At 25.5% G+C, this 72,089-nt stretch overlaps 1 protein-coding gene and 1 long non-coding RNA gene across 3 annotated transcripts; both read left to right on the top strand.

The window, feature by feature from the left end:
- Positions 1-25,646: 25,646 nt before the first annotated feature.
- On the top strand, positions 25,647-35,672 carry LOC132927034 (MOB kinase activator-like 2). Its single transcript, XM_060991489.1, has 5 exons — positions 25,647-26,561; positions 32,370-32,530; positions 32,591-32,687; positions 32,896-33,020; positions 33,086-35,672. Exons 1-5 carry the CDS (start codon positions 26,557-26,559, stop codon positions 33,484-33,486), a joined length of 789 nt encoding a protein of 262 aa, XP_060847472.1. The 5' UTR covers positions 25,647-26,556; the 3' UTR covers positions 33,487-35,672.
- A 20,829-nt stretch (positions 35,673-56,501) lies between these two features.
- Positions 56,502-57,155, top strand: LOC132925759 (uncharacterized). Of its 2 annotated transcripts, none has more exons than XR_009661387.1 (2): positions 56,502-56,983; positions 57,121-57,155. It is a non-coding gene; the product is annotated as an uncharacterized LOC132925759 (long non-coding RNA). The 2 variants fall into 2 exon arrangements; XR_009661386.1 differs by having other exon boundaries at positions 57,118-57,155.
- The last annotated feature ends 14,934 nt before the right edge of the window (positions 57,156-72,089 follow it).

Raw genomic sequence — 72,089 nt, 5'->3', positions numbered from 1 at the left:
TTTAATTTTGTACAGCACACTCGAAATTTTGTAGTGCATACAATTTTAGTCCTAGGGGCTAGGACTACATGATGAGGGTAATTATACATTATCAGGAATTAATTCTTTAAGATATTATGAAAATTATTCATTTTTTAAAGATGATTTAAACTGTTAGGTTTATTGCTAAAATGTATACATACTAATGACTGTAGAGTGTACACAGTGAATTATTTTAATTTTTCATAACAGCTTTAATTGAAAAATAAACTTATTTTATTTTGGTAATTTAAGTTAATTTATTGCAATTAATAGATATACAATTTTATTGAGGTATTGGGCGCTTCAGACCATGAAAAATTACAGTGTGTGCTTGGGCACCTTATATGTCAATGATTTGATAAATATCCATGGATGTATACTCCAAAAGATATTATGAGGCATGATTAAAATAAAATAAAAATCAATGAAACAATTAAACAAAATATGTACTTTTGTCAAACTAAATTATAATATATTAATTAGTTACTATTAACTAATTATTATTCTTAACATTCATTGAAGAATTAATTTCAGAGGTAAAAAAAACTTAAGTTCTACAACATAACCATATATAACTGGCCAGGCTATCTATATTTTTAGATTCTATATTATTCAAAAAGTTATGAAATTAAAATAAGTCAAATCCACCTGCGTTTTTAAATTATATTTTATGTATAAAATTAATTTCTACAATATCAAATTTAATATTTCAATGAATGATATATAGGTATATGTACATAAAATAAATATGGAAAATAAAACCTTTATCATTGGTATCATCTGAACACAATTTACTTAATACTTGAATTACATAATAGATATTGTTTGAAAATAAAATTCTTAAATATCTGTTTTATATAGTTTTTTTAATGTAGGTTCAACTACATTGGTGAGGCGCGAACGCAGGGGGAAGGTGCTTAAACCCCCTTCGAAATATCAGGAACAAAAAATAAATTACCTGACCTACAAATTAATATTGGTTATGATATTTATGGACATTTTTTTCAAACGCCCCCCCCCTCTGAAATTTTTTCCTGCGTTCGCACCTTATATTGGTCAACATCATTTTTACAGAGGAAACCTGCATATTTATCAAATAAAAAAAAAAATAAATACAACACAATTTTGTAACTTATTTTTACCATTTAACTATACATAAAAATAATATAACATAATTTTAAATTGCATTGGTTTTATTTGCAGATTTGAACAGTTCATGCCCATTGGTGGTAATCATCCTCGATCCCCATTAAAATGATGGCATTATGTCTGGCAATGAATCTACCACCCAGTGTCTAGAAGAATCCAGTAAACTTTAACTTTCATGTCATCTACTTTATGTCTTGGTGGACAATAGCTAAGATAGTGAGTCCATCATTAATACGGACAAAGCTTGTAAAATTTCTTGAAGATGTTAATCAAGATCATAATTCTTAGTTGATATTTTACTATCACTATAGTTTCTCCACGAATGCGGTTTCTTGGATTTTCTGATTCAAAAATTCGATAGCCATATTATTTTAGAGTAGTCCACGTAGAGAGTAGGTTCCTGGAATTAGAGCTTTAATAATGTTGCCATCGCGTCAGTTATTGACGGTAAATATTTTTCTGCCATATATTAATTTGTGTCTTTGGGCCCTTCTGTTTTTCGTTTAAAAACTAATCATCTGTGCAAAAGAAGCATCTTGAGTGATTGGTTTCGCAGGATTTTATTATATTCTTTGTACTACTGTTAATTTTTTTAGATGAGATTTTTTTACTGCATTTGTATAAGCAGTGCATCCTTTACAACTTTTAATGTGTCTTTCATCATAGTTCGTATTATTTTGATTTTTTAAACTTTGGGCAATTTAGCGAAAGATGTTCTTTACCGTATTTTCCACTCTAATACATTTTAACAAACATTCTAGTAGTTCTTAATTTAACCAAACACTGCAAATTTTGCATTGTAGTATTTCTTTTTTTTCTTTTAGGTTTAGATTTCTTGTACATATAATTTGATAAATTTGAAGTTATCGCCCGTTAATATCTTATTACTTAATATCACTATTATCGGGTTTTATTTGTCACTTGGATCCTTTAGCTTCTTCCAGTTTTAAATTAATCATTCATTTTTTTAAATAATGTATACCACATACATTAAAGTAAGTTTTTGGATTCTTATAGAAGTTCCCATTACTCCTTTCGTTACTTTTGATTGTTTTTTTTTTTTGGGGGGGGGGGGGGGGATCAGCATTTCTTTAGAGCTCCCAGTAGGAATTTCAGGAATCTGAAGTTGTAATTTCTCATTGTTTGATTGAAATTTTGTAACCATTTGTTTCAGTCCCATTTTCATTTTTTATTTGTACCAAAATATTATTTGTATTAATATTATTAGTTTCAATCATTATATTTTGCGGTGGATTTATACCGACGCCTATAATTTTATACATAATATAATTCAATCAGTTTGATTGCAACCCACTTAAAATATGTTTGTTTATAAAAACTTACCATCCGTTTGATAGGCTGTGGCTTGCATTATAAACAATAACATATTAAGTTATTTTAAAATATTGATGGGATTGATTGGAAGCATTGCAATAGTATCGTATTTTACATGATTGTAAAAAAAATCCAATTTTTTATGAAATTATTAAAACAATGAAGTTAAAAAAAAATTGGGAAGTTATTAGTTTAGAAGTTATAGCTGTTTCGAATTTGTGGCTGTAAAAGTATTTAGTGCGCAGAGCGCTCAAAAAATTGTTTTCTTCATTGTTAACCATTTCACCAAAAATTTAATTTTATTATTATGAATAAGATTATAAATAACCCAACAATTAAACCAGTCTTTTTTACCATGATGATTTATTATAATTAAATATTATTATACCTAACCTAACTTAAACACAATTCGTAGGTTCTATCATAATTTATAAAATTACAGACTAAATAAACTAAATACAAACCCATACCTATACAATGTACAGTGAACATTTTGGTTTCTGATTGCTTATTTTGTTTTGATTTCACAGGGTTTTTGGAAAAAATCAAGCATTTTACTGATTTTTTGTCATTTACCTTCGTAAATTTGAGCGATTTTTTTTAAAAATAAACATGCAAAAACACACATTTAAAAAAAATGCCTAATACTGAAATGTGCACATTTTTCTAGGCGGGAACATAGTAGTCTGTCTTTAAATAAATTCAACACAATTTATTTTTCTATCATTTATCATGATTGCTAGATTACACTCGACACTATATGAACCTTTGAGAGAATGTGTAGAATAGCAAGGAAGAAATATTTTATGATCTGACACCTTCTCTCCACGGACCAATTCGTTACTAGTTCATTTCACCTGTCTGGATTAACAAATAACAACTGTCTTCATGTCTCCGTCTTTGCTTAGAGTATCCGTATACCAAGATTTATCATTGAATTCTAATTTAACGTATGTATTACATCTACTTGTTATATTTGTTTCAGGATCAATGTTTAAGTGGCTTTCCCTCACTATCAGACTATCTATGATATCATTGGACGAATTTATTTTCTTCAAACTTTAAACGTATATTTATTATATTTGTATTAATTCTTATTAGAATATTTTTATCATCAGAAAATAGGTACATTACATTTTTTAATTAGGTTAATATTATATACATATACTTTAAATCTAATTAGGTACATTTGGTATGAAGAACAAATCAAGTTATGAATCCACTTACTCAAAGACTATATTGTGGATAGTCGTCTTTCTTGCATATTGTGTTTTTATTAGAAAACTGTGGCATACCTACCAGATGTACATTTATGAAAAAATATGTCCTGAATGTGGTGAGTTTTTTACCTATACCTATATAATAAGATACCTATTCACTTTGTGTTATTAAAAATATATTAAATGCAGTTATGAATCTTAATCGTACTATTTTTTAAATCTAATCATAGTTTTACTAAATGTATAAATATTGAAAATTCAACTAATTGATAGTTTAATATTAATTATGATTATTGTATGTATTTTAAGTTTCAGCATTTATAAATTAGTTACTTATTTATTTAATTATTCACTAGTATATCACTATATCACAAAACACCTACATTTCCGTGGAATTATTATTTCATAAAATATAAAAATAAAACTAAATTGTAATTAGATAAAACTGACCAATTGCAAAAATTAATTTAAAACAATTAAGTAGGAACTATAAATCCGTCGAGATTAATTATGCTTGATATTATATAAATAGACTCAATTATTAATAAATATATTGAATGTTTTCTAAGCTATTTCATATTTTTATTTCAGTATAAAAATATTAAAAATTTTAATTATTTTCAGGTAAAAGAACCGTTCCAAAACATATCGATTTATTGGAAGTTGAACATATATAATAATTTAGAATTTTCTCATACATTTCTTGAAGAGTACACAGTTTCTGACTTCAAATAAAATATTTGATTATTAAAAAGTTCGTTTTGTTGAAACAAAATTAAAACTTTTAAATTAAAAATGTTGGTATGATAAAATGATAATGTAGTAACTAGTAAGTAAAAAAAAAATATTTTTTTTAATTTAAACAAAAAACATTAATTATAATATGTACCAATGAGAAAAATATTTTCTTGATTGAAAAATGTAAAATTATTTTAAAGTTGTTTTTAAACACTAAATAACTATACCCTTCCCCGTAATCAATGTATAGTATATGAGACAATCAATAGTGGTAATAGTTGGAGTAATTCCGGCATTACCTCGTTTGTCATGAAGTCTGCTTGGACTCTACAAACTTAATTCATATAATCATAACTTTATATTTTTTTTTTTCATCACATAAAATAAAAATGTATTGGTGAACTATTAAAATAAATTAATCATAAAATACATTGTATCAACTATTGTTATTTATCACAGTCTACTTAAACATCAATTTCAAGTTTCAAATACACATATTTTTATCGCCTCTAAAGTCTAAATACTCTTTTCTTAAATAATTATATTATACCTTTCATCAAATATGACACCTTCAAGTTCAAGGCTAAACCTTGCGTGAATCGTGTCGTCACTCGTCAAACAAACTGCGGTCTTTGTCCAGTCCTTTTGTGACTTATACCAAGACTGCTTAACAAGGACAAAACCTCTAAACACTCCCAGATGCGTAGCGAATTGATAAATATTCGTCAAAGTATGGAAAATAACGTTCAAATCATGGAATGAGCTATTGGTAACCACCACAGCTTCCATTTGATGTCACAGGTCACGTCTTTCACCAAATCTGTGAATTATTTGGCAATCATTATCATAATCAATGCATTTTCGAAAGTTGTGATTATTAACACCTAATTTACAAAGTTAATTAAATACTATGATCGATATTCGATACCTACATTGGCAGGGACCGTTAACCTAATCTTTTTCGCTACGGTCGTGATTCCTGAAATACAACCTGGTGTTAAGGATCACCCTAAAGTACCTGACGTGTTTTCTCAGTGTGATAGCACGAATGCTTCAGTCTTATGATAAGTCAGCCGGAGCCCGCGACCCGTCACCTATCAGTAAACACTGGCTAACATCGGGTTCATCAAGTCCTCAAGTAGCTTTTCCGAACTGTGATGTCCAATTATTGAAAGATTGACAGCGAATCCTAGATGGTAGACTTCTGCTGAAAAGTTCATCATATACTACGTTTGGTTAGGTTACAAATCAGGCCATGGATTTATCTTTGAAAAACCTACGCCGGTGGCTGCTTTAAGACCCTTTTCTTGTCGATCATTAACTCAAAAAGCTAGAAACAAATTATGACCGTCAGATATTCGAGAGTTTCTCTCCTCTAAAATACTTCATCAATCACAGTCAATTGAAAGGGGTTGAAGACGTTTTTCACGTCCAAAGTGACCAACACGCAAGGATCTTTATTGTTTCCATTTCCAATTTTGCTCCATGTTAATGTCATCAACCAATACTATTTTTAAAATATTTGAATCTTAATCACTATTCAGCCAACCATTTATGGTTCTCTTATGGAAAAGAAGCATGGATTCTACCATAGGCACTCAACAACTACTTGCAACCTGGTGTTTAGCGATTATGTATATGCTTCTTTCATAAATCGATTGCAGGTTGATGTAACGTATATAGCTTTAACAAGACATTTAATTTGGTTAATCATACTGTTTTTGTTTGTGTCTTTAAGGAGTCCGGTATTGGCTCCAGTTCTACCGTAATGACAGATAATAGATATCAACGGATAAAAATTGTTGGCATAAAATTTAATTTATTCTTGACTTTGTCTGGTGTTCCGATATGAGGTCATTTTTCATTTATTATTAAATCACGTCACGATTCAAATCTTTTACAAAATAGCTTAAGTAAACTTTCTAATTCAGGTAAAGTTAATGATTTAGCCCTTAACGCAAGGAAATGTAAATATACGTTCTACAATCGATCTTTTTCTACTATTGATTTTATTAATAATAATTAATATCGATGATGTTCAACTGGAACAAATTCAAGTTATTTAACTTTTAGGGATATTATTTGATAAAAAATTAATCTTCAATAATCACATTTCATTCATGAGAAATAATTCTATGAAACTATTAGGACTGATAAAACAACAACTTATAAGCATTTTAAAGATTAATGCTCTACATCAGGTTTACTATTCTTATATCTAATCTAATTTAAAGTACGTCCACTAAAGTGATCTCTCTATTTACAAGGTCACAAAAAGTCTCTAAAAAATGTTTAGCATGTGTATTTTACGTTTTCTTTATTTTAATTATTTTAATTCAAAATTTCATAAAATGCCTCATTCTTATTATAGTCCTATTTTTGTCACCTCAAATCTGGAAAACCCCTCGAAATTAGGAGAACTAAATTAGGTTTAAATTTTTTATATAACATACTTTATAATAATATTGATTGTCATTAATTTTTACATACACTAAATTTTTACGTTCCAGCTTGTTTTACTAAATTTAATATTACTTTTTTTCGTCTAAGATATAATTATGCTTCTAATACCCGGGGCCTGTTCATCCAATTAACATGTTCTGTAAATATACTAAATATCGATATTTTTTTCTCCGTCATTTAACATCACGTGTCACTATTACTTGACATCAAAATGTTATAATTTAATACTTATTATTAATCTGATTATTCAATATACATATTCTACCACTATGAATTATTCTAACCAATACTTTATTTTATTTTTCTATTCTATTTTACTATACTATTCTTACTGTGTTAGTTATTAACAGTTTAGTAGGTATATTGGGCTCAGCACGTTGAAATAAATAAATAAATAAAATTTAAATATACCCAAATATAATCACATTTAATGCAATATAATATATATATACACCACAATACTAATATTTGTTTACGTACTTATGTAAGTACATGAAAATGATAAATTTGCGATAATATTCTAAAAATATGGATTTTAAGTAGGTATATCTATCATAATTTTCTCAAAATAGGACATTTAACAGATTATTGATGGAAATAGAAGTCAAACAATTCAAACCTTTTTTTAAATATTGACAAATACAGTAATTTACACTGTAATAATTATACAATATAATCCATTATTAAGAAATAAACTTTAATTTATTTAGTTTTTAAAAAGTTATTTGTGTTGTAGTAGTTTCAATTCATGCCTCATATCTAGAACAATCATTATCATATTTAAAATATAAATAAAAACATTCCTGTTTTCTAACATGTTAAATGGCAAAATAAAGTTAAATACATTTGAAATGTATTATAAAAACTACTCATATAATCGAACTTGGTTAACTCGAAGTTGAAGAGACCGGGAAAAAAGTTCGAGTTATCTAAGAATTAGAGTTATCCAAATTAATTTTTTTTCTATTGCTATGTATTTATTATAAATAAAGTAATGTAATAAAAAATATTTACTATGTATTTATTTATGAATTATGTAACTTATTTTTGATATTTTTTGTATTTTGATCATTCAATAATTAAATGTTAATATGCAATAAATAATGAAGAAAAATCGATAGTTTGGAAGAATCAAGGGACTTGTAGGAGGTAAAAAAAATATTGCGAGAAAATTTATCAAATGAACAATAGCGTCCGAAAATCTATCGAATTGACAATCGGATTTGATTTAATTCGATGAGAATTAATCACGCCTTAATTGAGATGAATTAGGCAACCTAACTTGAGTGTTCATTATGAGTACGAATGATGCTCGAAATGTGAGTAATCATATTCTCTCCAAAAACTCACAATCACGAAAGGGTGGTCGATGACTGTTTCACAATTCTGGTGACAATGAGTGACATTATACAACAAACTTAATACTATACAATTTAAAATTAGGCAGATGAATAAATGGATAAAATATAAAAATGTGTCATTACTCATTTTAAACGAAGAAATTTCATAAAATCTATGAATTTGTATTATAAGTTAAATAGAATAACTTTCTATAAAGTAAGCTCGAAAGGAAACGGTCAACAGAAAACTAGAACCTACTCAAGAGACAAGAGTACCTTGTAAGTATATACAGTACCCTAAATTATGACATGTTCATGTACATAACAACAAAGATAAACAACATTTTTCACATTAATTTTAACCTGAGTGTATTAAAACTTTTATTATACAAGTGTTAGTAATTAAAATAAACATAAATTAGCAAATTGTATTTTTAAAGTATAAATCATAGATTATGTCACCATCTTGATATATAAATATTATAAATATAAAACCGATTAAAAACTTTATAATGTATCTATTTAACTTGTAATTCAATTCCTAGATTTTATAAAATTTTTCTTCATTTAAAATGCCAACAATGTCTATATTTTATCCATTTATTCTTCTGCATAATTTTAAACTGTGTAAAATTAAGTTTGCCTACATATTAAGTGTTAATAAGCCACTTGAATTAGTTGAACTAAAATACATACATTATAATTATATTATAATATTTTATATTACAATAAATTTAATGAATGTGCAGAAATAATTTGCTTATTTTAATTTAAATAGTATCAACATTTTTTTTTTAAATATTTAGTTAAATAAAGTTCTTATCTGCCATTTATTGCGATCGGTTATCATTCTTTGATACATCTTAAATAGTTTGTAATATATAATGATAGTGTTCTTTTGATTTTTATTATTTATTAGGTATTATACAAGTAAATAGGATTATATTTCGATAGCTTAAAAAAAACCAAAAATAAATTAATTTATGTATATTGTTTAAAAATAATTTATACACCAAATACATCAATTAAATCTTGTTTATCAAATTTATACGATATACAAATATACAATTTATAAATATAATATTTAATAGACTTGTATTAATATCAGAGTGTCTGCATCTGCACAACTAATAATAAGAACAATTTTTAACTTACCTATCACTCGGATTGAGAAATTTTCTAGAAAACTTAACCAAACTGTATTGTTTCCCATTTTAAACAAGGGCATAATAATGTATGTTGAATGTTTAAAATATCAACTAATTTCATAATTCATTGACACATTAGACGTATATAAGCAGACCATGCAGGCCGATGTCCCGGACTCCCGGAGACCGAATCAACGTTGATACCATTTAAAATTAGTATAAATATTTTAATAATTTCATTGTGTAAAATGATAATTTACGAAATGCGAAAATATTAAATATTCGAATCAAAATAAAATAAAATGATACAACCAGCTTTTTTATTTTCATTAAACATCCATTCTTGTCAAAAAAAAACTTATACATTGTACATATCTATTTATATTTATTACAATTGCCACTCGGTGGACGCCAACAATTAGTGAATAATATTTATAATAATAATAATAATAAATCCCGTGTTTTGGATGCGACGCTATTTAATACAAAAACTTGCCACACGGGAAAACTATCATGTCTCGTGAATTATAAGGATTTTGATAAAAATGTCTTTGAAAGAAGAAGATTTTATAGTATACCTAGATTTTCAGAAGTTATTATATTAAAACATTTATTTAGCACATTATTTTTAGTATTTTGAAATTAATTTTTTTATTGTTATTTAAAGCTGATTCAAATATCGGAATCTAATGCGACCCAATGGTTTAATCTAATGTTTTCATCTTTCAAAAAAAAAAAAAAAAACGGGGAGATAGGTAACCGTTATACTTGTTTAATAACTATTTCTTCTAAATAGATACTTGATATTTTGTTGTAACAACTGTAAATAACTAGTAATTTGCATTGTAGCTACATAATATTTAAAAAATAAAAATAATAATCAAGATTTTTATTCATAGGTATTTTAAATTTAAATCTTAACTAAATTCGTCAAAATCATGAACAATTCTGAAATAAAAAAATGCATTTGTACGTCTATAAGATTTTGAAAGCTTAATACAAGACTCGTAAGTTTTTCTACTTATAATACAAATAAGTTTATAGGAAAATCACATCTATTTTTCATAAGTGTTTAAAATTTGAATTTGAACTGGAGTAGATATTTAATGAAAAATAATAATTTTACTCTTATTTTGTTGTAATTTAAAAATATATTTTACTAGTACTTAAAACTTTTAAAGTTTATTATTATATTTTACACATACTACAACGACATTTTAAAATGAATGTTTTTAGAAAAAATTAACTCAACATGTCGTACAACTAATAGTAAAATAAATTACTACAGCAATATAAATATATCATACAGTATAAGCTGACATACTGTTTTCGCTCAAAATCTTTTTTTTTGTATGCAATGATTTATAATTGAATTCAAAATTAACTAACATACTTCTCAATGATGAGATACACTACGCATACTGTACAGCAGAGTGGTTACCTATACTTTCCCTCTTTTTTTTTTGTTTTCCCCAATTATTAAGAAAAATAAGCACAGGAATTTTTTTACTTTAGGCCCCCCTCCCCCTACCAAAGTACCAACCACTAATAAAGATTTTGAAGCTAAAAACCTAACCATCATTGTAAAATCAATACATTTATCGTTCATAGTTTAATGTATAATTAAATTATATAATTATATTTCAATAATTGCAAATTTGCAAGCAAGAAAATATAAGTTAATACTTACCTAAATATCGCTCTATAAAAATAATCAATGTAACGACTTACTATTCTTGATTACCAATAAAATAAATAAGATTAATTTCATTAAAATATTATAATGAATCATAATATTATATTATGTAGGTAGTAAGTACATCGAAAACGTAATCACAAGGTTCTTGCTAAACATGTACATTGCTCACTATATTTTTTAATAAGGTATTGTATTTCCTTTTATTCCATCATAAAACTAGGTACGATTGGTGAATCACCTTGCACCTATAAATTATATTTTATTTGTAACTGTACTTTGTGTAATATATATTTGAAACAGATTGTGCATCTATAACACAATACTTAAGTAAATAATATAAATGCAATTTCAAATAATAATTAACAACACATAATAACTAGCTTTATTACAATAAACGACATATATATTAGGCCTATGCTTAATGGTTTTCTATTATTACTATTACATTTCCATTTTTTTTTTATGTTATTATAAACGATTAATCGTATTCCTATTGAAAACAACAATATATCCTAACTATTATACCTTACGCAGAATATTACTTATATTGCTTTATAAGTACTTATACCTACCCCACACAGTCACACGTCTTACAAAATTATTAATAATTAATATTATACTTGACATTCTCCTTATCATTAAAATTGTGCAAAAATCGTTCTTTGTACTTCGAAATATAATAATTCCCACGACCGCTTTGTTAATGTGAAAAATTAGTACATTTTGAAATACTAATTTGAAGGTATATTATAATAGTAATTAGGTAATTACAATAAGTGGTTTAAAGTATATCGATAACTTACTAAAAATGATATTCCGATAATTAAAAACTATCGATAAGACGATAAATATAAATTATATTATTTGTATACGGTATACGTATACTTAAATATTATATATTTATATTTAAATATTTAATACATTTTTACATATTACCATTGTGTATAGATAGTTCTATACTATACCGATTTTATTTTATGTATGTAGTATAGTATTCAACTTCATTCAATTTGAATGTAAATATCCCTTTCTCATATTTTAAATAAAAAATACAAAATAATTATATAATTATAGATAAAATATAATAAAAACGCAAAAAAGGTTTTCGATTTCTCTCACTAACAACATAAAATCTTTCCCAAAGTGTATGCCAATTAAAAAACCCAAAATACCCTGTACTTACCTATACAATTACAAATATTCGTATTATATAGGTACACGTCTTATTAATATATTATTTATGATAAAAAAACATTAAAAACGTCTTCATTTATTAAAACAAAAATAGTATATTTAATACTTATTATCAATTTTATGTATGTGAATGTGTACGTGTACCTATATTTTTACCTTTTTACCTACTACCTACACAAAACTTTTTTATGTATATTTTCAAACATTATAAACTGCATTGCCCACTCGAAAAAAGATAGTGATAGTTATTAGGTACGTACGGCACCTGCGACGTGCTTATCGTCATTCAAAATTATTCAGTAATGCACTATTATTAAAGTTATACTCGTAACTAGGACGAACAGTATACCATTTTATTTATGTAAATATCCATTAAATTGCTATCTGATATTACTGAACTGTAAACAATTCTATAATGTACAACTCAGCGTCTATGATAATATACGGACAATGTGATTATTGGTTATATTATTCTATTAATTAGTAATTACCTACCTATCGCGAGTATTATTTTTCGGTTAATATACCGTGGATAATACTATAATAGTGTTAAATGTTAATACCTATATCTATATCAATTATTAGGTAACGATGAGCGTTTTTTTTTTCTTACGTGACTACGATATGTGTACATGACCTTTAAGATTTAAGTGATTTTACCGTACATATAATATTTATGTATTGAACGCTTACATTTGCATACGTTTTGTACACCAAAGCAATATTGTAAATAGTTGACAGTGTACATATACATATATATATTATATACATACGATTTTATTTCCGTAATCCTTCATTTTTAAAGACTACAATCACCAAAAAAAAATCGTTTACTTTTTATGCTAATACTATATCCTGTCAGCCCCTAATGAATAATAATAATAATATAATAATACAATGTAACGATAAAAACTATCGCCCAATCTTTGTACGCAATATTATTTTATTATTATTATTATTATTACTAGGTGCAAATAGTACAGCATGAATTTAGCTAACAAATTGCGACAGTTAGTCAGTCATATTGATAATAACACATTGTATATTTATAATAATAAAATGTGTGAATATAATATTATATTTGAGCACATAAGTAAAATAGGTACATAATATTATGTATATTTTTTAATTTTAATTTTTTTGCATTTAAAGTAGGTACCTAAGTGGTTAAGTATTTCAGTATTTGTCAATTGACACATTTGTGAAAAAGATGTTATATTCGGCGATAATTTCCTAATGTTTGTCAAAAATTCAATACTACAATCATAAAAACAACAGTTTACTACATCAATATAATATTATAAATTATAATAAATTGAACTCTTGTCCACATAACCTAAAAAGAACGCAGTCACCTATATACGTGTTTTAAATTAAAAATATAGTATAGATAAATAATATTATTATGTAGCATAATATTTGCATGTACCTTCTATTTTAATTATACTGTAATCGTACCTATAATTGTGTACATTAATATATATTATATCAATAAAATTGTATATTTTGATAAGCCAATAAAGACTACAAAGTCACCTACGCAATAATCAAACAGTGAGTCGATTAGTAGAATGTTATATTTTAAAACTGCATTTCAGAATTATGAAAACAATTTATACGAATGGTATAATATACACATATTTGAATTTAAAATATTATATAGAAAAGTAATATTATGTAAGATATTCGCATGTGGATACTATTTTAATTATACCATAGTTGCATCTATTATTTTGTAAATAAATATATCAACAAAATTATATATTTTGATAAGCCTTAAAGCCTATATGATATATTATATCGGTAAATTAGTATAGGTACACAAAGAATATCAAAAATATATTATGTTAGTAATTTATGAAACACATAACCACGCTAAATTATTGGACTGGGTAATTTATTAGCTACCATTGAATTTACTTCCAATTTTGGGTTAATATGAAACCGACCCTTGAATTAGCTCCCGAAAAATGTATAATTGAATTGAATTGACGAATTGGCTCCTTAAACTATAAAATATTATTGTTTAAAAAGGGGTTCTTGTATTATATGCGTTTATTTTTACGGCGTCATTGGCACTTTGCACTCAAATATAGTCTTAATTCAAAATTTATTCACTACAATACCAGTATACCACATCCAAATATAATCAACTTTTTAAATATATTATATATATATAGTATTCAAGCTGGTAAGCCAATTATTATAAGAAGTTCCAATATAATGAAATCACGCCGGAAAAAATTAGAGAAAAAATAACATTTTAGAAGATGAAATCCGAAAATATGACACTGTTGTAAATTCAAGGTTTTAATACATAAAAATATTAGCGATCAGCCTATGAGTAAAAGCTGCGACAAATAGTAAATATAGTTATTAATTTATATTAATATTGTCTGTGTTATAATTTTTAATTATTGTTTAGCTTTTATTTTTTCTCAACTCCTGTGAGATTTTTGTAACTCAAATAAGTACTCTATATTTATTATGGTTTACCTACATCTATTATTTACAACAGTTTAATGGTAAAATTAAATTTATAAATGAGGTTTTCAAGTTTCATTATGCGAAAACAAGTGAAATCATGTAAATAATAATTGTGATAGAAAAATTAGAATATTAACCATTTAAATATTGATAATTATTTTTATGAAATCCTTGTTATTAAAATTGTATGTGTAAGAAAGACAATTGAGAATACATTAATATATCTAAATTATAAGCGTACATATACTTGCAAGTAAATATAATTAATATGTATCTAATAACATGACATTTAATAATAAGTAATAAGTATTGTAGGTACATTATAGGTTTAATAATCTGCAGAGCTATAATCAATATTACGAGTTATACTCGTATGTATAGCTATAAAGTTAATGTAGATAAATTAATTGTTTATAATAGATATCTCTCGAGAAAATAAAAAAATCAAATACAAATTCAAAAGAAACTATAAATAAAAAATTGGTTCTTATTTTTTTTTTTTTGTTAAAAATTTGTATTTTTATTATAAGTACAGCTTTTACATCACAATTTCAATATAAAAATAACAGCGATTGAAACATTTTATAGGTAATACCAAGTTTTTCGTCATTAATTATATTAATAAAACAACAATACAACACTGTAAAAACAAGACATAATAATTATAAGAGATAATAACACTTATTAATTATAATTAATAAGAAATTTACAAAATATAATACAAAATTTGATTAGTTGATACCTTTATAAGTCAATAAGCCAATTGGTATAATTGTATTTAATAAAATCGTTGTCCGCGAATTTGGACTATCAAACTATCTAACAAAAATTGTATTGTTAAGATCTGGAAAATGATTCTTATTTTAATCATATTTATAAGAAAATACAGAATAATAAGTTAATTAAAATAATATATTATGAGAACGTTTATTATGTATGCATATTTAATTAATTTCAAATAATTTGATTTGAGATTATTTATGTTATATTATGCTCTTTTATATATTTTATGAACCCAATTCGCTGTAATGGCTCAATTAAAAAATAAATTATATTGATAGTAAATTTTTATCTCAACATTGACTATCCATTTTATTGTAAATCTTGTTACTACATTACTACATTAATTGTATTAATGACTTAATAATTAATATTAAGTACATATCTAGTAACATACTACCTATCAGCAATTATCACCTATAATATGGTTAAATTATCGTGTTGGAGTAGCGATAAAATTTGTTTAATTTCATTGTGATAAAAATGTTTTTATTAACTCTAGAGGTACCGAATAAAATTGAATGATAATATAATATAAGTACGTTGATTAAAATTGTTTTCTCATTTTAATTAGTTGTATGCCCGTTTACACGGAGTAGAAAAGGCTAATGTACGTATTGAATAATTCCAGTTATTAAAAGCTGGAGAACTACAGGCTAATACAAATAAATGCAAGTATAGGAAAGCAGGCAGACATTGTTATTTCAAGTGCCATTCTAGTAAAATGTGTGTAAATAAATTCTTAACAACAAAATTATAATGTATAATTTATAATAAAAATAAAATAATAATATTTTAGTTGTCGCAGTCATCACAAATAATAATCATACCTAAATATAAAAAATATTAGTATTAATAATTAATTTTTTTCTATTGTTATTTTATAATTATTAGTAATGATATAATATATAAATGTAATAAAAAATATTGCACTAAAAATTATTCGTTCACATTGGTCGCGCAGGACCACATTTCCCAGTAGGTACTTCACGTTGTCTGTAACATTAATACTTAAACATACATACACCACTGTTTGTCAAGTGCTTATATTATAAACGACGAGGGTTGGAAAAATGACAAAGGGGTGTTACTACTGCCACCAGTCGTCGATTCTACAATGTAAAATATAACAGGTTGATCAATATTCAATATTATATAACTTGTAAAAAAATGTAGCAGTATATTATTTCTTAACAATATAGTATTGGGTATATACCTACTGTATACTGGTATACATAATAGCATATATGCATTGTGCATATTCAAATAATCATCTAACTAAAAAATAATTTTAAAAAACAATAATTGTGTTAAAGATTTCTTAAGTAATTTTTATTCAATTTACTATAGAAATTAAAAAGAATGATCTTGTCGTGAAATTGAAAAATGAATAATTACTTCGTGTAAACGTAATATATTTAATATAGAGGGAGTATAAAAGGCAGTGATGAGGTCAAAAACAAAGAAATTACAATAAAATATTAAAATTTAAAGCAAGTTAGAATGTAATTATAAAATAATTTTCATACGTAGATACATATAGTATAACGTATACCTTTACCTCCAACCCACGCGTATACGATCTTAAATTTAATTAACTACGCCCGAACATCAAACAAAATGTATATATACATAATACATCGCATATTCGCATATATGATATAATATTATAATTGTATTGATATAATATGTGATATTTATGTAATAGTATTATACTATGTATACATAAGTAGATACGTATACTAATATACTATAGTCTATAAAATATGTAGGTAATATAATAAAGTATATGCGACTTTTCATATTACATTCTATAGTTTATACGACATACGTATATTGGTATCAGCAGCGTTTATATATTTTGTATACCTACCTACTGGGTGAGTCTTTTAACAGTAAACACTATTATTACCTCAAAGGCTCAAAAAGAAATAATGTTTTAAAAAAAAAAAAATTATATATAACTTATATTCATTACAAAACAACAGTTTTCTAAAAATATTAGTTTTTACTATTTTTCATTATTATACGATATATTTTTTTTCGAACAACCCATTTTACTATAATTCAATACTTTTATATTAATAGTTTTTTTTAGAATTTGGATATAATAAAATTCAAACAAGTAGTGAATCATGTAGATGTAGGTACTTTGTTTTTAAATTTCTAATTGTGTTCTAAATCAAAATGAGTGGAAAAGCGTGGGCCAACATTTTTTTGGGTACCTACTCTGTGTTACACCACTCTGCACATCAGATATTATTTCTAAAAGAATCATACTGTATAAAGCATCCCTGCTTTTATATAATCTAAATTTAATATTTGTAAATATTAATATTTCAAACACCGCCACGGGCGCCACGTAGATAGAGCGTTGGCGGCTAAGTGTAGATACGGTAGTTATACACATTTGATTGAGAGACCTAAACATATATAATATATATATATTGCATATGTTCTCGTCGTACACTTGCGTAAATATAACAATACACACCGACTTGGGTTATTAATTAATTGGGTATCGATCGAACGCCGTAGAAAGTAAACATTTATGTATAACGAATAACGCCGAGTCGGTGTGTCTGTAGTAGAGCCAGTAGAGGTAATAGGTGAATCGTGTATATATATATTGTACATACGTACATAACATTTGAATTTTGCATTATTAATTTTCACAGTTCAAGAAGGTTTTGCGAGAAACGTTCACTTTTAGAATTTATTGTTTGTTTAATAAGGCAATGGCATTACTCGGAAAACTTAAATATTTGGGTGGGATATTGTTATAAACAGTTTAATATGTAGGTAGATACTAGATACTATTTAGTAGGTGGGTACTTACTTTTATACTCAATAGAAATTTACTATTATTATGTAATTTCCCGAAAAACGAAACTTTTTGTATTTAATAGTCACACACAATTAATACTACAATATAATAGCTAAATGATTATAAATACTTATATATTATAGATATAATTATATAAATATATAATGCTTGTTAATAAACAATTCTTTTAACTAAAAAAAATTTGAATCAATATAATGATGTATTATTTATAGGTATACCTATGTTTGGCTTAACGCACTGAATATATTCTAAAATAAGTAACTCCATATTATTGTGTAATACCCATGCAAATATGGGTACGTGTGAGATGGACGACACGATAAATGTCGTCCCTCTACTTTTTTAATTTTAATTTTCAATCTCGCTTCTAATTGTAAATAAAATTAACTCATACCTTTAAACAATAATCCTTATAAAGTATAAGCATCTTTGTAGTTTGCATCAAAACGATATTATAATATTTGTCATGACTCGAGAATAAATAATAAATTGAATTACGGTAAGATTTTGTTTAATTTCAATCAAATTGTATCTTTTATAAAGTTAAAAGTATGTTATTTATTTTACCTATTATTATAATAACTTAATATTTTTTTGTGTGTCTGATGTGATAAAAATATATTACATTAGAAAGATACAAGGTATCAATTACATTTATCGTTTAATACATTTTGAAGATATAACGGTGTAATAGTACCTATCTATTAATTAATAAGGATGAGTTTAAAAATGTAATTGTTTCTGTTGTAATTTATGTTTATTCGTTGAATTAAACTACCTACATAAATATTTACCAACCTAACTGACTATTATTAAAAATGTATTATATTTTTAATTTTTAAATACATTTTATCAGGTTATTATTTTTTTTAGAAACATTTTTTGTGAGAATGGTATTTTTTTATAATTATTATCTTTTAACATAATTTCAAACTCATTGCTAATATTATAATAACAAATTATATTGCTGAATGAAAAATATTTTTTTTATTTATAAAATATATTTTCACACGCACTATACATACATTCAAATATAAATCATATACCTACTTAAGAAATGTATTAATATTAATCAAAATATCAAATTATTGATTGACGTGGTCAAAATTAAAAATTCGATACACTTTTAAAATAATCAGGAAATATCAGAGAAAAACAACAATTTTTTTTATATAAAACTTGTTTTTGATAAAATTGAATTTATTTTTTTAATTCAAAAACCTGTACCGTAGGCTTGACATTTTTAACAAATACTTGTATACCTACGCAATTTACTGGATATCATATAGTTTTCTAAATATTTTTGCTTTTTCTGTATTATTTATATATTTATAATGTTATTTTAGATTTTTGTGTGATTAAATTTTTGTTTGCTAGTAAAACATTAAAAATATAATACAAGGCTGAAGATGAATTTTATTACAGAAAACAAAAATTATCAGAAATACGTAGTAACAATTTTTTTATCTATTATAATTGTATGTTAACAAAAATTATTTAAGCCACGAAAATATTAGCATATTGTTCTATAGTTAAAATATTTAAATATGAATAGCTAAGAATTGAATTTGAAAATTTGTTTTTTTAGATATCTGAGTACATATATAAAATATTTTATTACCATAAAAACAATTAATGAGTAACTTTACAATTACAACACTACTAAGTCACAAGTCCCGATTATAACACTGTTTTTTTAAATTGTAAGCTTTAGTTATAAAAGTTTTTAGTTTAAGTAATTGAAATTTATGCCAATTATTGTGTAACATATTGAAATTTTTTCCACAAAAATTATAGTTTTTGACTTTTTGTTAATAGGTATAGGACTCAAAATTCATATATATATTATATGATGTTTTTTTAATGTAAATGAAAATGACAAAGTGTTACCTAATGTTTTGGTTTAGTATCATAGGCGTAAATTTTCTTTGTTATAGAATGGGAGGCTAAGATTATAAACATAGAACAGGCCCGCGGAGGGCATTGCCCCCCACACCCCTTACATATACATTTTACAATTTTATTCTAATATTTATTATATAAAATGTAATGTAGAAACTTTAAAATTATTTATTTAACGGCGTATAATAGTATAATACATAACTTTTTATCGTTGTCGTTATAAAATATTAACGTATAGCTCAAACATTTTAATTTAATTACAAATTTACTATACAAAATTCATACATGAAGCTTAAATGTTCACATAACACATACCTATCGGATATCCGATTACATTTTATAATTGTCTGTAATAAATAACCTTAAATTTCTTGAAAAAATTTAAATCTGTAGGGAGGCTAAGCCCCCTCTCCCCAATTTACGCCTATGTTTAGTATACTATTTTATTTTTATAAGAAACTATACATAGTTTAGTATTAATATATTATGTAATATGTACATAATATATAGGCAAATTATTGTAGTAAATATTTATTAGTTCATGTCACAATGTGATAACAACTTATACAGCTTCCTATTTATAACGGATTTAATTATAATTTTAGTTACATATTAATAGGAATCGAATTTAAATGTCCTAAAATTATTAAAAAATGCATTTATGACCTAAAAAACTCTAAAACATATTTAAAAAAAATTATGTAGTCACCTATGTTTATAAATATAAAAAATGAGTAAAAACTTAAATCTGACAAAATACATTTTTATTTCACTATTACATATTACACATTTGTACCATGTACAGGGCCGTATTTGAACAATTTGCGCCCCGGGGCAACATATTTCCGCCGCCCCTACCCCCCCCCCCCCCCACAAATGCTATTTCTTAAAATGTAAGGTGTAACTATTTTGTTGTATATAATTTTGGTTCACAGAAAATTAAACCAACTACATAAACATAATAATATGCTACTCTCACTAATATAATATTGGCAAATTAAATGTATATACAATATAGGTACACTATTATATTATATTCATGCGTGTAACTTATTATTGTAAAATGTATTATAAATAATAATTATGATCATAAAAATTTAACAAAATATAATATAATTTCTCTATAAATATTAATATTTCTTCTATTATAGTTATTTTTCTACATAGGAAATAACCAATGTTAAATAAAGAAAATAGTTCCAAGTAAATTATGTATTATTTATTGTTAAGTATTGTATTTTTTATTAATAATTATAATCTAAATAGTTATATAAATACAATTATAACTTTCTCCTTGACTGAAGGTCTGAGAATAAAATTATAAATAATACTTAATATTAAATAATAACATTGATTATAAATATTATATAGTATTTATAATCAATGATAATAATTATCCAATAAATGTATTGAAATATAAATAAAAACATTTTTTTTTTGTTATTAGATACGCCATAATATTTCGATATAAAATTTCCGCCCCCCTAATAAGCTAAAAAATTTGCCGCCCCGGGCAACAAGGTACACTTGCCCCCCCCTCAAATACGGCCCTGACCATGTATTATATTATGTTTATATATGAATGAAGTTCATTTTTTTTTTTATTCAAAATACAAGAATGAATAAATGGATCAAAAATGTCTTATAAAATGCATTAAAAACGTCAAAGTCAATAATGCCCCAAAAATTTATAAAATTCGATAAAAATTCAATAAAACGACTCAAAGAAATTTTGTTATTACGACATGGAGTATCTACTTGAAAGACATTTGTAGTTTGGAAAGCATCGAGTAAAACATTCCAAAAAAAAAAAAAAAAAATTGATATGCATTGAAATCTGAGCCCTACTCATTGTAAACGTCTCTATGTCTATAGACGTCATCATTTAAAACTATAAATTAATTATAGGGAAATAATTATGATATGGGTCAATGACTAATAAACAAGTGACTAATGATATTCATATATTAAAATTTTGGTAACTGGCAACTGCCATATTTTTTCGTTTTGTAACTTTTATAGATTATAGAAATAGAAAGTTATAAAACCATATTGTATTTTTATATATTTACAATAATTACAATCAAATTCAATGAACCAATTATTTTAATTACTTAATAAATAAGTATAAATTAATGGATTCATTATAATTATTTTATTTTTATTTTTGGTACAATTATTATGTTTAGTGAAAAACATTAATTTTTAATATAGAATACACATTTTAGTTAAATTGTAATACTCTAATACAAGTTATTGAACTATAAAATTACTAATTAAGTAGGTAATTTACATTACTATTATCTTTACCGCTATAGTAAAAAGTAAAAATTATCGATTTATAGGTCAAACTGTTTGGTCACCTATATGTGAAAATTGTGAATATACATTGCAACCTGCATTTAGGTTTTATTTTTATACAATATACCTACCTATACTGGATGATTTCGATTACCTAATTAAAATATTATATAATTGTATATTTGTATGTAATATAGTAAGTAAATTCATACATTTGAAATAATAAAAAACCATATTTGTATAATAGTGCGTAGTATATTTTAGTATATCATATTTTATGTAGTATTTTAAATATTTTATGAACACTACGGGGAGTTGAGTGGGTATAGTTAACAGTTGTTAAAGTACCTAGTACCAACATGCTTACTTTACATGTCTACATATAGTTACAATGCTACATGATATATTATAGTCACAATAGTCATATGAATTTATACCTATTCAGAATATTTATTTGTAAATTATAATTTATACTTATAAGTTAAATTAATTATAATTATTTTATAAATATTCTGAATAGGTATAGTTAAATTTTTAACAATTTTACTCGTACTACAGGTATTTACCTACTTTTTAAAATTATTTTATATTTTTTATGCATGAACCTATGGTGAGAAAGTGCGTGTATCTAAAGGGCTACAGAAAATGTTCAACATAATTAATATATTACTATATTAGTATCACATATACTATAATATACATATCAGTCACATAATCATAATTGACATAATTTATAACACTTAGTCTGAGGACGTGACGAATGACGATGACGGGTATTATAATTCGTAAATTCGTAATATATTATATTATGTATACGACAGTCGACAATAATATTGTGTCGGACAGGCGGGTCTCTTATTTTTCGACTCGTCCTCGAGACCAATGTATAACAGCCGTGTTGTACTATTGTCAATATCTACGAGGCTACGATCATTACATTACATTATTAAAGTAGTCGAAACGATATCTGACGATGCCACGGCGCGTAAAGATTAGATAGGGGACGATAGGGTGTACAAGAACACTGCAAATAAACCTACGATATATTTTAATAACGAACGTGGCACGTGCGCCATTAGTGACATCTGTGTTTGACATTTGTAGCCATATCCAGTAGGTATTGGCGTACTGCAGTAGTAAACTATGTATATAATACACGTCCTATATTATATTATTTCAATATTTGTCAATTGTAGGTATATACAATACTATCGTATATCTACTTTCTTATTTGATTATTATCAGAGCTTGTGAATTGAATGCACTAACAAACAGTTGAACAAGTACTTCGAGATCTTAAAGTTTATACACTGCCAATTGGGTAACTATGTAAAAATATACGAAAATTGAAAAAATCATAGGCAATACTAATTTTATTTAAGAATATTTAAAAATATTAATAACAAATTATGATATACATATATTTTTTGTTAAATATTTTTAATTTACAAGCACGGCACTAGCATTTTTTCCATGGGGAGGGGGGCAGAGTGAGGCAAATATTTTTTTATATGGGCTAAGGTTTTTTCAGCAATCAATGAGGTTATTTAAATTAAATATAAATATTTTCGTATCAAACTTTTGAATAGTTAAAAATGTTTCAAGTATAATGTCAAATATTTTTTATGTACCTTATTTAAGAAAAATTTTTTAATCACAGATCTTCAACAACTACATATATTAACAATGATGTATAAAAATGACATTTTCTTTATTACCTTTGTGAATGAATGATTATGTTTTTTACTTACATTTTCATAAATATAAATTAAAGTAATTGTGTTTAGTAATGAACAGATGAATTTGTTTGACTCAACTTTAATGCTAAGATTTGGGATACATTTGTTTATTTTCATCCAGTAATTAGTATTCAATAAAGGTAATAATAAAAAAAATAAAATACTTTTTTCTTATTTTACAAATTTCAAAACATATTTTATTGAAATTGTAAATTTATTCCTTATTAGATAATACTAGTAGGTTAATCCATTATAAAAAGACCAAAGATGCTATTTGTACAAACTTCATTAATTCAATTATTATGATTTATAATAAATTAAATTTATTCCTCAATTTATAATGTTTTGTGACTTTATTATATCATACATATTTTTCAAAGGGGGGCTGGCAAGAGGGCTGAACTGTTTTCTGAGGGGGCTAAAGCCCCACCTTGCCCCCCTTGGTGCCGTGCCTGTTTATTTATCATATAGTATACCTAATATAAATTCTAAAATACAATTTTTATAATCGAATAACTTGTAAGTTATTTAATTTTTGTCAATCTTGGCGGTATGATTTAATGAAAAATGATAAATATGCAGATTAATGCAAATCATCAGAATTTTTTAAAATACCTAATAATGTGTTCGAACTCTCAAACATTGAAATATGTAAAAAAAAAAAAACAAACAAACAAAAATACGCCAATATATGACATGTTGCCATGTCGGTGGTGTCTGTCTTCTATAATGTATTATTATTATAATAATAGTAGTACTATATAGGTAGTAAGTACCTACCTAATAACGTAAAATACATTTTGACGGAACTCGATTAATTTTACCCCCCCCCCCCCCCCCCCGAGTCGCTATACGCACGTATGCAAACGCATCAGTCATCGGTGTCATCACATTATACCCACACTGGTGTCGTCTATCACAATTCGCAGCCCCGCTGAATGTATTATTATTGGGTAATTATTTTATCGACATTTCGTAATATTCCGATCGGTTCGGCGCATAACGTTATCCACAGCGTAGGCGTGAGTGCCCCCCTCGCAGCCGCCGGCCGACACCACAGATGCCGTAACGCGCCGCCGCCGTCGACGTCGAGCCATCAGTTACACCTGCTCCGCGAAGACGGAAAACAAAAAAAAACACAACTGTCACACAATATAATAATATACTCGTGTCGTCGTCGTAGGTGTACAAGCGCACGAGCACACGGTGTATATTTATATCTCTGAGGATTAAAAAAAAAAATGTCCGTCGTTATTAAATAACATGCGGCAATAGCCGTTTCGGCTCAGCTGGTGTACCGCAATGGTGCATCACATACTGCATAATAATTATATTATCGCCGCCGCACGTCACACGACGGGAGGACGGTGTTGTGCCGTACCTACTCTAAAATATATCGCGTTAATTTTCTCGTTATTATTTTCGCATCGCCGTCGGAGCAGCGTTATCGAGCGCACGCAGCTTTCAGCAGCAGTAGCCAGCTGTAGCCAACACTAAATAGCCACAGCGTATTATAATAATAATAATAATAATAATAATTATATACAGTTAGTAGTGCATAATATTGTAGTACGACGACGGCGTGCGCTCAATGCTTATCACCGCAGGAGCTACGCAATGATAAGGATTTTTTTACGTCGTTCCCTCCAGCTTGTCATTTTTTTTCCGAGTCAAAACTTACGACCGCGACCACAACAACAACAACAACAACAACTGCATTAATTATTTACGTCGTACTACCTGACAAACCCAACGAACGAATGTCTATGTGTATTGCTCGTTGTTTTGTTCATAAATGTCGGTTTATTCCGTCGTCGTTTCGGCACCGATTGAGTTGAGTGCGATGTGCATTTGGTCGTCTGCCGCCGTCGCCGACGCCGCTACACGATCGCCGCCGCCGCTACTGCCGCTGCTGTCGTCGCCGCTGCCGCTGCCGCCGCAGCCGCTGTCGTCGTCGTCGTCGCAATAATAATACGCCGCATCAAAAACACCGCGACTCGTGCCCGTGTCCGTTGTTCAACGCCGGACATGGACACCTGACGACCGTCTCTGTGGACGTCCGATCATCGACAACACCGCGGTGGTGTTAGCGCGGTATATTCCGCCGGTCAATATTCGAATGGTGGACGCGTAGACAATCCGACAAACTGGACAAGCTACCCGAATATCTCCGCGACACCGTGGACTGGTTTATGGGGTAAGTCTTGTCTGTCATTCCACTAGTGTCGTACCTAGTTCAGTGCTGAACACCATCAAATCCGTGTCAATCCATTTTTCCATTACTTATCCCAAGTTGAAGCAAACGTCATGATCCGTTTAATCTGGATTATACTATTATCACACTAACAATAATATGATAATAATTATTTTATTTTTATTTTTGATGATATTGATGTGGGTTCTGACAAAAGGTTATATTAATATAAATTAATATTTTATTTATATAATATAAAAATGTATTTAAATAATAGATATGCATTGTATATTTATAAAAGTATAATGTTCATGCTTGCACATACAATCTGTTACAGTTCTTTGACAAAACATTTTAAACATTACTTGTTCAGTATCAAGTTTCTTGTGCCAAAAGGACTAATTATAGAAATATTTTAGTTTCTACTTTTTACCTCTAATACTTACATTTTAGGAAAATTAGTAGATTTGATACTAAATTTGGACAAAATAAATTTATTCTGATATTTGGATTAGATAATTATTATCTTGATATTGGATTGGTCTAAATATTGTTCCAATATCTAGGTACTATGATTATTATGTATAGACATACGTCTATTATAATATATAATGTATCGAGTTAATAATGTCTACATCGTGTAGGTGTTGTATTTAATAAAATATAATAAAAAATATTTTTAAATAGCTTTGACTTTTCACTAGTTTGTATGAAGTTACTCATTAATTATGTGTGTGTTAAATGTGATGGTTTTTTTTAATAAATAATGGGTTGAATAATAGTTATAAGTAAGAATAATTATATATATATTTATGTTAAGTTAATAATTTAAAAACTGTTACTAGTTACATTTGATTATACTACATATTAAATTTATATTTTTAATTTTGTAAATACTGATCATTAAAGTATTAACAGATTTGTTAAGTTTAACTTTTTATTATACCACTAAAATAGACCAGATAATCTCCTAAAATGCTATTCTAAAATACTTTATTAAACCTACTATAGGTATCTACTATCTATTAATAATTAATAAATTATTCTGATCTAGGTAGAACCTTTAAATTGTACTTACTATATAATTAATATTATTATTATCTTTAATTTTATTCTTTTATCATCTTTACTATTATATAATGGTTTTCTTTAAATTGCTAGTGTTCACTAAGTTTTTTATTATCAATCGCTTGACTACAATTTCCTGTTAATTTAAACTTCTATAACATAGTCTTTGTTGAGTTTGTTTGATATAATTCAAAGCAAAATTTAATGATTGATTCTTAGATAAACTGACCTCAGACCTACCTAGAATGTTTTAGTTTAGTGATATTTGTTGAATATACAACATTAATAATACTATTTAATTATCAAACTTACAACTAAGAATATTATATTATTATATAGTTAGTACATGAGTTTTTATAATATTTTATTTATTAATCGAGTAAAAAGCTTTTTATATTGCAATATTCTATGTACATAATACATACTCATTACTCATTTACATTTTTGGATGTAAATAATATAAGTTTTTGATTAAATAAAATCAAACCATCAAATTTTCCAAATAAAAATTTAGCCATAAATATAGTACAATTATTTAAGGATAATAATTTTTTTTTATCACAGTTAAATAACAGTAATCTGGATGCTATGAATGAAATTTTTTATCTGAAATTTGTTATTATTTAGTTTTCCACTAATTAAGATCAATATTTATGAATCTATGACCAAAGCATATATTATTTAAAAATGCATTTTATCATTTTTAAATTCTTTAGTACAACTTTTTTTTAATATTTGTATATAAATTATATTTTAGATGTTTAATATTGATAGTATTTAATTATTTTACAACGTCTATTTGTTAATTTTCTCAAGATTTTCTAATAGCCAAGAAAATCAATTGTCAATTTTTGCTTTTATAACCTTCATTCAAAATAGTTTATTTTAAAATTATCAACAGCATATAACTCAAATTTAAGATCAACTCAAAATATATTATTATATTAAATACAATACTTACAATGTATATTTATTAAAAAATTACCCATTACATTGTAATAAGAAATTATGTATTTATAAATATTGAAATCAAATTTTTTCATTAAAATCTAAAAAGTACAATATACAGGTGAATTGGTTATATGATTTATTAGTAATCTTTTTTATTGAATTTATTTATTACCCTATGATTACAAAACTTAAATAAATATTTTATGTTATGCAATTTTATTTTGTTAAAAGTTTAATTTATGATTTTCATTCTGAATATTTATTATTTATATACTTATCGTTTAACAGCTTCTAATAAATAAATAATTGATCAATTATTCAAAAAAAGAATTCATGGTCACTGTTGACAGTTTTTTACTTTAGTCATATTTTGATGATAGATCACATAATAATTTATGTAATTGTAATGAACTTTTTTTACTTTGACAATTAGTTGGACCAAATTTCAATAATTATTCAATTTATTTAAAACTGACAATTTGACTGATAGTATTTTATTTGCATTTGTGGATTTAGTATTATTCATAATAATAATAGTTGTCCTGTGATAAGTAGCTGTGACTTGTGAATAATAATTTGTAATTTATAATAATATACTTAAATTTTAAATAATAAATACAATTTTTAAAAGACAGTGATAATATTATTAAACATTTTCAGTTAGACATTGTATTTTTCATATATTATCTTATAAAAAAAAAATAATCATTTCTTCTTTGGTATTTTACATGTAACACTTACCCTCTAACAGTCTCTCTTTTCCCTGTTTTTCCCCGTTCTCTATTAAAAGCTATTTCAAGTCTTTGACTACTCTATCCTTCCATCTTAGTCTGGGATGTCATGTTTCTGTTTCATTTTAAATTTTCAACCTAATCAATTATTCCCATTAATTTCCGCACGTGTCCTGCCCAGTTAAATCTACTACTTTTTAAAAGTCAATTAATGTTCACTTCTCCGTACAGGTTTTGAATATTCTGGTTTGTCCTTTTCCTTCAAAAAAACTTAAGAATCAGTAATTTAAAAAAAATATAGGTACTCGTGCAGTATGCTATATATCTACCTAAAAACTTTATCGTATTTTATTCATTAAAATTTTTTTTTTATATTCTTTCAACATACTTTCACAAATAACAGTATCTTTCAATTTGGAATAACTACTAAGTTCTGGCATCAAATTTTTCTCTTGAAGATATATAATACATGTTTCCTCATCAGATATAAAATACCTGTACTAATAGCACATTGATTTATTCATTAATTACAAAGTAAAACTTGCAATGAAAAACACAGACACAACATAGACAAATATATAAAAAATATCTAAAAGTAAGTTATTGTGGGTCTTAGTGAATATTTATCATAATGGCTATTTAGCTATAGTTTTATAATACAACTGTTATATTTTATTTATGTTAATGGCTCAAATTTACTTTTCAACCGTTAAACGAAATGAAATAAAATTAACTACAGTAGGTAGAATACTACACGCATACAGTTTTTTTAGTAGGTAGCATACTATACAAGTACCAAAATATTAATAAAAGTAGACTATGTCATAATGAATAGGTAATTATGAATAATAATTATCAATTATATAATTTAAAATTTCATAATTTAGAAAAATTTAAGATAATTTAATAACTGTTGCTATTATTGAAGTCAATGGCGGAATGCTAATACTTGTTTTGTAAATTTATACAATAAATTTATACATTACCAGGAAAATTAAACTGTAAATACAAACAAATTATTTTTTGAAATTTATTACTAATAATAATTATAATATTGATTGATGAAAAAATAAACAAAAAAAAAATTGCTAATATGTAGAGTGTATTACAATGATTTAACACATTCAAATGTAATTTTAATCTCCATGATCTACCGTGTATTATTCATTATAATTTTATGATTTTCTATTTATTATATTTTGAATATTTAAAAATGATATAGTTATATTTTTATGCTATGACACAATGTCATTCAAAATAAATAAATAAGTTATTATTTAGGTATTATGATATTAATATTATTTTTGACTATTAATCTGTGCATAATTTTCTAAGGTGACACTTATAATTGCAGTTATTCTGATTTGAAACATACCATATAAATTGTCTATTATTTTTTTTATTATACTATTTTAGTAGTACTGTTTTTCTATATGGCCATATTGGATTGATAAAAATGTAGAAAATCAGGTAGACTACAAATCTAAGTATTATTCTAGTGAATTAAATTCAAATAAATAGATAATAATAAAATTGTAAATAATCTTAATATAATAATAAAATATGGTAACTTATTATTTATTTTGTATGTTGTTATGCTTTCAATATTAGGTAAATAATTATTATCATTACTATAATTGTTTTAAAAAATTCAGAATATAAATTATAATTAATAGATTATAATACAAAAATTAATTAAAACTAATAATGATATATACATTTTTTATCATTAGTTATAATAAATCTAATAAAAATTATGGTATAAAAAATAATTTTTTTGTATTCAGTACAAATTGCTCTGGCAGGCTCAAATTTCATGAGCAATGTACATACTGTGACATATATATTCCAAATTTATAATTTAAAGTATAAATAATTATCAGAGTACCAATAAATATTTTGAGTTTAAATTATGCTATGTATAATTATCAATAATTCCTGAGTATTTATATTATCTTAATATAAAATAATTGTTTTCATTTTTATTTATATACACAGTAGCATAATTGTGGGGGTATTCACTTCCTCGGGTATGTATGCTGGGTGCAAAGGTATTATTTTGCCAGATATACCAACAGTAGAAATCTTTAAATCTTCTAAAAAAAAGAATGAATACATTTCACACATTTATAAGATAAAAATGTTTTTTCCTGAAATTATTTGTACCTACAAAGTTTATTTATTTAATTTTTTACCAAGTTATATCACTGTATACACATGTATCTATCATAGTTAAAAATTAAGGTATATAATAAAGATAATAATTGGTTAAAGTATAGATATTGTTGGTAGTTGGTATAAATATTTTACCTAATAAAATTTAAAAATACTAAGGTTTTATATAAGTTGTGGTTTTCTAATTTGGAATTAGTATTTCACATAAAATATTTGGAAGATTAAGTTTAACTCTATATACTTGAATAGTGGTACTAATCTATTAGTACATCTTTAAATGAGACAGTACTATAGAAGTTGTATCAATACAAAATAATGTTTACATTTACTGTCATATATTATTAAATAATATAATATATATTGTATAGTAAATATTATATTAGTTATGTCTATGGGTGGATTGAGAAATAAAAATAGAGGATTAAACAAAATTTAAATTTAAATTTTAAAAATCTATAAAATATAAACCATAAACTTATAAAGTATTTTTGGTATTGAGACTATTATATTTATACTTTTTCATAAGTTTATAAATAGTATAGTACTATATTATATAATACAATTAATTTATTATTAAGATATGTAAATATATAATAGCCTTTATTTCCTTGTATCAGCTTTGTCTAGATTATATTAATAATTATATTAGTGTAAAATAAGGATACCATTCATTCAAATTAATTTTATACATATTATATTATTATATTTAGTTTTTAGTCAATACATATACCTAATAAAATCAAAATATTTTATGAATTCCTTGGCTAATAGTTGGCAATTATAGTTTTAACTCAAATTTACTTATTGATTATGCATTTTGTTAAAAAGCTTTAAATTAATTAATTTAAGTTCTATTAAATATATAAATATATTTGTTTGTTTATAGGAAAGGTCGAAAGGCCAAAGACAAGGAATCATTATGTAATGATGATAATAAGTTGTATTTGGAAGAAGCTGTATTGGAAAAAAAGTTACCTGACATTGATCTTAGGATATTAGTTGAAATGCCTAATGGGATAGATTTTAATGAGTGGCTTGCTTCTCACAGTAAGTAGTTTTTTGCCGACATCTATTAGTTATTTTAATTTCTATTTTTATTTGTTCTAGCACTTTCAATTTTTGACAACACCAACTTGATTTATGGAACTGTGTCAGAATTCTGTACTATTTCGGGATGTCCTGATATGGTTGGACCAAGTTATAGGTATTTCATGAACTATAAATTGAAAAATAATTTTTAATTAATTTAATTTTTTGATCATATTGAATTAATTTTACAAACTTATTAGATACCTATAATAAAATATATAAATACAAACTCGCATAGTCGCATGTCTTGTGGATCTATTAAAATGTTATCTATATAATTCTGTTTAATAATGTATTTCATTTTTTAATTTTGTTTTCATTAGAACCTACTTGTGGTTTGACGAAAAAGGAAAAAAATCTCGAGTAGCTGCTCCATTATACATAGACTATGTTATGACGTTCGTTCAAAAAACTATTAATGATGAGACAATCTTTCCAACTAAATATGGTAATATTTATAATACTTTAAAATTTGTAAATTCACTTATATATAACCTATGTTTTTTGTTACAGCTAATGAATTTCCTGTTGGCTTTGAGGTTGTAGTAAAAAAAATTTTAAGATTGTTGTTTCACGTTTTAGCACATCTTTATCATAGTCACTTTCGTGAATTAGTACTACTAAATTTGCATACACATTTAAATTGTGTATTTGCTCACCTGTCAGTATTTAACCATCGTTATCAATTAATTGAGTTACGGGAAACTGAAATCCTACAAGATCTAGTGGTAGCTTTAAAAATTTTAGGTGATGATGAAGAAATAACTACCGTAGTCAATGAATCTATTGATGAATATAAGGACGTCATCAACAAAGAACCAACCATGTCTTTAGCAGATCAACCTATTAACATGTTCCCTAATCCTTCTCCTATTAATACACAGACTTTAGCTACTCAAATTGATAATTTCTAGTCTAGAAAATAAAATCTTAAAATGCATTAAGTATATTTGTAATACATATTACGTATGTTTAATTATTCTGTACATAGAATTTCTTGTTAAATAATTTAGAAAACACTTGTTGGCAGACAATAAACTAATATCAAAGCTTTTTAATCAACTATATTATTATATTAAAATACTGTCTAATAATGTATATTTATTTATAAAATAAATAATACATTTTTATTCATTAAAAATGTTTTTATATTAATTTCTTGCGATAATTCATAAATTTTGTTTGGTTAGATTTAAATAGATTTAATCGTAAAATCCATTGATTCGTAAATTAAAATAATTTTTTAAAATTTTATCTTTCATGTATAAAATAATTCAAGTTATACTATCTATGAAAAGAATATTATTTATATTGTTTGCCACTATTCCTAAAAATCTTTTAAGTGTTTAGATAATATTGTCCAATTTACTAATTCACAGGTTTACATTGTTAACTGATTAAATTATTGTTAGAACATCTAAATTAAAGTTATTTGAAAACATTTCTATTTTGAACTGTATAAAATTATTATTCTTGTGCACTGTTATTTAAATTTATATAATAGTTTTTTAACAACTTGTTTCAGCTCAAATATTTATATTTTCAGATCTATACAAAATTGTAATATGATTTTTGAATATAAATTATATTACAATATTTTTTAATAATGTATAGATTCCAATCTGGACAATTTGTGAACATTTGTAATTTTTATCTTGTCTATCTTTTGTGATGTAATTTATTTATATTGTGATAGCAAAAATATGCCCTTTTAAAAACATTATTCATTTTTGGAAATTGTACTTATCTGTAATTATTGTTTTAATTACTTTTTCAAGCCATTAATTATAAAATTGTCAAACCACATGTGTTTATCATTACAATAACACATGTGATGGTAATTAAATATTCAAATTAGAGAAATATAATTTTTTAGCTTAATGTTTTTTGTTGCTTTTAGAAGTATAAAAAAATATATTAAAGTATTTAGTAGGCTTAATCAGATAGAAAATTTCCAAGATTTGTTTTTGATTTTATTTATGATGGCAAATTATACAACCGTCCAATTTTTTTTCTTTTAGAATGTTTTTTTTAGTAAACTTTATGGGATTATGTTATATTATTATTAATTTTCTTGTTTTTCTTTCTATTATAAAACTATAAATTAAACTTTGTTATTGATGTTTCCTGTTAAACCTTCATTTAACTACCTTTTACCACACTGAAAAACATTATGTGTTTTCAGATTGTTTATTGTATTTTTAACCAAAAACAAATAGCACTTTTGTTAATAAAACATTTAAGTTACCTACCTAATTTATTAAAATGTTATTAACCTTATTTCTTAGAATCCTAAAGAAAATTGGTATGTCTAATGTTATATTATGATAATAAGACAATTGTGAGTTTTTTTAGATTATATTACTATCTATGATTAATTATTAATTATTATTATAATTTTATTTAGTAATTTATTCAATATACAATATTATGTGAGTAGTTTGTATATGTATCACTGTTTTGGGTGAAAAGTTTATGTATGTGTTATAATAATAATATATATTTTTGTACAAAAACATAAAAAAAATCTAAAAAAATTATATAATATACAAATAGGTATACATAAATATTCATATAATATATTATTTTAATTATTATAAGGCTGAGTGAATGAATTAAGGTATTTATGAAATGTTGGTTTAATTAAATATATTACTTTTGAGAGCACTGTTATATTGTATGTAATTTATCGCTTAATGCTTCATTAGATTATCTTAATATCTGTATGTTGATATACTATTGGATCCTTTTTTTTTTGCTTTTTTTTTAGTAGGAAAATTCTAAATAATAAGACATTTGGTAAATAACTACCCATTAGTTACTAATAATTTGTTTACCTAATTAGAATATATTTTACTGGAGGTTTCTAATAGATATATTAAAAACATATTTAAGTTGGTGTAACTAGCGAGTTCCTTTATTAATTATCTTAATAGATTTTATATTATATAAATGTTCATGGTGAAAAAAAATGATGTATTTATTTTAAAAATAAGAGAAATTAAAACAGTGTTGTAATATTAAGGATAGTAATTTGTTAACTATGTTATACTTGTTGTTTAAATTTAAAATATATATGTAATAAACATTTTGATTTAAAGCTACCTATATTCTCTTGTTGACTGTCCTATGTAATATGATAATTGATTATTGAATATAAGTTTTCTTGTTATTTCAATGAAATTGTCTATAATAATATCTGATCCCTTAAAAATTGTAATCGCCTAACATTAATATCATTGTTTTACTCAATAACTAAGGATCCTAGTTAAAATAAAATTTTCCTAATCTATTTCTAGCATTCTTCAATAAATAATTATTTAACTTAATTTTCTTATTATCAATTTAAAAAATTAAAAATGTAAACCATAATGTAATAAATTAATGTTTTTGTTACTATTGTTAGGTATAAAATAAATTACAATTACAACTGATGTTACTGACTAAGCAAAGATAGAAAATGTTGAAACTTATATAGTTATATATAAAATGATAATATGTTATAATTGTAGATATAATTAACAACAATTTTATTTGAAAATTCTGACAGTCCTTTAATTTTTTATTTTGTACTTGATCCTGCCTAATATACAGTGAATCAATATGTTCAAAACGTAATTAAATTTTGTACTAGGCATCACTTATGTATTGGTTGACTATTGTTTCATTCTCTAATCTCCCATCGTGTGTTACCAACTTTGATGTATTTTTCAGTATCTACCTAATAGGTAGGTAATGGATAGTACTTTTTTCAAACCCCAAAGCTGGTATCTACAGTGTAGACTATTATAAACTGAACTGTTACATGCATTAGACAAGTTAATTCAATGTTAAAAAAATTATTTCTATTTCCACTTTAGTCTGTATCAAGAAATAGTTGCTAGCCGATAATAGGCACAGAGAAGTAGTGGCTTACAAGTTACAATTAATAATTAATGTATTTAATGTATAGATATGTGTTACTGTGTTAGGATTGAGGAAATAGAACTCTTTAGTCTTTATCGTTTGTGACATTTCATAATTTTATTAATCTTAACTCAGTGGCGGATAACCTTCTCGGCGCCTTTAGGCACACTAATATTGTGTATAAACCTATTAAAATTGACATTAGACATTACATCGCTTATCTAAAAGTGATAAAAACATATCCAAATCATTTAAACTAGACGACTAGCTGAACTAGATAGGTATTTATCTCCAAACAATATAAATTATAAGACAACGCATAGCCATATTTAAGTGGGGAATAACAGGCTTAACACTTTCACTACAAACACATCAAATACTAATTAATCTAAAACATAGATTTTCAAATGAAAGTTTAAAATAGACCAACTTATTCAATAGTTTTGGTAAAATGGGTTCTATTACCTAATGGATTTTATTTCATTAAAGGTAAATTCAAGTTAAAAGTATAGATGTATCATGTATGTATAATAATTAGCACATGTTTGTGAAACCCTATTAGTAAAACCTATCATGTCTTTATATACATTTTATATGATAAAACAGATCAAAATTTGATTAATAATTTTATATTTTAAGGATGTTATACATATTATATCAATTATATCATTAGATAGTTTAAAGTTTGAGATGTTGAAAGAAGAAAATTAAAGACAATATTGATAGGTATTAATGATATTAAACAAATCATTAGGTAGCCTGCTGGAGACGTGTATTAAAATTTGTATAAATTACTAAAAATAATTTTCACTATTCCCTTAAGTTAACCAACCGGTGAAAGGTCATTTTCTTCAAAATTGGCTAAAACAACAATGAAATAATAGTGATTTTCAAATTTATCAATAATAAATATCGAATAATATATAATTAATAATCTGAAAACTTAAACAATTATTAACATACCTATTTTCAACAACGAATAGAGGTTTTATAAAGTATTATTATAATACCATCATAACAATTCGTTGTAATCTAACTATTTAACTGTAAATGGTCAACACCATATACCATATCTTATATCTCAATGAGATGAACCAATAATTTAATACTTAATTAGTTAAATATAGGTAATGTTACATCTACTGCAGATTTACTGTATTTGTGACTACATCATATTATTCATAGGTATTATGTTTCTAGGTTATATTACCCATTACCATAAGAAAAAATAATCTGTATGTTGTTAAATCGAAAATAAAATTACGATTGTATCTATAGTGCATGTAAGTACTTACTTCCAGTGGCGTAGCCAAGGTAGGCCAAAGGGGCTATAGCCCCCCCCCCCATTGGCCGTGTTTTTTTATATTGTTTTGAAATATTAGATTCTGAACGGAGTGATGAATGTATTGGTTTTAAAATGATGTATGTTTTTTTGTGTCTTTCATAACGTTTTTGAGTAGTAATAGTGTTTTGAATTTTTACTTCAGCCCCTCTTCGAAAAGAAAAATGAATCTAGTTGGTACTTTGAGGGATCAATAGTAAAAAATGTCCAGTAGTTTTCAAAAGCGTCAGGAAAAACCCTAAAAAATTAACGGAAAAACGGGAATTTTTGATCAGTTTCGACAAAATTAATTTTTTTATTTTGCTGTAACTCAAAAACGAATCATTGTAAATACTTGGAATTTTCACCAAGTCTTTATATTAGCGTTATCTATTTACGATTAAATAAAATAAAAATATTTTAACTTTTATTAAGCTTTTTGTAGACAATTGAAATTTTTGATTTTTCTAAGTTTTTTTTTTGAAATGCCGATAAAAAATATTTGACATTCCAAAAAATTTTTAAAATTTAATATAAGATTTATTATAACTTGTACTTATTGTGGAAAAAAAATCAAAAATCGTTAGTCACAATTTTTGTTTATAGCATTTAAAGTTCAAATGTTTACGAAATACCTATGAAAAATCGGGAAAATTTGTGAAGAATTTTAAAGTTGAAAATTCATAAAATATTTGTGATTTATATCTAAGGTTAAAAAACTTAATACAAGGGTTAAAATTTTACCCACTTAACATTTTCTTCAAATAACTGTAAAAAAAAACTCCAGCGTCAATAAAGAAAACATTTTATGGCTGTATGAAATCTAATTTTTTACGAAATCGCGTAAAATAACGATATATCCTAAAACGATTTTAAATATTTGTTGTTATTCAAAAAGTATAAATCGTAGAAACTTGAAACTTTCACCAATAGTTGAGAAAAATAAATTACAATTTAAATATAGGTAATAATATAATATATCCTAAACTGACAACTCATCTCTGTTCAGAATAGTTTTTCATATACAATGATACCTGCCGTTGCATTCAAATTTAATACATTTATTATAATGACCTACTCTCCACCTCTACTATATGTCTATAAAGTCGAACGATATCCACTTACCTACCCTTTTTTTTTGTTCATTTTTTTAGAATAAAAATAAAATAACATAAAAAATTAGCCGCCCCTTACAAATTGCCGCCTTTTGCTCAAGCCTCACGAGCCTAGCGGGTAATCCGCCATTGTCTCAACTTTAAAGCAAACACCAATATTTTTAAATTTAAGTGTATATTGTATATCTATTTAAAGATTACTACAATAATAATGTTAACTATACCTATGTATTTCAGTTATCTCGACGGTTAAAATTTAACACTATTCAACCTAAAATATGTATTACCTACGTTAGTTGTTAGCGTTAAAACTTAAAACATAATTTTTTATCGACGAATAACTATTAAAACACTATGTACAGATTTAGGATATTTACTTATGAAAAATTGTTTCCTACTTGCCTATCGTAAAATATAAAAATAGCACGTACAAAAAATACCAAAAATACCTACCTAATTGATTAGGTATAGAAAATAATAGGTACTTATAAATAATATCGTTAATATTATAATATATTTGTTACAAATATTGAAATATTTTAAAATTCTTTTAAACATTTTGGTAATTTATTTAAATTATATATTACTGCTTTTGTAAATACTTACCTATTTTTGTCTGTTGGTAGAATAGTAGGTATTTGTATTAATGAATGTTCAACAATTATTTACTTACCTATTTAAAAAAATATATTTATTATTCATTTAAATTATGTATTACAATTAAAATAATTAATTGTAATTTAAATGTTAATTTTTGAGTACAAGTTAGGTATAAGTATACATTATAGTATTTATCAAGGCTGGAGACTTAAAGCATTTGCTATTTTCATGGACTGACTTAAAATGTAGCAGAATGGTATGGAAGTGTATGTCATATTACAACACGTTCAATTATGAAATTTGAAAGTGCTTTTTTTTGCTTTTTTCAATGATTTTTTAAAATGATGATTATTTTTGCTTTTTTGACCAGTTTTTATGGTTTTTTTCTCAGAAATCCCTCGGAAAATTTATAAACAATAAAGCAAAATGTTTTGAAGTGAAATGTGAATATTTAAAATATAAAAAAAAAATTTTATTTTATTTTTTAGTTAGAAACGTTTCAATATTTTTTGTAATCTTTAATTATGTTACTTTAGCACAATTACAAATTAAATTTAGTACCGGCTTTATCAAGTAAAAAGAAAGTTTTTTTTTTATTAAATATTTTTGCTCAAATTTAAGTATTTTAAATGCTTATTTGAGTGCTTATAATGATGTTTATAGGTAAGCGCTTATTTTAATAATTTTAAGTGCTAAAGTCCCGAGCCCTAATAATTATACATAACAAAAATCAAATGATTATGTCTGTATATTATAATCATGCAATAAAATTCATGTAGAAAGTAATATTTGCTTGTTGGAGCCTATGAGGTAGAGAATATATCTCGAATACTAAAGGGAGATGATGGGAGATTTAAAAAAGGACAAATAAAGGACCTTGTGATGATAATTTGGACGAGTGGAAGAATACGAGTTGGGGAATATTTCAGATCACGAAGTTGTTGTAGAATAGTTTAGGTACAAATGTACAATACAAACTACAGAAGAGGCAGTCATCATTAGTTTAAAGGAATGTGAATATGTGATGGAAGTAGAATGTGGCCAAAATAGAACAAACCCACGAGGTAACAGCAATAATAATGTAAGGCGATTAGTCGTGGTTTCTAAATTTGATACGAGTATAAATAGGTAGGTACCTAATACCTATATTTATTTGATATATTTTGACAAACGTATATTATCATCTCATCAACAGTTTTGACGAAAACGTTTTGAAATAAAAATCTTTGAATTCTTAAAAGGAATAAGCTACAAAAAGATCTTATAAATAGACTAACGGTAAAGTATTAGATATGTCACATAGATAATATTATGCTCTTCAAGAGCAGCTCTTGCATATAATTTAACAAATAACCTCTTTATACGCAGTTTAAAATTGAAATGGTCAATTGAGCTTAATCGGTTTAATCTAAAATATATTGATAATAAAACCCGCCAGAACTAAATCAAATTTATCATGAATACTTGAATAGAAAATAACACATAAACTTACATATTTCATAGGTGCTATTATATATATACACATAAATATATATACTCGACACTCGTATATAAATTTATTATTCAATATAAAAAGCCTTGCAGCCTTTTTTGCCATATATAAACACTTTAAAAGTCTAAACTTACAATTACTACCTATATATTACTATAATACAGGTAAGTACAATGCACATATTGGTTAGTTGGATAGTAAATTGTATTATGATATATTGATAGATAAATTATAGGTAGGTATATCCTATACCTGCAATTAGGTAACCTATAGTAGATAAGTTGGACATTTTTCTACATAATAAACTAGCAGTCTATTAAAAATGTTGTATAATAGGTATATATAGGTTTATATTAAAATAATGACGATATATTTAATTTTATGAAGAAAAATTAAAAGATACTCAATAATTGGTAATAGGTAATAATTACAATAATAACTTTAAGAATTATTACAATGGTTTATATGAGTTAGATATTTTGCAGTTTGCTGGTAGGTAGTGGATATTTTTAAGCACCTACCTATGTACACTAGGCGTTATATTATTTAGATGTAATATTGTATATTTTATGTAGGTATATTTTAATTTCGTTCGTGTTGAACCTAGCTACATAGATAATAAATATTTAAGAATCATTACAATTTTACAATTTATCTGTAAAAAAACCATGCGTATGCATTATTTCCGATAATCATTTAAAAATAATTATAATATAATGTTATATTTTACTTCACGTTTATTAAATATTTTATAGAAACCTATTATAATATTAAAATTGACATTACACATTACATCGCCTATCTAAATTTAATAAAACATATCCAAATCATTAAAACTAGACGACTAGCTCAACTAGATACTTATCGCCAAACAATATAAATTTCAAAACAAAAATATTAGATTCTGAACGGAGTGATAAATGTATTGATTTTACAATGATGTATATTTTTTTGTGACTTTCATCACGTTTTTGAGTAGTAATAGTGTTTTGAATTTTGACTTCAGCCCCTCTTCGAAAATAAAAATGAATCCAATTGGTACTTTGAGGGATCAATAGTAAAAAATGTCCAGTTGTTTTCAAAAGCGTTAGGAAAACCCCTAAAACATTAACGGAAAAACGGGAATTTTTAATCAGTTTTCGACAAAATTTATTTTTTTATTTTGCTGTAATTCAAAAACGAATCATTGTAAATATTTGGAATTTTCACCAAGTCTTTATATTAGCGTTATCTATTTACGATTAAATAAAATAAAAATATTTTAACTTTTATTAAGCTTTTTATAGACAATTGAAATTTTTGATTTTTATAAGTTTTTTTTTGAAATGCCGATAAAAAATATTTGACATTCCAAAAAATCTATAAAATTTAATATAAGATTTATTATAACTTGTACTTATTGTAGAAAAAAAAATCAAAAATCGTTAGTCACAATTTTTGTTTATAGCATTTAAAGTTCAATTGTTTAGGAAATATATCAAAATCGCAAATACAAGGGTTAACAATTAGGGTAATTATTTAAAATAGTATACTCGTATACGTTAACTGCAAATCAACGTTAATATTATGTTATCAGTATTTTTGTTTTGTTGTTGTTTTTGATTAAATAACTCAAGTTAAAATTATTTAGCACCCCCATAAAAAAAATCCTGGCTACGCCTCTGCTTCTAAGTCACAATAGCTGCCACAGAGAAAACAAAATAACCGTATATTAAAAATAAATTTCCCTATAAAATAAAAAACCATCATTTAAAACAAATTTCTTGACAGACAAAAAGTGCAGTTTATTTTTTAGCGTATAGTAGTGTTGAAATATAAAAATAAAACTATTTTAACTACAAGGTATGTAGGCTATATAGCCTATTCAAGTATTGATTTAATTTAAATACTTATAACAATTATGGCGTAAAATTACGTCACATAGGTATATGAAAAATTTAGGTGAAAGGTAGTTATTTAAGGAATGGTTACAGATTATAACAAACTAAAATAAGTAAGTATGTACCCTAATCTGTGATGTATTGACTATTGGGCCATTAGTTGGTATGCGGAAGTATAAAGAGGCACGTCGTTTATATTCACTTCTCTAGTTTTAGTATACCTATACGTATACTCACTAAATAATATACGATAATAAGTAACCTAATGGAATTTGCATTGACGTAAACAAAATATTCTGTAATTATTTGCAATTTTCAATTCTCAGATAGTGCTTCGTATAAATATGAGGTGATTATAAAATAATATTTTGAGAATCAAAGACCAAACCACCAACAAAAAATTCGATGTACTATTTTCAAGTATTTTTTATTCTTGTAATTATTTAACAATAATATATAAAATACACTAATGTTTTACATATATGTGTAGTGTATGTGTGTGCTTGTACATAATTTGCATAATAAGGGTTTAGATAAAAATAATATTTTCAAGGGAAGCGAAAAATATTAAGTTCATCTTTAATTTGTCCATATTTTATTTCTTGTAATTAGTTACTTTAATTGTTAGGCTAATCTATCAGTATAATAGCTGGGGTATTCGAGCCCGTTACGTACCAAATTTGCAGTATGGTGAATATCCATGCATACGTTCCATTATGCACTAACAAATGATAACACAGCTACACAGCTATACCTAAGGTATAATTTATTATATTTCTAATGATCTAATGACTCATAGATACATCACATGTCATGCAATGCTATATAGACTCTTCACTCAAATTACTGTTGTCTTTATTACAATTTCACATTATATTGGTATCAGTTATCATCTGATACCACCAGATAATATTATATGTACAAACACTACAAACCTCCTCTTTTATTTGTGGGAGGGGGGGGTCACTTAACTATTATTGCTTGAATCAACGTCAAATTTATTGGATTTGTGTTACATATAACCTTGTACATTATTCATGGTATTTTAAAAAAAAGAGCTAGAATCTATAAAGTTCAATTGTATTGTATGTGTACCTATGTGTTTTTTTTTGTATGCAAAAACGTTTTATAATAGAAAAAATGCTTCGTTTTTTCACTCCAGCATCTTTTCTAATAGAAAAGTGAATATGTAATTGATATTTATGGGGAGAATCAAAAGTAAAATATTCCTAGAACTTTTCTTAATAATTGAGAAAAACAAAAAAAAATTAAAAGTAAACGGGAATTTGCAAAATCAATTTTCTGATTTTGTTTTATAATAGTAAGTACCTACAGTAATATGCATATTGCATAATGTTTAGCGATCACTTGCCCATCTTTTTTACTAAAGTATCTAATGCCCCTATAAAAAAGTATTACTTTTCTGAATTAAACGTATTACTTTAGGAAATATCTTACAATTGTCAATAATTGTTATATTTCCATATTTAATTCACTAAATGAACGACGCAAAACAGGCGCGCCTCACAGTGCGGCCTGCAGTGTGCTTTGTCTTTTGTCACTCTACGAGTTACATTAGGGCGCTTCCAGAAGTTCAACTGGTGCAATACAATGCGAATAAAATGTAGTTTAGCGAGTACCCCGCGTCCCCGCTTATATTTAAATTTAGTTTTTCCAAAACATGTTTTAAACCGCTATTTATATGTTTGAAAATGTGTAAGTAACAATTGATTTTTCAAAAAAAAAAAAATATTCGTAATTTTTCAGTTTGAATTGCATTGTTTACAAAGAAACAATAGTATACCGTAGTCCGAAATATGGGTAATAACACTAATAACTAATAAGGAAAAAAAATAATACCAAACGTCCAGAACAATAGTATCAATAAGTATCGTTTATTTGCATTGGTATAATGACGTCGTGCATTTGCAGGTCGTTAAGTTCACTGTTACTATGTATGATGCCATCATGCAATATTCCATATCGATTATCGATATCTACAGAATATTTTTTTAATGCACAAAATAAGGAAATTTTATAAAATAAAATAAAAATTGTATACCAAGAAAAATTACTAGTTGTGAAAAATGTAGATTATATAGTATAAATAGTATAATAACTTACGTGATATTACCGTGTAATTATTGAATTATTTACAATAATAATATTTTTAAAATATTACTTTATAGAATATTGTGTTATTCTAATAAAATATATAGTATAGGTTTATCATATTAGTACCAATCTAACACCAAAAAAAATTTTTTACGTATGACATTCATTTGTGAGTATAAAAATAAATATACATAATATATATTAGAAAAGGCGCACACCACCACACAGGGGAGGACAAAAAAAATACATTAATTCCATGGGAATGCATTAATTGTAATTTAATATCATACAATCTATAGAATATCATTATATAGATTGGAATTTATAGTTTATAAAATATTTCTGGAATAAAAAATGTTCTTATGATATAAAGACATTTAGTATACTATAAGGTACAATAACTAAATTATTAAAATTATATAATATTTAGGATTTTTCAATGGGTTAAAAGAGACTAAATATAGTATTTACAAATTCCGTAACTATGATTTTTTCATTATAAATTATTATATATATTACCTACATTTAATTAATGGTATTTTGTGGGTATACCTAGTGTTATACGGTGCATTTAGTACCTACATTAAAATATATTAATTATTATTATTTTGTATATAACTAAGTACAATATAATTTATTATTTGGTCCAATCATTTAATTATCTAATTGCATTCTTCTGAGTGCCTAATCAAATAATTTGACTTCCTTATTGGAAGTTCATTTGATTACAATAAATACACAGGAAAATTTTTTAACGAAAGACACGCGTTATTTAATAAACAATTAACATTTTTTAAATATTATTTTTACATCATTTTATGATGTTACAAAAAAAATTTTTTTGAAAAAAAAATACTTTTTTTACTATTTCCTATTGTTAGAGCTTAAAAATATTTATTTTTTTGTTTCCTTATTATTAGGTGAATTTTAAATTTTATATTTCTAGCAGAATATTTTTCAGTAAATTTTAATTTATCTATAAAAATCAAATTTCAATCGATGATTATTAAGTTTTATAGTTACAATTATTTAAAGTATACATATTACATAAATTAATGAAGTAATGAATCAACATTTTACGGATACCAATAACTTAATTTTCCTCACTTAACTTTGAATAATAATAACTTATCATTGGACGTTTGTTTTTTGTATATTGATATTCGAAATACTATAAAAAATATTCTACTTCTGACTTCTGAGTATAGAATTAAACATGTATTATGTTTAGTAGCATTCAAAAAGTAAAATATTTAAATAAAGAACGGTAGAAATTTGTAAAAAATATTGTTTAGAAATGCAACAAATAATAAAAATTTTTAAAAACGTTTAAAGTTTTTGAAATCAAAAATCTTCTTTAATGAAATAATCATTGTTTTTACGAAAATCACATAAATACCTCTACAGATATCTGTGCATGTTTATGAATTTATGATTACAAATACTTAGCAATATAAGTTATTATTTATCACCTATTATACTTCATAGCTTAGGTTTGCTATTATAATGTATCTATAACGTAAAAGGTAACATGATGATTACATTTAAAGTTTTCAATGTTGGATATTTTGTATTTTCATATTTCAACACGGTCAAAAAAGTGGGCTGAAGCTTCCATAGTCCATCTTTTGGGTATGCATGGCCATTGGAAATTAAATAATTATATTTAATGCCAGTTAAAAAATATTGAAAAAATTCCCTAAAATAATTTGTTTATTTATTGAGTTGTATACAATATACATTCCATATTGTGTTTATACCTATTACACATAAATATATCAATTTATATTATTATAATTGTTAAAATTAAAAAAAAAATGTTAGTCACGTAATAAATTAATGAGCAGATGTTTTAGGTAATTTAGATAATTAGGTCTTGTTTTTTGAATAACTAAAATAAAGTCTTCTAGTAATATTAGTAGACGGTATGTATTATATCATTTATATCAAAATACGAAACTACTTATATCAACCTAAGTTTATACAAAGTACAATAGTACTAACGAATTGTTCTTCTTTGGTGCTTTCGATATAACTCATTAATTATGTAATACTCTATACAGGTAAGTACCACTTAATTGAGTTAAAATAATATCAACTATAGCTTTAAAATAAGTTTTGATGCGTTTCAAAATTAAAAAATATCATTTAGCTGAATAGTTAGATATTTCCCAGTCGCTCAGGTATCAAAAATAGTTATACCTGTTATAATAATTAATAAAACTACATATACCCATTAACCTATATGTCCTATATTGACGCATAGTGTAACCGGTTAACCACAAAACTGCAAAATTACCCTGAACCTAGTTGCTTTTGTAAAATGGACACTATCGGGGTATTGGCTAGTCTCATAAAAAACAACTGATAGAGTATACAACTGCAATTGGTTATATTTTTGAGTATCGTATAGTATAGTAGATTTTAAAATAGTTGATAATTTGGTATAGATTTTACACAATTTACTAAATTTTAAATAAAAATAATAAATATACACTAAATATTTAGATATAAGACAAATGTTAATGAAATGGATACTGCATTACTGCATATTTAATTTTATTAAAGCATACAGACATTCATTTAAATTTTAAATCCATAATGGTTTTATTTTTAGAAGACCAACATTTTACAAATAGTTCGATGGGATTTAATCTCTCCTCAAATTCCAGGTCCACACACCCGTTCTGGTAGTCTCAATTATATTATGTTATTATTATAAATTATTTAATATTACAATAATTACAATTACGAGTATAATATTTATAGTTAATTTTTAGACTTTTCATTAGGTATAGAGTTATTTCAATTTATATTAAGTATAATAAATAATTTATTTTCTGATTTGCTTGAACCATTATGGTGAAAATTAGAAAATGCACCAATACAATTCTGAGCTCTAATTTATTATGATGTTGTCTAACTTGTCTATCTAACAATATAAAATAATAAATAATAAAAATAATGACCTTATTATTAATTATATAAATGGTCTACAGATGTCAGATGCTATAACTACTAATAAATATAAACGAAAACACAAAATCAGGCATATTACATAGGCTTTGTTTATTATAATAATACACCGGCGCATTCGAATTGCGTCCCTAAATAATATTTTGTCAAAATCGCGTCCGTGGTTTTCTCACGAGATATACTAGTTGCGTTCATGGGTTTTTCAGCAACTGAGTATGTAATTTTTGGTGATAAACTCGTAGATAATCTCGATTATCGTAAATACTAGGTACCTTACAATTTATTGTTGGAAATTAATTTTGTTCATGACAGCATTACTTTGACATTCCATTTGTTCGACAAATCATCATATAGTTTTGTATATATTTATTTAACTTTACAATAGAAAATATTGAAATAATTAATGGATAAAAATTCGATTTTCAAAAATGTTTAAATAATAATTTAATACTAGGTATATCAATACATAAAGATGCGTTTTATAGTTTATTAGAAAAAATGAACGATTTAAATAAAAGTGGGAAGGAAATATGTATATTATTAACCAATTAATCATTTATTAACCAGGATGCATCTCGTACATGTCGCGAGAAAATGGCGGACGCAACTCGGATATCGCGATGTATATTTTTGTATTTTGTGACGCAATTCGTATGCAGCCTAATAGCTAATACAGTATACAAATAACAATATGTTAGTCATAGACTAACCTAGATCTGTATGACTATATCTATAATAAAATATATATAAATGATCTATATTCAGATGAACCTTACTTCACTATTTTGTAACATATATTTGGAAATTTAATAGTATGGAAGGGGCTAAGCAATTAAAACCCATAAAAAAATTATAAAAATCTATTTATCATTTGATTGCCAATTGCCATGCACCACACTATACCTATGTGGTACACTGCTATACACCTATATTTGTTTATCGACCTAACAAACGTTTCACTAGGTAGCATTTAGAAAATATATGTACTTTGAAACATAATAGTAAAATATGCAATAAATATAATTATTTTTTTTTTTTTAATAATAAATCAAATTGCTACAATTTCTTTTATTTAATTCAATTAATTCGAATATATTTCCTAGTAATCAAAAATAAAAACCAAAATAAACTATAAAATAATTATAACTTTTTTTTAAATAAAGATATTATATTATAATAGCAATGGTAGGAACGGACGTACAGTACGAATTGTTTTCATAAGAATCTTTTAATAAAGAAGTTTTGTAAATATTTTTTTATATTTACTTATGTAAATAATTATAATAATACTAAAGTTATATCAAAGATGGTCAAGTATTATACCCAAGTTTTTTAAAACAAATTGTGTTGTATTCGAAAAACTAACTATAGTAATAACCACATTACCAATAGCGGTAAGCGTAATTGAGTAAATTATAATATAGAATACAAAATTAGGTATTGCTAACAATACATCCTATTTCTGTTCAGTATATGATTACATAGCGTTTCCGGAAGGTATTATTGGTAGGTACTAGATTTATACGGTGTTATGAACATTTGTATTTATTGTATAGGTAATATACAAACCGTATTTATGAACGGTATGTTGCGTGACGTTATTTCTATTCTATGAGTTTGGTTACTTTTTACTGTTTACTTTTTTAAATCACCTAAATTTCGGACTTCAGCAGTGAATATAAAATATTAACTACATTCACCTACGTCATTTATTTTTGTTACTGAGCAATTTTGTTTATGGAATGTAAGTCACATGTAAGTAATTATTTCTGTACATTTTTATGTTTAAAATCTGTTAGACTCCGGTGAAGTAATGAAGGTATTGATTTAACAATGTGTGTGATTTTTTATTTTTGTGTTTTCCATTGTTTTTTGGGTTAGCAAAAATTCTTTAATTTATACGACTTTGGGGTGGTTTTGAAAAAATTCAACTTTTAGGCTAAACCAGTTTTTTACAATTTTTATTTCTTTATTTTGTTATAGCTCTATAATTTAAGAACAAATAACCATAGAAACTTGAAAATTTTGCCAAGTATTTACATTATCATTTTTTTTTTAGCTATTTTTAGATATTTCAATTTTTTTTTGTTTAACCAAAAAGTTATGAAACTTTAATATAAGATTATATTATTAATATAAGGTTAGCGCTTTAATATATACTTAAAAAATACCAAAAATAGCACTACAAATTGATAAATATTCAAAATACAATTTTCAATCAAATTTTTTGATTTTTTTTCAATTTTACAAATTTTATTTTTTATTATTGTGATAGTAGGTATTTAAAAACTTTAGGTATTTAGTCCAACTTCGAAACGTAAATGTGACGAATCCGATAATTCCACTATGCAGTACAATGCGACTGATATTATTTTAAAAATAACCAATGAGTGAAATAAATTGTCTTATATGTGATCGGTGATAAAAACCGATAACGTAAATACTATTTGAAAATCAAAAAAGGTACATGTTATCGTTTATTATTTGTATACTATATTGGAGTAAAGGAGTTGTATTGTTTATTTCCTTTATTTAAATATAAAAATATGCCTATAACTATAGCACTTAAAACTCTAAATTAACAAAATAGTTTTAGAATCCGTAAATATGAATAAATTAGCAAATTATTTTGTAGTTAAAAATGAATATATTTTTTAATGTTCATGCTTCAAAATTGTTAAAAAAAATTGTCAACCTTTATTAAAAAAAAATATATCTGCCGAAAAATCAAATTAATATTTATAAGTTCATATGTTTACGTTATTGCATATTATTGATTCACAAAATAACTATTTCTCCTCAAACGATTTTTGTTATTTTTTTGTAATTCAAAAACCAATAAGGTAATTACGGTAGATATTTAAAATTTTCACATTTTCATTAATACATTTAATATAAGCACAATTATTTTTTTTATAGTCATTTAAAATTCAAATTCAAATTTGGCCGAAATTACATATTTTAACGATATTAATTATTTTATTACATAATTCAAAAGCATAATTATTCGTGGTGACAAACTTTTATGACTCTACATATATTATGAATTTTATTATATACCATGAAATGTTGAAAATATATAGATTAATTTTAAAATATTAGCTATTTATACCATGAACTTATTCACACTATTTTACTATTTTACGGTATTTACAGTAAAATGTTATTATAGTTCAATAGTTAATAACAATAATTAACAATAATATAATATGTTGGTATAAATATAAATTTACATAATAATTAAATATTAATAACATAATGAATGAAAGTTTTCGATAATAATTAAATCAACCTACTATAATACTATTGGCAAAATAAATTACTTTAATAGAAATGTCAAAAAAACATATCATGAAATGTACTTAAGTATTTGAATTCAGATTTAATACATCCATTTAAGTGACCCAGTCGACACCTACAGCAGCTACTATACCCTATTGCCTATAGGTACATCAAAGCAGTATCTACTTGTTCATCTTTTTTTATATAAATGGTTTTCAATTTTCAAGCTGCAATAGGTACCTATATTATGATTGATAACTTATTATTTATCTGTTGTCAAGTATAATAATGTATTAATGTGTTCATTTACTAAATATATTATACGAATACGGAAAAAACACTGTGATCTGGAGATGATCGACGGACGCGTGATCACTTCGTCACTTCGATGTGTACACTAGCTTCGGTTTGCAGAACTAGCCACCTTATAGGCACAACTCAGTACTTTATAAGAAAATATAAGACTTTATGAGAGCTCTTCATGTATAAAAAAATATCTTCCAAAGAAGATGCTAATTTTCACACTAAAAAAAAATTCATTACAGAAACTATAAAATTGTCTGTTAAAAGTTTCTTATGAAAGTTACTGTAGAATTAAGTACAAATATATTTAATAATTATTATTACTTATTGTATAGATTGTCTGTTTGACCATGAAATTTGAGAAGCATTATTGATCAAAGACATCATATCTTATTTCCTAAAATTAATCATCTACTTATTGCGACTACACATAATAAATTGCAGGTTTTGTCACTTCCTTTGTACAAGTTTATATTCCGTGTCATGTATATAGCTTGTAGGTACATAATAGGTGACTTTAAATGTGAGTTGGAATTTAAATTATATTTTTATGCTTTACACGTAGGGAGGATTATATTTTACCACGAAGAAGCCATGTGTAAGCTGGCGTATAATTATGCCGATATATACCTCCTAATAATGTTGTCCTATACTCCTATACATAAATATAATATGGGATACCTATCTTTGTTTTGTGTGCATAAGCCATAAACCTCTAGTCGATTTATTATTTATTATGTATTGTTTTTTTTTTATTTTAATTTGGTCAATATGGGTTAAGAATGTATAATAAGTCTGTTTGAGATTTAATTCAAGGACACCGTTACAATGTTGAATGTATTCTAAACGCGTGCCAAATTCATTACAGATCAATATTATTTATCTTTTGCGGACCACTAATCACTACATACGTACATATTGTACATAAGTGTTTCACATCACAGTACAAAAAGTCCATACAACAATAATTCCTATTGTAGGCTATCTATAAAATTCGTTTTACGTTACGATGCCCAAATAAATACATTTTACTTTTAATCGTTATTCTATATAGTAATATAGTCTATAGTTTTAGCATTGAATACGTGTGCGGCTGTGGCAGGCGGCAGCTATACTGCATACATGTATTACATATTATTGTAATATATGTATTATGTAATCAATGGTTTTAGACGTTTTAGTTATTATAAATATTTTTAGCATATTATTTTAGTCGTTTTAAGTATTTGTCGATGTCTTTCGACGTAAGTACCTATTCGTTTGGTACAATATCAAAAATCGTTAGTTATTTCAAGTTAGTGAGTTGACCAGCGTTGAATTTGTCAAAAACGAAACAAAAAATCATCTGACCGTTTTTTTGAAATTCTCGCATTAGGTCAAGGTGAACTTTTTCAGAAGCGCGCGGATCGATGGGACGGGATGGGTGGTAAGAATAGTTGCTGCCACCGCCGTCGCGTACGAGGAAAAGCATACACTGCGCGTATTCGGTCACCCCCGCCGAGCGTAATGCGTATAGAAGAAGTGGATTACGCGGCCGTCTCGGTTGACCCTACTGCCAATCGTGGGGGGGTTGAGATGGCGGCGGGGTGTGGTGTCGGGCGCGCCCGTTGGACTTTTCCGCACTACTGAGCTTGGTGTACGAATGTGCAGCCGATGCAAAAATAGTTTCAGATAAATCAAAATATTATATAGTTAACCTAACCGTTTACCGAACTATATTGTGTTACGGATATCACACATTACATAATATACCTACATATTATATTACATATTAAAGTGTATTACGTATATAATATCTTCTACTGTCTGATGTCTCGTCAAAATATCTAATAATAATTATTAATACAAGCATTAAACTAATAACCTGCCGTTTCTGTTCATGATATTGTTTGATTTTCGATTGCTGTGGTGTGACGGTATGCTACTCATCATACGAGTACATATTGTTTTCAGTATAGGTACATAAATATAATGTCAAAAAAAAAACAACAGGCAGGTGCGGTTGGAAAAATCCCAACAGTTAATAATACGTACGCGTAGGTACCACCTATGTCCTATAATATAGTTTATAATCCATATTCTATACCTATTCCGGGCAGTTTAGTACGCGTTCTATATTAGATACTATTGTAGTAATATTATCATTGATAAATAATACAACAGTACCATTTATTATTTTCTCAACTCTAATGTTATAATTAATAAATATATGTTACAAAAAATTGATCCGAACAATAATAATAATTTACGCATTCTGCAATAATAATCGTTACGTTTCCTTAACGTTGGTGAACTTTTTAAAAATTCGTACGCGATCAATATACATGATTATACGTTTGTACTTTTATACTTACCGATATAGGTTATTATAAAACAGTGTATAGATATCGAATACGTAAATACAGCACGAATACATGATGCATATGTATTTGTACCAATGATGATGATGATGGGTTCAACCAAATCTGATTTTCTCTAGCAAACGTGCTTCTAATGGGTAATTATCATAATATTATAATTCGTCGATATAATATAAACTTTGGTCTGGAATTTAAGTGATAATATAGTCAAACCGTTGATGGTATTTGATTAAATTAAAAACTATATTCTGTATATTAATATTGAAAAAGAACAGTTCCACATTTTTGCTTAATTTATTGGTGTCCACCGTGGCACCGTCAATGTCGTTACTCGTTAGGTCTCATTTTAACTAATATTATAGATTATTTTACATTTATATCTACATGAGTGGTTGTGTGGTTGGTCTAGTATATAAGCAGAGTCATAGTGAAAGAGTTAAGTTAGATTATAGATGGTTCAGTTTTAACGGTAGTATTCTAAGTTCTAACTAAGACCTACCAATCTACCATCGCCTATCACCTGGACCTGGTACACGTAAGGATCACGAAGTCGTGCCGTCCTGATCTATTTGATTTTAAATAAAATTGTTCTCTTTCAGACAGAGATCAATACAGTTTTGTTTAAAATTTACAATTAAAACAACAAAACTAAATACTTTTTTAGCTAAATATAATAAAATATAATTGTATTTAAAAATATGTATTTTAATGATTAAAATTATTACGTATAAATAAATAATAAAAATAAAATATTATAATAGATTACCTTAGTAAAATAAAAATGAATATATTAATATAATATATTATAATAATTATTATGATAATGATATCTTCATGAATATGTTAATAATTATAATATAGTTTTTTTAGTAAGTTTTATTTTTTATAATTATACAAATTTATAACGACACATTTTGTATTTCAAATATCTTCAATGCAAGCTTCATTCTATCGTTGCCATTCTATTATTTTTTATATCACAACTCACTAGGTATTTTTAAAACATTAATTGGTACTTCTAATTTTTATGTATAATTTATATATTCGTCTGAATTTAATTTAAGGACATCTAATAACCAGCTCATAATATTTGTGGAGTATATTTATGAAAGCTTTTGATTGAAAAAATAATAGAAGAGAGTCAATTCCGCCGTCGTAACAGCCAATATTTGGAAATAAATTTTATTTATTTATGAAATTGTCTGTCAAGAAGTCGCAGTATTTTTTTAATCTATTATCATCAGAATAGTTCAACATAAAATAATTTACAAAATATTTTAATATTTCATTTTATTGCAATTTTATTGCAAATTATTTTATTTTCATTATTTTTTCACAGTTGTGTGTTATAATTTTGATCATTAAAAACCACATTTTTGGGTAAAATTATGTTTAATTAAATTTAAAAAAATATTTAGTTCTTGACAGTAGACTAGTTGTAAATGTTAAAGAAAACTGTACAAGCTGAAAAGGCAAAATGGAAATGGTAAGTTTTTGCCGAAAAGTGACACGGGCCAATAAGAGAAGGGTAGGTATACATACATTTAACCTAAAAGGCCTATTAACGCCTTTTATTTTCGATTCGCCAATCCAATCTATAATTATTCTAATTTATTCTGTAATCAACGGGCAGTCGTAAACCTCTACTGATTATAAGAATACAACTAGGTAATCATTAGAACAATTTTGATAACTACCGATGCTCGATTTCAATAAGCAGCTTATTTAAAAGAGATTTTAGTTAAGGTAACTCTTTAAGACTTTGCTCACAAGTACAGAGAAATCTATTTTTATTCCCAAGCATTAATATTCAGTGATGGATAGTTCAGAACATTTTGGGAAGCTAACAAAGCATATCCATTACACTAAATAGGAACATCGAGGTCAGCGAAATGTGAATTACAACAATAACAAATAGTGTTGTTGGCCATAGGAGTGCAGCGATAGTGTAATGAGTGTGAAGCCAGGTGGTGATGTTAAAATAAAGTATAAAAATAAAAACTAATAAAACGCACTTAGGAGAGATAAGTCTCCACGCTGACGATTAACTGTCTAATATAAACAGTACCAGGTATATTATCATTATTGATGATCAATAAATCAGAAATTTTGAATAATTTGATGGTTTTTAGATTTTACTGAGCTACCTACCACTTGTCAGAGATAACCAAACTCGCAGCAACTTTTAATGACACAACACACAACAGTCGCAACTGCGTAAATATATTGTCATTTATACATTTGTCATACTCACGCAGTCACGCGGTCATTATACTTTATGAATATCATATTAAATATTATCGAGATTAATATTTTACTCATATAATATTATAATATTACACCAACGACTGGTATACAATTAATTTGATTATTACAGCCGTTTCAAATACGTATTCGCCAAATATATATAGGTAATAAATAATAATGCTAATGTATATTAACACCGTTTATTTTCGTTTTAACTTTTAATAAAATGATTTTTAAACGTGGCACAAGCCGCAACGGGCGCAATGACGCATCCGATGCATCCACGCCCGACGGTCTCGTTGGCCGCGGCGGCTTCGATCGCGGTTATCACGTGTGGTTATCACGCGTCGCTCTGTTATCACGTTCGCGGACATGTGCCGCCACCGCCACCGCCGCCGCTGCCTACGCCGCAGGACCACAGGGGCCAGAACTCGTCGTTGGACATTTTCTTGCGACTTTTCCACATCCCCGCACGCCCACCAAAGGGGTCGGGGCGGCGCGCACGTCGCACGCACAGACACTCCGCGCGCTCGTGTGACGGTGCTCTTACCCTTTGCACGCCGCCGCCACCGACGCGCCGCTACGAGTACGCGTTATTATACGCTATTCGCGCGCGCACCGCGTACGGTCTTCGACGCGCCCCGTCGTGGCGTAGGTATTGTCATTTTCCCGCCGCCCTCTTTTCGTCCACCACCGCGCCGTCTCGGCGCCGTTCCGGGACCGTTCCTATTGAACTGCTGCCGCGATGCCGCCGCTGTATTGCATCAGCCGCCGCTGGCGTGGTCGGCGTGGACATGAAAATGCCGAAATTCAGGTACCTATGCCCATCTCCGATTGACCCCGAACGGGGCCTCGACACGTCTGTGTGGGAAGTACTTAGATTTTTTTGTTTTTGTTTTGTTTTGTTTTTGTTTGTTTTGTTTTGTTTTTGGGTTTTGTTTTACCAAGAAGCGTGTGACACCCTTTCGACGACAACCATTGGCAGTGTAAGTCACTGTCATACCGTTGTTTTGATCGGCACTCAGTCTGTTTGGAGGAAATAACAGTTTGCTAGCAAACGTCGTCGATGACCTACCCAGTACCTACAATAGTAATATTACATTGGTCTAACTGTAATTACATAATATGATTAATATGTATTACGATTGGACTGATCTACCAGATGATGGTCATTGAAACTACATTTATTATGTGTTGTACTGTAGATAGAAATTATAATTTGTACACAATTTGTGTTATACGATCAGGTTTGTTTCTGCGTTTGTCTGTGGTATTTAATCGGTTATCATTGATACATCAATGTTCTTGATAGGGCCTAGGAACAGTTTTCAAAATCAGTTGAATTCTGAGTTAGTTTAACTGGAATTTGTTAACTAATACTATTTCATACTTCACATAACTTTCTTCCTGTGGTCAAGACACTTATTTTTAATACTATACTTTAGTTACTATAAAATTAAAAATGTATACTTTTAGTTAATTCCTAATCGTTTCTTTCTTAAGATCATGCTTAAAAAGATCATTTATCTTCATTAATCTCACGTACAAATTTAGTGTTTTAACTATTCTTTAAAAAAAAGTTAAAATACTTATTTTATATTTTAAAAAAATATTTAATTTGAGGATTTAACAATATTTATTATTTGTATTAATGTTTTTTCATGTTGTGTAATAAAATTATACTTTTTTATATTCAGTAATTTACAGTATCATTTTTAAATAGTAAGGCATTAATTCTAAAGCTAAGTATTGATTAAAGCTATATTTATTGTTGGTATTTTGGTGTGAGTGTTTAAATTTTATTAAAATTAAATAAATTGTCACAGTGTAAAAAAAATGACTTAACTTTTTTAACTGAATGCTTCATTAGTTGTAAACTTTAATAACTTTAATATATTTGTAGCTTTTTTCTCTACACTTGCATTTTTAAACTACCATTATCTACATAATTGAAATAATTTTTCTACATTTATTAAATATAAATTATGTATAATATATAATGTTTGTTTTCTTTAAGTTTTGATAATAGTGAAAATGTATACTTACTGAATTTACTAGTGAATTTGTGTACTCAAGATTTTAACGATACAATATATAATCTATTCTATTATATTTTTCCTATTTATGTTAAGCATTCCAAGTCTTCCTTTTTTAGATTTGTATTATAATAGTAGTTTGGGAATTCTAAGAGTTTAGTGGCATTATTTCACATAGTTAATGGATTTAATTTAAAATTAATCCAAGTAGAATTTTATCCAAATACTAAATTTTATTAACCTACTTTATTATGTTATTTTAATGTATTTAATTTTTAAAACAATTGTTATCTACACAAATTACACAGGTTCAATTAAATAAATCTAAATCATTTAGTTTTTTTTTTTACCTAACTGATATATAGAAAATTAAACTGATAAAGGTATCTTTAATTTCTAAGTTATAAAGAATAAGGACTACAATAAATTAAAAATTATTTACAATATTTTAAAAAGTGGTCAAAAGTAAAAACTCGTTATGTATTAAAATTATGTTGATTTGCTGGTAATTGATATTTTATTATACTACTCTATTTAGTTTATGTAAATATAGTTACTAGCTTTTAATTTAAAATGCATAAATACAAATGTCTAGGAGACATTGTACTAAGTGACTAAGTAAGACTATGAGTATATTTAAAAAAATTATAAACAAGAAGTATAAATCCGCAAAAGAATGCAATTGAATGAATGATGTGCCCCATCTTATGTGATAGAAAAAAATGAACAACTGTACATTTCCTAAAAAATAATAACTTATAACGTTAATTATTATCTCTGATTGATTGGTTTTATTTTATAGGTAGTTACAATATTATGTTGTAAGTTAATGCTTTATTGCTTTTATATTTGTAATTATTTATAAATTAATAGAAAAGGTTATATCATTTTGGAAAGATTTAAAATTTTTTTTTTATGATAACTAAGTTTCTTTAAGAAATAAATAAGTAACTTAATATCTGAACATAATATGTAGTGTTATAAATATAAACGTTTCAATATTCTAAAAAAAGTTATATTATTATAGTTATGCTTGTTAGTTGAACTTTTTGAATTCATCAAACATATTTCTCATACATTTCATAATTAAATTAATTTTTTTCTTATGTTATCATGGAATTAGCTGCAACCCAGGTCCTAAGGATGCCAGTCTAACATTTGTTTCAAGTACTTATTAACTATGTCAATATTTTTGATTCACATATTTTTACATTAAAAAAATAATGTAATATCATTATATTTAATGAATATCGCAACTCAAATAGTGTTTACTTAATATCAAATTAGAGAACACAAATTATTATTTTCATTTATTATAAATAGTAATTAATCTAATAGATACATAATCCATTTTATGTTATTATACAAATAGTCAACACCTATAATTACTTTATCATTTAATTTCAAAGGTCATCTGTGTAATATAATATATTTATAAACGCATTTTGTTGATAACTCCATTAGTTAATAGGTTTTATATATAACAAAAAAATTATATTTAATATTAGTTGTTTACTATTACTTTGTATAACAACATCAAACCTCTGTCCATAGTAATAAATCTAACAAATAACTAAGCAGTTATCATCATAAATAAATTAGGTTTGTATAATTTAGTAACAATTTTTTTTTACTTGATAAAACAATTAAAATAATAGTAACAAATGAAGTATATTATTATTAAAAACCGGATTTTGCATAAAACATGTTCATATTTTTATAAAAGATTACATGCAGTAAATTAATTTTCATCAATTATACCTAAATAAATAATATTACAAATTTTTATTTTGCATATTTTTACATATTTTGGTACAAATGTATCTTTTCCATAAAAACATATGTTTTTGCATATTATGTATACATTTGTTCCACATCACAAATATTAAAAATATGCTGCTCGTGGGATTCATTGAATCGCAGAAAATATTGATATTTTTCATAAAATAAGAAATTTAATTAACAATAGAAAAAGATATTTTTGAAAGCTCCTTATAGAATTCAATTATGTGATAAAATGTTACGTAATGAACAATTACTGCTTCAACCTATAAAACCTATAATAATACAGTAGGGTGCTTGGTTAGAATTGGCAATATTTTATGGAGATAACTTTGAACATTTTAAAGATCTTTTTCATATGTAGATGATGTCCAAAACATTAAAAACTATAAACAAATTCTAACTAAACCAAATATAATTAACATAACAATTAAACTTGTATTAAAACAAAATTTTCAATAACTTTTAAACAAGTTACAAATTCTATTAATAATCTTTCGGAAAATGAAAATAGTTTATTAATTAAAAAAAAATGTTCTAAAATTAATACTAAAATTAAAGGCTTGCTAATTTAAAAAAAAATGTCTAAATACATTAAAGTGAGAATGTTGACTTGAAGAGTTCTTCTATCAAACATTTTTCCCCTGAAATGTTGTCGAGTTTTAAATATACACCCGTCACCCATAACAAGCGTTGATGTGAAACAAAGTTTTTCTGCATACAAAATTACAAACATATTGTTACAAACCATCGTCATTATTTAACTGAGATCAATATGGGACGTTATTTTTAGGTACTTATTGTTTTGCCGAATAACGGATAATTACAATCATAAAATATATTATGTATAATATTAAAGTTTATTTATTTTTTCATCATTTATGTTTTTTAAGTATATATATAGAAACTTATTAAGTGAATATTTGAAAATTTTAAATGTATATAAATACGGTCTTTAATTATTATATTACACAGGATAAAGTGTTATAATATATATATTAAAGTATACATCAAAGCACAGTATAAGATACGTACCTAATTATTTAATTGCACTTATTGATTAGTGACACATTATTATACAAATTTATTTGTCAATAATAAATAAAATATTATTGTATTAAATATTGTTTTTCTATTACATTGTAATAAAAAACATACATAGATTTAATTTTTATGACTATGATGCATGAAATCAATTAACTACTTGCTTAAAATGAGTGTATTGACAAATGATTAGTTTTAACAAAATAAATTCAAATCTACTTATTGATAAGTAGGTATGCAAATTTATTTATGTTTTAATTTAAATACTTACCAAAAAAATATAACTAGGTTTCTTGACTCCCTAACTGTAAAGAACGCTACAGATATTCACTTTTTAAAGGGCTTTGATATAGATAATTAAAAAAAAAAAAATTATAAATTTGAATATATTTAAATATACTTAGTTAAATTGTTTTACAGTTTAAATTTTAAAAAGTATTTACTTAAATTGTATTGTCTAAGTGAAATCAATAGTGATATATTTTACAATAATTTTAAGTATATTTTTACAATTTTGAATATTTGATATTATTACTTATGTACAATAATTAGTATATTATTTTTTACACATACAGGCAGTTCCTATACTTATATAATATGTTAAAAGTTTGAAGTATAACTTTGACATTTCAGATTATAATATAGATACTCATAACTTTCATAAAATTATGAATGATGCACTTTAAAATATCATATTGATAAATTTAATAAGAACTTCTGTGTAGTTTCTTTAAGTTAAGCTTCTGAACTACTAAAATGGATCTCTTTATTAAATTAAAAAGTTATTTTCACTATAGTAACATTTAGATTTTATAAAGGAAGAAGATAAATGAAAAGATCTGGAACGCCTATATATACCTATGTAAAATGTTAAATGCAGTGATCATTTTTAAAAATGAACTAGTTCAAGTTTAAATTCATACAATTTAATTAGGAGTGAATTATAGTTTTGAACATATTGTTATCAGCAAACGTTAAGTGATAATGAATAGGTAATACATAATAATAATTTGTCATAATACTGTCAATAACAAAGTATAGCTGTTTATTTAGCCTACCTTTTGCAGGTGATTTATGTATATTTTTATGAATATTTAATAGGTATTAAATTACTGCATTTTTCTGATGAACAATAATAAAAATAACTATTCAAAGAAATAGGTAGGTACTCAGTAGTTAGCTCTGCACGACTAATGAGTATAATACAATATTAAACATTATTTCTTTAATAAAAATATTTTGTATCAGCAAATTTACAAAATATGCTACTACAAAATTTACTACTCCAGTCTCTAATGTATAATTTAAAATATTTCTTGTATGTTGTATACTTGTATACCATAATTATGCAAGTTAATTTGTTAATACCTTGGTACATTAAATACAAACCAAAAACGAATTGAATAGTTTTAGTTTATGATGGTTTGGCACAACCCTATAACCGTATTCCATAAGTCCAAAAAGGTTTTAACATTGATTTGTGATTGTAAATTATTATTTTATCGTTGATAGAAAAATTTTATGTAAGCATAAGATTGAGGAGGTGTAGACGGTGTACCTAGTCAAGTGTTGTGTTTGATTTTCTTTGTTGATTTTAGATTTGGGCTCTAGATAAGACGTTTGTCTAGGGCCAAGCCCAATATTTAATTTGAGTTTTAATTGGAATTTTCGTTCCCCAAAAGTAAAGAACAGATGAGATTTCTTTAGGTTTTTCTTAAGGTGAAAGGTAAATGGACAAACTTTTCGACGTTAATTTTGATTTTTCAATTAGATGCCAATTTTTATTTTGGTAAGGTGTGATGAAGATTAAATTATGTAACGGTATTATCACTACATTCACTTAATATATTGCTGTGTCATCTTCGTTTGTGGTGATAGTTTATTTTCGGTATTGGTACATCTGATGAAAATATGTATTAATATTTGGAGATAAATCGCTTCCCGGGGACTTTTAATACTTAACAAATTATTAACTTTTGAACAGTTGGTACCAATGCTTCAAAATAGTCTAAATTAATTTGTTCAAATAGTTTATAATATAATAGAAGAAAAATTAAAACATTAACGTTGTTTAGTATTAAGAAAGTGCTTTTGACATAATATATTTATGAAAATTGTGTACCTATCAATAGTATCAACCGAAATTGATTAGAACCTAAATACTGAATAGTATTTATCAAACTGAATGAATCCAAAAGGTACCTATTATAAATTTATAATATGTTTTTCTATTTATTTTTATTTAACTAGACCTGTGAAACGAATGCATATTGTACATTTTAATTGAGTTGTTAGACGATATTTTATTTAACCAATATTAGTGTTCGATTATTTTAATATCTATATCCGCCCATTTTAATAATAAAAAAGGCGTTTAACTTAATTCCTCCATCTTAACTGTAATTGTATTAGAACCCGTAAGTACATAAATTAAAAGTTTAAATATTAAATGTAGGTACATTATAGTACTATAGGTACTAATATAGGTAGGTATATAATATGTACACGTATTAATGTATTATCAGTAGGTATATGGAAACGAATTTATTAAAAGCGCTAAAAATATATATTTATTCACATACAATATGAATAAACTAAAATTGATATCTCTCTAGTCTATTATATTTATAAAGTTTTGTAAAATAAGTAACTACTATACTAACTAATAATATTAGGTATAAATGCAGTTTAGTTTCCACGCGATTTTTTCGATTTTTTTTTCTTCAAAACGTGTGTCTTAAAGCACTGAACACAAAAGTCAGTTTCAAAAATTCTCGCAAATCATTATTTTAGAAGTTATATCTTTTTAAAATTTACGATTTTACGCATTTACGCATGCGTACGCGAAACGCTGTATACTCTGCTTTCTTTATACTCTGTTTACGTTTTACATATAGGCAACAATTAAGCATAAATATACAACAGCGGCATGTGGTAAGGGCAAGCTATAGGTAAACGACGCATATTACCTGGCCAAAAAGGAATAAATAAAAAATGCATACTATATTAATTAATTCTTATTTGAGTATTCAATTAAAATCAATTTTTCCGGATTTTTTCGGAACCTAACCTTAGGCAATTTCTTTACAAAAGCGCTCGTATTTCAGGTTGTCCGGTCCGTATCGTTATTAAGTATTATAGGATGACTGGTTGCGATAGAAATATATAGCTATGTTTTTATTTAGCGATTGAAAACGCTGCGCCGAGTGCTTATCGATATTTTCGAAAAACTTTATCAGTACACTTATATTTTGTAAATACATTTTAAATTGTAATTTTTATTAATAAAATGCCTTTTTTAAGATTTAACCAGAGTTTTTCATTTTAGCGTTTGCCCAATTTAATATATTACCGCACGCCACTGTACCAATTTTTTGCTAGATATTTCTACCTAAATCTTATACAAATATAGACATATAAATTATGAGTCGATTAATTGAAAAAGGTAGCATCCAATATCGATGACCTTGATTATATGATTGATTTTTTATTATAATATATTATTTAATATTAAAAATAAAAATTTGATACACACTTTATACTAGGTATACACAGAGTGAGAGAAAATATATCCCCCTCATAAAAAAGGCTTAGGTATGCCACTGAAGTCGCATACGAAAAACGATTCTGAGGGAAGACGGTCACCTATATTATTAGCATATTTATATTGCTGTAGTAATTTATTTTAGGTAGGTACTTATTAGTTATTAGTTATACGGTAAGTTGAATTAATCTTTGTCGAAGACATTAAAAGTGTCATTGTGTGTATAAAATACAATTATACTACAATACTACCTAGTATAACTAAGGTTTTTATAAATTTTTATTCATTAAACTTTTACTTTCGACTATCCATGAATGACATTTTTAAATTAGGTACAATAAAAAACTAAAATAGATATTATTTCTTTAAATATCTAATTTCGTCCAAACTTGAATTTAAAAAATTGTGTTTATCTATTTTTAGATTTTTTGGTTACTGTGTATAGATTACTTTTAAGAAAATTGTTATTGAATTTTCAAACTTTGGCTATAAAAATTGAACATTATACTATGTATTTTTAACTACAAAATTTTGTATCTAATTTTAATTTTGTTAATAGTCTTGCAATATTTATAGAAAAATAATGACATTTTCATGGTACGTCTATTAAATATAAATTGTTCTAAAAGAGGCGAAATATTTTGCAAAATAAATTTTATCATGCTAAAATAAACATTAGATAACATGTAGATATCTAAGGATATTTGTTATTGAGTTAGACCAAAAAAACCAAATCGATTTTATCGAATAAGATTTGATATAAAAATTCCTATTTTACTTAATTTTTGTTTTTGGTTATTTTACTTTCTTGATTTTTAATCAAGTAAGTATGGTAATTAAAATGAAAAAAGTCTGGATTTTTAAAACTTTAAGAATTTTTGTTAAATAGGAAAATGATAAAAATTTAACTCAGTTGTAATGAGTAGGTGGATAATTAAGCTAGCTTTAACACAAAATATTAATGAGAGAGATCCGATATCACACCCAAGCGGTATAATGATTTGAATCCATAAAAACGTCAGCGTGAACAGTCCCAAAATTTATATTTTTTAACTTTTTTCCAAAACTATTATACTGTAAAAGTTGGTCGATAGCTTATTAAAAAGGGATTAACAAGTAGATACAAAATGTGAAATTAAAAATTTTCAAAATAATTATTTAATTTTTCACAGTTAAAAAAATAGTTATTTTTTGCTAGATTTTATTTAACGTGGTAGATTATCGAAACCGGAGAACGGATTTTGTTACTTGGGGTCTTGTTAAATTCACATTGGCTAGGAGAAGTTGTGTGAAGATTTTCAGAACTTTATCTTCAATCGTTAACTTACTACAAAACTATAAAGCTGAAGAACATAAAAAAAACGTCCAATAAAATGTGTTTTAATTTTTTTTTGAAGCTCTGTAATGAATCAACTATAAAAGATAAAGTTATGAAAATCTTCACTGTACTTCTCCTAGCCAATGTGAATCTAACAAGACTCCAAACAACAAAATTCGCTTCAGAGATCTATTTCACTAATTGAAAATGAAAATAAAATATATTATATATACATATTACATACAATTAAATATTAATACATTTTTAAAAATTGAAAATCAAAAAAGTTTACATACTGATCTCTAACTTGGGCACTTGACAAGCGTTTTTTAAATGTAATGGGAATTTATTCTTGCTCCCCTAGTAATTAACTAGTTTCAATTTGTTATAAGAAACACACTAGAAAAACACACTAAGAAAAAACACACTTCGTTGTAAAATAAATGCATTGTTCGCTCTGTTTAGAATCTAAAAATTCAAAATAATTGGGAAAACTAATAGATATATTAATAAAAATTGAAAGTTTTAAACAAAACCAATTTTTATTTTTTTTTGTAACAAAAAATTATATTTGTAGACATGAAATTTAATACAAGGTTCGTATAAATTATTTTTATAGTTTTATAATTTATAAATCACAAACGTAAAAGTTAAACATCATAAGCTGATAGAATAACCATTAATGAGGTTATTCAGAATTATTTTGAAACACGGATATCAACGTTATTAAATCATGCAATACTAAATAATAATCATCTTATTAAGATATGTAACTATTAAAATATATATTTTTTATAATTTCATTCGAAATTCGAATATTGAAAGAAACGGTGATATTTCAATTTCAGAACATTAAATATAATACATAGTATGTTCCTGAAGTTTATTGTCTATACTCTATAGAATCTCAATGGCAAATCAATATATTTAAATGTAGGTTTTACAGTAATTACTAATTAGTATGGAAATTATAATTGAATAAGATAATTTTTGGAATTTTTTTAATTACCTAATTTAGTGTTTTAAATTTTCATGATATCCATCTATATTATATTTTTTTAAACAGCTTTTTAAAAAAAAAATAATTAAAATTCAGCAAAATTCGACTGAGTTAAAAAAAAATTAAACTTTTGGTTTCATATAAGATGTAAAAGTAATAGTTATGTTAACAAAACACGAATTGTATATTCTTTAATCAATTATCTGTAAAAATTAATTTATCTCCAAAATTTGTATTGCATTAATATTGAATCGTAGACTACTCTATGTAGTGTTCATTCACAAAATTGTAAACTCCTTTTTTCATCACTATATTATATATGTTTGTATATCTTCATTTTATGAACGCTTGATTACGTATATGGTCATATGGATAATGTTTGAGTTACAACTACTACACTTCCAAGAATGCTATTTAAATGATTAAAATTTGTTTCACTTTTTGATCTAGCTAACTTATTTTTCTTATTGATATGAAACTTAAAAATTAAAATTAAATTTTTAATAAAATTGGAAAATCAATGAAATTACTCAATTCTATGTTGCTAATCATTCGCTAACTGATATATTTTATATTTGGTCGATTTTCACTTAATTAAAATTTTTTTATTAAAAAAATTACTATTATTGAAAATGTAAAAACTAAATTGCTTAAAATATTGTTTTTAAAATTTTTGAATCTTCGAGAAAAAAAAAATTAAAACTTGTCGTTTAATTAGAGTATTATTACTAATTTCTGTAAAAATACCGCATTTAAATTTGTTACAGATTTCCCATGGAGATACATGACTCTAGGACATACTATATATTTTAAATAGAATTTGAGAAACAAAAAACGAATTGACTTTTTCACTAACTGTTTCAACTTTCGATATCATATATTATAGTATTTTGTTATAGGTATATAATTAAATCATATTATATACAATTCAGCTTCATACAATTGATGAATCGCGAAAAATTCACAGTGAATTTATAGTGATGTAGCTATATCTATATACACAACACAGTGTGTTGTACACACGAAAGTTATACGTATCTATGCTCAAATCGTGAAAATTTTGAAATGTTTCAATATATTATCTGGGATTTTGAAAATTAAAAACACATCAATAATAATGGAACTTACAATGTACTATATAGGTAGATATACTGTTATTGTTTTTAATAATTACTTAAAAGAAGTATACGTTATTATGATACTACTCTTGCAGATGTTAACTAATCAGTACAATTCAATAAGAACTATTTTAACATTAAAAATGTTGAAATGCATTATAATAATAACACGAATTTAAATAACGATATACTTATATTAAAAAAAAATCAACTTTAACTGATGCAATAATATTTAAGGTAGTTAAACGCCGTTGTTATGAATTTTTTCTAGACAGGTATTTAATTAATTTTATGATCTAAGCTCGTGAAGTTTAGTTTATCACATATGAAGAAATGGGATTTTTGTATGGAATGAGTGTTTTATGGCGAACATAGAGTAAAATACTTAAATTAAATTTAACATAAATTGTACGAAGTAATCGTAAAAATGATTACGAATGAAGACGTTTCTGGACGGTTATAACTAAGTTATAAGTTATTACGACTATTGACCCAGGATCCGTTCTAAATATCAAAAATAGTAACTCCAACAGTTCAAAATCTGATCAAAATTTCTTTTAAAATTAAAAAAAAAACAAACAAACATTTTTCAATTATTTTAAGTATATACCTATTAAACATGCTAAAATATAATACAACTACATTTATTTTTAAGCCAACAATAAAGTTGTACAAGTATATTACTAAAACTTATGTAATAAAATACGCTTTTGATTTATCGAAATATTAAATGTCGGGATCTTGACTCAGATCCCTTTAAACCGCATCTCTTATAACTTGTACTACTCGGTTAAAGGCAAAGTTTGTGTAAAATATGTACAAAATTATTTGTGTTTACCAAATAACTAACGTTAAATACGTCTTGGTTGTAAATTAGTTTTGCAGAGGAGGAGAAGTGGTGGGCAGATCAATTAATAAAGCGCGCATAGAGGTAATAAAATAGAAAAACTAAAATATTATTTGGTTTTAAATTTTATTATACGTTTGAGTATTCTGTATTTTTTATTAATTATTTACAAAAAATATTCTTTGATAAGAAAAATTAATATTTTGAACAATTTAATACATTAATATAGATTATCTAAATTTAATAAGCTAAAAATTGTATTCCTAATTAAACCCGTGATGATATTACTAGTCGATACTTACCTACTCGTGTGTGAACAAGGGCATATTAATAAACTGTAATAATATAATACACATTATTATTATTAATAATAGTATATATTATATATATTTTTGAATATACAATTAACGTTTCGTATTCGTATATTATAGTAGTTGATATTATTCTTAAAACTTCAATATTGTATAAAATATTTCAAGTTAAGATTGTTTTTAATATATTACGAATTTTATTATGACAAGACTTTTTGCAATAATACTTTCAAATTACAATGCTTCAATCTTTTGTTGTACGTTCACGTCCGTGGTGATGTAGGTAATAATAATATAATACATTACAGTATTACACAAACCACGAGTATACATTTATACCACTTACTACTTAGTGTCCACCATATAGTGATATACCAATATTACTTCAGTATGTACAAGTAGGTACATTTATTTTTGCGATGTTGAAGAAAATTATCTGCACCAAAAATTTTAATTTAGTCTGAAATATTTTTACAAAATTTTCATAGAGGAAATATTATTAAAAAATAAGATTAAGATAGAAATATATAAACACCCCTATGCACTTGGAAGCGCAACATTATCAGATATCGATTCAACCAATTGCTAATTCAACAAATTTTATTATTATATATTATAAATATTATTTCTGATATAGTCGAATAATGTTTATACATTATACTATTTGGCAATCTAGTTAATTTTCACATTTCTTTGAGATTGTAGGAATTATACAGTTTGGGTACTCATCAAGATTGAGTCTTAAAATTGGTAAAATTGTTACAAAAATTATATAACGTTTGTATAGGTAATCTACGAGTATAGTGTTAAATAATTCATAAAAATAATTGTTTTGCCAAATACTATCAGAAAATGACTAATCCGAAATAATTAAGTTCAAACGACTAAAATTTCACTAAAATACAAAATATCAAAAATATATAGGTACTCAGAAACGTAATAACTTTAATGCTCTGCTCGGAAATTAAAATTGGTATAAAAATAAAACTTTGTTTAAATATGGCCTTTTGGTGTAACCGATTAGAATAATATATTGCCAATATATACAAGGTGATTTTTTTAAATATGAACAATTATTCACTGTAAAATTATAAATATATATTTTTTGATACTTTGTAATTAAAAAACATAGATTTTGAAAAAAAAATACTTTTTAACAGATACTGAGCGAAACGATTAATTTATTGGTTTATAAAGATATTTATTATGATGTGTATGTTTTTTTGTGTAGTAAAATCTAAATTCCTTTTGAAACAATAAAAATTAAATGTTTCAATTTTTAATTTTTAGGGTAGTCTCTAGTAGATAGTTGGTACTTTTTTCAAAAAATTAAGAAAAATAGACATTTTTACACAAAACCGTTTTTAATAAAAATGATTTAGATTGCTTTTCCTTTTTAGAGGCAAATTAATGTCTATGAATATACTAAGTAGAGCCAAACTATTTAATCGATTTTCAATAATAGAATATAATATTAAATATGTTTTGATATGTATATAATTACTTCAGACTAAAGATGTTTTTTTCAGCTAACTGCTGATGTTATTGTTGCAGGTTAAATTGAGTATATTTTCAATAATGTTTTAAAATTAAGAAATATATCCTCCAAACAACATATTAATGCATGCAGTCACTGTTTTTTAGTCTTCTATATTAGATTTACCATAACTCAAATTCTTTTAATTTGAATGTACATTATATGTATGAAATTTAATTTAAATTTTAAATTATCTTAATAAAAGTCATGAGCCGGTTTAACATCATAAAATGTTCAACTAAATACTTTAGAAAGTAAAAAGGAAGACAATTTATAAACTACTACTCTCTCGTTTGCTCTAATTATGAATATTGTCTTTTGGTTTGGATTAATAATACGTCTAAGCTTGAAAAAGCTATAGAATAAAATATTGTGGTTTATCTGATTTAATTTAATATTATTAGACCCGTCCACGAATCATACCAAAATATATTTAAATTATCTCCACTTAACGATTGATGTTTATTTTTGCTCTCTCAATGCTTACATAAATTATTATTAGATGTTATTGGTTGTCCAGAAATACTTTCTCTTATCAAAATAATTCCCTAAATATAAAACATCCAAAACCGTTTTTCAACAAAAACTACAATTTAATGTCTAATTATTTTAGCCATAAACATAGGTAGTAATAATAATAATTTATGTATTATGTACTTACTGTGATTTAAAATTATTAAAGAATAAAGGATATTAGGTATGTAAGTATTTTGTTTTTAATATCTATGTAGGTAGCAATTTTATTTAATGATTGGTCCGATGTTCGTACAACATTCTAGCACACCGTCATCGTTAGGTATCAATAAATTAAAATATTTTACAATATAATAATAATAATAACCAACATATTAGTTAATTAGTTAACCACTTCTATTTATAATAAATAATGTTAAAATAAAAATCAATAAGAGGAGGGGAAATTAAACATTTGAACCCCATCCTCCCATATTTTAGGAAAACTGAAAGAATTATAATCTCATTCGTCATTTTTTTTATGCATTATTTTCCAGGTTTTTGATTAGTGAAACCAATCGAGTGGTAGCTAAGTAACTACCAGTCTTTATTATACATCGCTATCTTCTGACTACATCTATTACAGTAATTGGAGGTATTTACGTATCTACTAACATCGGAAGTCTATAATCAATACTTTCCAAACTCTTCAACTATGGTGCATCACGTTTATTCCAATCTGAAGAGTGCATTGTGAGTATGTTATATATAATAATTAATAATATATTTTATTTATACGACAATTATATTATATATATATGATATATTATATTAGTATTATACTATTTATACTATTATAAAAGAGTGTGTATAGTGTATATTGTAAATTGGCAAACGTTAATTGTTTTTTTGTTTATCAGTGGAGACAGT

This window comes from Rhopalosiphum padi, chromosome 3 (assembly GCF_020882245.1).
Source record: "Rhopalosiphum padi isolate XX-2018 chromosome 3, ASM2088224v1, whole genome shotgun sequence".
NCBI lineage: Eukaryota > Metazoa > Arthropoda > Insecta > Hemiptera > Aphididae > Rhopalosiphum > Rhopalosiphum padi.
The sequence above is the reverse complement of the archived record's forward strand: the minus strand, read 5'-3'. Positions and strand labels throughout refer to the sequence as shown.

Coding starts and splice junctions, on each gene's coding strand:
- LOC132927034 (XM_060991489.1), top strand. Junction 32,531..32,590: donor TGAGTGGCTTGCTTCTCACA/GTAAGTAGTTTT, acceptor TATTTGTTCTAG/CACTTTCAATTTTTGACAAC. Junction 33,021..33,085: donor AATCTTTCCAACTAAATATG/GTAATATTTATA, acceptor TTTTTGTTACAG/CTAATGAATTTCCTGTTGGC.